Source organism: Pinus tabuliformis, chromosome Q (genome assembly GCF_031772625.1).
Source record: "Pinus tabuliformis cultivar Carrire ecotype Pingquan chromosome Q, CPIR1, whole genome shotgun sequence".
Lineage (NCBI taxonomy): Eukaryota > Viridiplantae > Streptophyta > Pinopsida > Pinales > Pinaceae > Pinus > Pinus tabuliformis.
Genome location: NC_142296.1, coordinates 378456229 through 378528317, shown reverse-complemented (window position 1 = coordinate 378528317; position 72089 = coordinate 378456229).

Here is a 72089-nt window from a genome sequence, read left to right as displayed (position 1 = left end):
ATATTATCGTTGTTGTGGATTATTTCAACAAATGGGCCAAAGCAATGCCTACATATTCTGCAGATGGTAAAACGGTAGTTCAATTTCTTTTCAATCACATTATTTCTAGGTTCAGCGTACTTCAAGCCATTGTCATAGACCATGGCTCCCATTTCTGAGATTACATGATGGCTGAGCTGACCTCTACATTGGGTTTGCGCCACGATGGCTCAACCTCATATTACCCTCAGGCCAATGGTCAAGTTGAAGTTTTGAACAAAGTTTTGGTCACAATGCTTCAGCATACTATTGGGATGCACAAGTCCAATTGGCATCTCATGCTCTTTTCAGCTCTATGGTCTTACCAAACCTTGACCAAGGACGCAACTAGTTTCACACCATTCTAGCTTGTCTACAGTCTGGAAGCAATGTTACCGATTGAATGCGAAATTCCTTCACTCAAGCTAGCTATCGAACTTCTCCTCGAAACATCACCTCAAGAAGAGCACCTCTTATATTTAGAACGGTTGGATGAGACTCGTTGTCTCACTGCTTTGGTCATCGAAGCACAAAATAAGCGAGTCAAGTCCCATTTCGACCAGTTAGTGTCCCCCTGCACGTTCTCCAAGGGTGATTTGGTTTTACTATACAATCAAGCTAATGATAAGCTGGGGGCAGACAAGTTTTAACCCATGTGGCATGGGCCCTACATTATTAAACGAGTGTTGAAAAAACGGGCCTATGAGCTAATTTATTATGAAGGCAATGCTTTGGACAAGCCCCGAAATGGGATTTATCTCAAAAAGTACTATGCTTAGGTCATCTTGCATGGTTACTTATGTACATTAATGTGTCATTCATTTTTGTGCAGTGTGGTTTGGTGTGTTAGTTTTCAAACAAGTTTCCTATTTAGTATGTTTTTCCCTACTTTTCAGATGTTTGTGACTCCTCACATCGGTTTTCTTGATGGTGCTTTCCATAGTACCTAGAATCTATCCTCCGTGGCAAGGGCCATTTATGACCCCCATGGTGAGTTGATTGATCTTCAAGGTATTTATTTAGGTCGCACAACTAATAAAATTTCTAAATACAGCGTAGTCATCGAATTGTTGTAAGAATTCATTGCTCTTGACATTCAGGAATTGGTTGTTAACCTAGATTCACAACTTGTTGTCCTTCAACTCAACAGGAAATATTCTGTTAGAAACCCTTGGATATTGAGAATGTATATATGTATTCATGTACTAGAAAGAAATTTTGATTACATTAAATATCATTATATTCCTAGACGCATGAATACATTGACAGATGCATTAGCTAATTATGTGTTGGATAGACATTTACGAAACATATGAAAAGGAAAAACAAATCATTTGTACAATAATAAGAAAGAAAATATAGCCTATATATATATATATATATATATATATATATATATATATATATAGATATATATATATATATATATATATATATATATATATATATATATATATATATATATATATATATATATATAGATATATATCTATATCTATATATATATATATGGTGATAATGTTTGATACATAAAAACCCGGAAAATAATATTTGCGTTCAAATAACATTGGTGGCTAGCAGGCCTCATATATCCATGGCACGCAAGCCTCAAAAATGTAAAATGCTAGACCTAGGAACTAATCAGCATGGTGATCATGATAGCATGAAACTACTCCTACAACATGAGTCAACAGTTGGTAGATCCGGCCCGATACTCCCACCATATGCCTCTGGTACTGGCGCGGAATGTCTCCCACCGGGGCATACTCTGGGATACCACAAGTCAACTCCTCAAGGTTCCTCACGATCGCCTCCTCGTTGTCACTCCCCCCTGATAAGGAGCGACATCAAAATGGTGAGTGACAGGCTTGGCTATCTGGGACATCCTGGCAAGATGGTCTGGGCCAACATCTGCATTGATAAAACAAAATGTTATAAACACATATATCATAAACAATTAAAAAATCACAAAATTAAAAATTTCTTTTTCTACCTTCGTTGTCGAAATCCTCCCCATCTGGCAGTAGCATGTCCGGATCTCTGCAAAAGTCTCTACCACTATATGGCCAGTCCTCCACTACGATCAGCTATCATTGTAGCCATGAAATGAAGGTGGGCCTATAGGACATATGCTATCCCCCAGTGATCCTAGGCATCAAACGACTCCAGCGGGCCATCCGTGGGTCTCGTGGCATCAGCAGATCTACCTCAGTGAGTTGGTACTAGAATAGCAACACCCATTACAAGAAAAAGGTCACTAGTACAGATCCAAAGAAAAATTGCTTCAGATTCCCCATCTTAGCTTTTGTTAGTTAACGTTTTATATTGATCTTCATGGCTTCCACCCAATTGAAGATCGTCGGTGTTGTACAGTTGATAGCATATAAAAATTTCAACTTGTTAGTCTTCTGCACTACTTGGGACCCCGCCACTCTGTTGATAGTCAACAGTAGCACTCTCAGTTTCAGATCTCGCACAGTGGCAATATCAATCTTGCCGCTATTGGACTTGAGGGCTTCAGGAAAATGTTCGGCAAGTAGCATGGATATGCTTGCCCCAATCAGTCATGACCCATATAGGTTGACTGGCTCCCCTCTCTGGGATAGTTCTGTGATGAAATATATGTCTGAAGTTTCTAACTCTAGCTCCTGGTCACCAATGATGAATATTTCCCAATTTATGTCCCAGAGACTAATCAGGTATTGAAGCAGCTCTGGTTGAGCCCACATCCTTGGTGTGAGAAAGAACTTGAGAAGCCCATAGTTCCTTAAGGAATTTAGGCAATTTGGATCATTCATTGCGTGCGTGTCCACATCTTTGTGCTCACGTTCTTTCCAGTCTACCATTTTCGACGATTATTTCCTGCAAAAACCATGTATTCAAGTCAATAATCATTTTTGACAAGTAAAATTTGGATTCAAATGGTGGATTTGAGAGGAAAGTGGTTTTTTCCTTGTTCAAGGCGTTGGCGTGCCTATTTTAAAAAAATTGTGCCAACAACGCGGTTGGGTGTTTTAACCACCCCCAGCCGGTGTGATTCCGTGCCCGGAAATCGCGCCGATAGAGGGTGAATTTTTTTTGCCAAAACTTCCCTCAAAAATCCAAAAAATGGATGAAAATGGGAATAAATAGTATGGAAATGGAGCTTAGGGACTTTTCTCTTACCTGCAACTGGCGGCTTGGCGAATGACCTCCTGAATCTCCCATAATCTGCTCCAGAAAAATTAGGGAAAAAGTGCTTGAAATTTTTTTCACAGCAAGGTAAAATGGTAAATGTTAAAAAATATTTACTTTTCCCTCCTTTTTTTTCAGTTTTTCATGAAATATTAGGGTTTTTAAAGTATTTTGACCTATTTTTCCTCAAGAATTGGATAATACACTTTACCCTTTCTCCACAGCAATAGGTGATGGATGTTCGACGATGATGTTGAGTCACATTTCAGCTCTTTTCTCAACTCATAAAACTGAGATGAAAAGATTGCTGAGTTTTTTCCCTTTTGACTCGTAAAAGAGAATAAAATTGGGGGTCCTATTTCAAGCTCTTTTTCGACCCTTTAAACACAAAAAGATAGCAGAGCCCTTGTCATTTCAAACTTGTTAATGGATTCGAAACGTCATGCGCCTAGTATACGTTTACCCCTTTTTTGGGTTGGGATGCACTATTTACGAAAAAGGTACTCCTTGACTGAAATGGTCAAGCGGTTCTCTCAATTACAATTTTCTACCTTTTTAGGCTTGAGAGACACAAATGTACGAAAAGGGACCATGTGGAGTTTTCTTTGTTTTTGTCTTTTTCAAACTCTCTAAACATGAAAAAGATACCGAGTCACACCTTTGTCAGACTCATTAAAATATTAAACGACATTGGATTCATCACCATGACAACATGAGCTTCTCCTTCCTAAGGCTCATTAAACTTACTAAGTCAGATTCATCTGAAGGATGAACTTACAGTGCAAGCATATGCTATGCCGTTCAAGCTTGCGATTAAAAAAAAAAAATTGGGGTACAAATGGTGGGGGGAAATTTGGAAATCTAATAAGTTGTGTCAATAGCTCACTCTTGAACATGACACTTTTAGCTTCATGTTGGGATGGGATATCCTTCTTTATTTTGTTGACCTTCCTGGGTTGGGCCGTTCAGTTTTGCCTTCTATTTGATCTCTGCCACGCCATCATGACCACCAATGCTATGGATCCAAAAGTTGCCAAACTTCTAGTCGTCTTGCCGATATGTTCAAGAGTTGTCCTTTTGTAGTTACACTTACCCTTGACTCTCTATATCATCCAAAATAATTTTGCATCCCTTTGTCTCGTGTCGGTGATGTGGGATACATTATGGCCCTCCTTTGACATAGTTGCTTCCTGTTGACTTTAGCTCATTATCCAGGAAGTTGACCAAGAGACTCCCTTCCAGTACCTTAGATCTTGCATGCCCTAAAGTCAAGTTCTTCGCACTCGACAACAAGTGCACATAATTGGCTTTCTATCGCGTGATTTCACACTTCAGTTCCTCTTTTCACATTTCGTGAATTATGTTGATAGTACCTTGAGGACCATTGTCATTATTGGTGGTTTCTCTCGCGCTTGTTAACAGTTCACATCATCGACTGGTAATCAAGCGATTTTATAGCATGTTCGACATCAACACATCTATTCACATGTTAGAATTTGTACCTTGATTGGGTCATGTTGGAGCACAAGACCCTGGGCTCAGATTACAAATTCCAGGTTGCAAGGCAGTGTGACATGATTATGTTGATATGCATGTCTCTCTCAGAAGGATGGCTACGACCATACCATGAGTTATCATATGTGATCCTTCTCATTATTGGATGGTTGTGACCATACCTTGGTTTCATTATGATCCTCTTTATTGGATGGTTTCACCCATGTTTGGATCCATTTACATGATCATTCTCTAAATGCATGTGTACATACCATGATTCATGTATCATTTGACAGAATTTTAAGTTATTTATATGTATATGTACTTGCTTTCAGGTTCTCTGACAATAGACTCTGGTTCCCCGCACTTATTCATAAATAATTTCATCCCTCACTCTAGTTTAGTCTTCACGCTTTAGGGGGCATATGTTACACAACATTTTGTCATTGTCCCTGTACTCCCCATTCCATGATCCTGGAGGACCTCTACAGTGAACCGCACATGCTTCCCCTTCATGAAGAAACTCCCATTGTGTCCCTCTTCATGAGCAGAACAATTCCATTTTGCATCATTTCCCAAAAATTGTTTGTTTTTCCCAGTTTACAAGATCGGTGCTAATGACCCTTCTTCTCCTTGCACCAAGCTACAAGGATTAGAACTATCCCTAGCACCGACTAGACTGACTGAGCCTTGTTCTAGTTGTGTCGATCCTCTTTTGGAAAGTCTTTTAAATAAGGAGCTGAAACTTCCATCTCTAGAAGCTTTGTAACGGATGTTTGGTAAATGGTTGGGCCAGATGGAGTCGAGGATGTTAGTTTGGGCTCCTTTCCCCTATAATTTTGGAACTACCTCAAGAGATAAGACCTTCTCCCATGAGAAGAGGAACCATCTCCCATCCATTCATGCTATATAAATCTCCCTTTTTCCCAAGCATAAGCTAGTGTTAATGTGGGTGTGCTAGTGCTAATTAACTTTGGAGTAAACAACAAGTTATTCATAGTTGTAGTTCTCTAGTTGTGTGTGAGGGAGAAGTTTTGAATTTGGTTTAGTGAGAAGATTAAAGGGAAAAGCCTTAAAACTGACATTGTTGAGGCAATCAGGCCCAACCATTTACCAGACCTCCTTTATGAGGCCTCTAGAGCTGGAAGCTTTGGCTCCTTATTTAAAAAACATTCCAAAAGAGGATCGGTGGGACTAGAAAAAGGTTTAGTCGCTTCAGTTGGCACTAGGGACAGTTCTAATCCCTGCAGATCAACACGAGGAGAAAAAGGGTCATTAGCATTAGTCTTGTAAACTATGAAAAACAGAAGATTTTTGGGAAATGATGCAAAAGGGAATTGTTCTGCTCATGAAGAGGGACACAATGGGAGTTTATTCATGAAGGGGAAGCATGTAGGGTTCATTGTAGAGGTCCTCCAGGATCATGGAATGGGGAGTACAGGGACACTGACAAAATGTTGTGTAACAGTGTGAATAAATGTTTTGATGTCGAACACCATACAAAGTCTTTCAGTTGAAGGCTTGTGATTTCAACCTGTCGCCGGAAGCGAGAAACTTGCCATTGATGTATGCAAGCCTCAAGGTATTGGAAGGGTGTTTATAAGTCAACTTACTGGATAATGTGCTGATGTCAACAAGAAGTGACTCATCGCAGGAGGGCCTTGATGTTTCCCCCATCAATGACATGAAACGAGTGTAACGATTTTGAAGACAGAATATGACTGCTGACACAATGTTCAGGAATGGCGATCATGAAAATGAAGGTTTATGAGTATTGTAAAGGATGAAGTTTACTGAGTGAATTCTCTTGAACATGTCAGCGACACTGAATGAATTGGCAGCATTGACCCAAAACCCAAGTGATGGATGGTGTGATAAACCATAAGTATGATAACCATCAAGTAGATAACCCAACCCAAATAGTCACGGAGATGAAGTGAAAGTGTAATGTTCAAGAGCAACTTGCTACCATAAAGTGATTTATCCCTTTTCCCATTTTCCCTAGTGATTGTTGGCCAGTACCTCTTTATTTTGTAACAAGCTTGGGGAGGATAACATATGCTTGTAGTATAATTCCACCCTTCGGGTGAATCCATTGCTATGTGATGTTTTAACAAGCCTAGCGAAGGTGAAACTCAGTCTTGTCATGATGGACAAGTTTGTCACTATTTGATGTTTTAACGAGTTTAACGATAATGAGAAATCGGTCCTTTTCATGTTTAGAGAGTTTGAAAAGGGACAAAAAGAAAACTCCACAAGTTCTTTTTCGTAAATTTGTATCTCAAGTCCAAAATAGCGTAAAATAATACAAGAGAGAATCTATTGACCATGTTCGATCAACGTATTCCTTTTTTGTAAGTAATCTATCTCAGTCTAGAAAAGGGTTAAACTTATACTCAGTAGATGTCATTTCCAATCCATTTACGAGCTGAAAAGGACAAGCGCTTGACAATCTTTTCATATTTCGAGAGTCTGAAAATAGCTTAAAGAGGACTCCAAGCGGGTTCCTTTTTCGATGTTTAATAGAGAGCTCGAAAAAGAGATAAAAGTATGTTGTGTGGTTAAAAGTACAATTTACGATCATGCATGTCAAATTCACTATGTCAGCTGTAAACCTGCTCAAAGAACCACCAAGAAGATTAAACATACATGTTTCACTGGTAAAAATAGGTAAAAACTATAGTTTATTCATTTAATGAACATGAAATAACCATAAAACAAGTATTTACCAAGTCATTTTTACCATTTGACATTTACCATTAAGTTTTTGTGCTCTTAACCATTTTTTACCTCGAACTTTAGCAGCTGATTGTGGGAGACTCTGTGGATCATTCTTCATGCCATCAGGAATAGGTAGGAGATCTACCTCTTCCCTTTCATTTAAGGTCATTCCTTTTCATTTTCAGGAAAAAAAAATTAGGGTTTTGGGGTCCCTAGGGAAAATATACCACGCCCTAGGATTAGCGCAGCTCAATGCATCAAAACCTACATTGCAATGCCCTCAAGCAGAAGGGTACATGCTTTGCAGTGCACTGTCTCAAGACCAAGGTTGCATTGGGTGTAGTTTATATTTTGTTTCATCAGTTTTATCCAAAATCTCTTCAGATTTTTGCAGGAAATGGATCCTAACTAAGCCTATGGTGTGATTTTAGACTTTGATTGGATCAAAATGGCTATTACTTAGCATGAAAGAGAACATGAATAATAGGATATGGTTGCCCTAAATAATCCTGGTACTGTTGAGGCTCTCAGAGATTGTGGGTTACTCAAATATTTTAGATTATCAGGGATGAGGCAAAAGTTAGAACTATTGCAGTTCTTGGTTCATTGATGGGATCCAACGGAACAAGCTTTTCACATAGGGGACAAAGTGCTCCCTATATTGATCGATGATATTTACTTTCTCACAGGATTGTCGAGATGTGGTGCCCCCATTTCTCTCTTGTGTTCTGCCCGTGGGGGTGAATCAATGAGGGACTACATTCGACAATTTTGTCAACTAGGTACATAGCCTAACAAAGATGGGAAGATAAACATCAGGGATGTTTGTGATTTTCCCTTGCGAACAATCCTCTTTGCTATCGCAAAGTTGGCGGGTAGTGTGACACTTCATCTGGAAAATAGATCATACATGTAGTATGCGCTCGAGTGCCTTGAGCCAACTATATTCAACTAGTGTGAGGCAATACTTTATTTGATGAAAGATAAGCTAACTAAATTAAAGAGCGGAAAGACGAAATGTTTTGGCTATGGTTCAATCTTGATTGCTTTTACTTTGGAGAGAATTCCATTGATGCAACGTCAGAATGTGTCACTGAGTTTAACTGGTCCCAAAGATCCACAGATGCAGAGATGGGTCGAGTTGATGGCTAGACATGTTGGTCAGTCATCAATCTCATTTTCTACTACATTCTTTAGTTGGCTCCATTGACAACATATTGTCATCGAGGAGCATCCATATGCAGGGATGGATTTTCATGGAGATCCATATTTGAGATTACCAGTGGGTGCTCAATGGGGTGCTATAGGTAAACTATTTTGACCATGTGGTTTTTTTTTTGAGTTTTTACATGTTTTTGCGTTTTTTGATGTTTCCAAAACTAAACTAAAAATGTTCTCATGCATAGAGATGTTGGCATTGTTTGACCAATGGGTCATCAACAGGAGGTGGGTGAATCAGTGAGGAGAAATTTTGGAAGCGTAGTTCTCGAGGAATTGGATCTGACCAAGACACTAGAGGAGTTGTAGGATCATATAGAGGGGTTGACTCTCGGTATACCAAATGTTCGGATCGAGGAGTTACCGATGAGATTACAGTGCCATACTATTGGTGCAACTAGCCATTGGATGAGGCTATTGTGCATGATAGCTCAGGCAATCACCAGTTATCATGAGTATCATTAGATCTACTTAGGATGATTTACTGTATGCATTTTAGGTTTTGAGGTCAGATGACCAACATGTCTTGGACACAAATTTTTGTCAAAAATTTAAACATCTATCTATTTTACTTTCTTTGTTTTTATATGTTATGTGTAATCCTATTCAACTGTTGATGTGAATTGAGAATTTAATATTTACATATGTCGTAAATGTATGTTTAACACATAGTTTGCTAAAGAATCAATCAATGTGTTAAAGTTTCTAGAAATGTGTTGATATTGAATGTAATCAAAATTTATTTCTTGTTAGAAAATCATATATTTCAAAGCAATGGAACACATAAAATATTGCAGAAATATAAACACAGAAAACGCATAAAACAAGAGAGACACTGATCTACATAGACACAATATATATAGTGAGGGGTTGCCTTCTAGGGCCAAAAAACCCTAAATTAAACATAACTTCTTCCGTTAGATCTTCGCCTAATGAACGGCCCAGATTGAATATGAAATTACAACATTTTACTAGGCAATTTTACATCTATTTTTAGCTTCGGGGGCACTGTGCCCCGCACCCCCCCCCCAACCAGGGGGGGCTCCCAAAGGTTGCATCCACCCCCCCTGGACCCCCCTGTAACATATATTTTATGGGCGGCATTGCCATCACACTACGAACTGAGGTCCAATGTGGTGATACCTCTAAATAAAGAAGATAATCAAGCTCCACACCCAACAATCTCCCACTTGGAGATTGATTATAGCAACTCCACCGCTACTTCATTTGATGTACAATGGCTCCACTTTGTACCTAGTTGTTTCTCATCTTCTTCATCATACTTGAAGACCAATTGAAACTTAGCAGATTCTCAATTTCTCCCTGGTTACAACTTTTGTTAACATATCTGTAGGATTTTGGTTAGTGTGTATCTTTTCCAGCTTCAACTGTCCATCTTCCAACACTGACTGTATGAAATGGTACTTGAGATGTATATGTTTAGTCTTGGAATGAAATGCAGAGTTATTTGCAAGATGTATGGCACTCTGGCTGTCACTATATAACCTGCCCAACTCCTACTTCTTACCCAATTCATCCAGAAACCTTTGTAACCAAATCATTTTACTAGCCTCTGTAGCAGCAACATACTCTGCTTCCATTGTTGAAAGTGCAACAACACTTTGCAGTTTTGAGACCCAAATGATAGTTGTTCCACCTAAAGTAAACACATACCCTATTGTGCTCCTCCTATTATCTCTATCACCCGCCATATCTGCATGAACATATCCCTGTAGAGCAATGTTTGAACCACCAAAGAATAATGCTTGATTTGTGGTACCTCTCAAATACTTGAAATCCACTTCACCACCATCCAATGTTCTTTTCCTATATTGCTCATGTACCTTCTTACAACTCCCACTACATGTGCAATATCAGGCCTTGTGCAGACCATTGCATACATTAAGCTTCCAACTGCTGATGCATATGGAACTTTAGACATATGAGGTATTTCTTCCTGAGTCTTGGGAAACTCCTCCTTACTTAATTTTAAATGGCTAGCCAAAGGTATACTAATTGGTTTTGCATTCTACATATTAAACCTTTTCAACAACTTTCTATGTAATCACTTTGAGATAATGTTAATTTGTGATTCTTCCTGTCTCTAGTTATTCTCATACCAAGGATTTGTTTTGCAGCACCCAAATCCTTCATTGCAAATGAGTTCGCCAACTTTGTTTTGAGCACATTTATTTCCTACATGTTAGAATTTGCAACAAGCATGTCATCAACATACAATAACAATATAATATAGCTGCCATCATTTTGCTTTTTGAGATAAACACAATGATCAATGTGACATCTAGTATAACCTTGTTCAGACATAAACCTGCCAAATTTTAGATACCACTGCCTTAGAGCCTGTTTTAAGCCATACAAGCTCTTCTTCAATCTGCACACTAGTTTCTCCTTACCTTTTACCTCATATCCTTGTGGTTGCTACATATATATCTCTTCCTCCAAATCCCCATTGAGAAAGGTTGTCTTTACATCTAACTATTCAAGATGTAAATCTTCAGCTGCTACTAGACTTAAAATAGTTCTGATTGAAGTCATTTTAACTACAGGAGAAAACATCTCATCAAAGTCTATACCCTTTTTCTGTGCATACCTTTTCACCACAAGTCTAGCTTTATACCTTTTTCTACCTCCATCTTCTTCCTTCAACTTGTAAACCCATTTATTCTGCAATGTTGTTTTACCTACAGGAAACTTGACTAAGTCCCAAGTCTGGTTATGTGCTAAGGAGTCCATCTCTTCTTTCATGGCTTACTCCCACTTCTTCCTGGTTTCTACCTGCACTGCTTCTTCATAACATTCTGGTTCACCATAATCAATCAACAGTGCATAATATAATGAAGTAGAGTATCGTTTAGGGGGTCTACTTATCCGAGTAGATCTTCTAACACCAATTTCAGGTGTTTGAGGTGATTCTTTTGTTGTGGTTGTTGTTCTGGCCGTTGATCATTATGATTTTTAGGCACCATCACTTTTTCTGTGATCTCATGAAAAACTACGTATTCTCTGTTTTATTTTTCTTGTTTATTTCCCTGCAGCTGATCCTTATACAAAACCTTTTCATTGATTATGACATCTCTACTCATAATGATTTTGTGTTTTTCATAATCATAAAAGCAATAACCAAAATCATTAACACCATATCCAATAAAAGTACATTTCTTTGATTTTGCCTCAGGATTTGTTATATTTTCTTTATTAATGTGGACAAAGGCTTCACAGCCAATTTTTTTTTAAATGAGTAGTTTACCTTTTTACCTGTCCATGCCTCCTTTAGAATACCACCATCCAAGGAACTTGAAGGCCCTCTATTTATTAGATAAACAGTAGTATCTACATCATCGACCCAAAATTGTAAAGGAAATCTTGCATGCAATCTCATGCACCTTGCACACTCCATGGTTGTCCTGTTCATCCTTTCTGACACACCATTTTCTTGTGGTGTTCCTGGAACTATCTTCTCTCTACAAATTCCATTCTCTGAATAGTACCTATCAAACTCTTTGCTGCAATATTCACCTCCATTGTCTGATCTGAGACACTTCAACCTTTTTCCTGTCTCATTTTCAACCAAAGCTTTCCATTTCTTGAAAGTATCAAATACATTAGATTTATTCCGCATACAATAAATCCAGGTTTTTCTGGTTGCATCATCAATAAAAGTAACATAATAATGAGATCTGCCAAGAGATGATACCTGAGCATGTCCCCATACATCTGTATGCACAAACTCTAATTTTTCGCTCTTCTTTTTTTCCCAACTCTGAGGAATCCAACTCTCTTATGTTTTCCATAAACATGATTCTCACAAAATATTAAATCAACATGCTTCAAGCCTAGCAACAAATTTCTTGAGTGAAGAATATACATCATATTCTCACTCATATGCCTGAGCTTATGATGCCACAATGTTGTATCTTCTCCTGTAGAGGTTAAAGCATTAACAGAATTAGAAATACCATTACATAAATACAATGTACCAACCTTTTCTCCTTTTGCTATTACCAGGGATCCTTTACTGACCTTCCAGGTTTTATCTCTAAAAGTAGTCACATAACCTTCACCTCCAAACTGCCCTATTGAAATAATATTTTTCTTCAAATCTGTAACATGCCTTACCTCCTTTAATAGCCATTGATTTCCATTCAGCTGTTTTATGAAAACTGTACCCATTCCAATGATTTTATAGGGTTTATCATCACCCAATCGAACTTGTCCAAAATCTCGTTGAACATAATCACGAAAATATTTTCTATCATGTGTGGCATGGAATGAGGCCCCTAAATCTACCACCCAGGAATCAATAATATTTTCTAAATAAAGAATCAAAGCATCTTGCAACACATCACCTATCACATTCGCTTCATGATTTTTTTCTTGTTGCACATCTCCTTTTCCCTTCCGAGACTTGCAGTCTTTCCTCAGGTTTCCTTTCTTCCTGTATTTCCGGCACACTATCCATGATCTGGACTTGGATCTGCCTTTCCTTGACTTACTGTGATATCTCGAGCTCTTTCTTCTTTCAATCTTTCTTCCCCTAGTCTCTATAGTCAAAGCATTACCTGATGTCTCATTGGAGCTTTTCCATCACATTTCCTCACTAAGGATTGCACCGACAACATCATTAAACTTTAAAATACTAGATCTAGAGACAGAGTTACTAATGGCCATAAATAAACCATTCCAACTTTCTGGCAATGAGCATAGAAATAACAGAGCCCTAACTTCATCATCAAAAGTTACCCCTACAGAACTTAACTGACTGGTAACTATATTAAATTCATTTAAATGATCAGCAACAAATCCACCTTTTGACATCTTCATATTAAATGAATGCTTCATAAGAAATACCTTATTTGAGGCTGAGGGTTTTTCATATAGTTTGGCCAATGCTGATATTAAACCCTCTGTTGTTGTTTCCTTTGAAATATTAAACAATACCGACGTAGCTAGGCACAACAGTATTGTTCCAAGTACCTTTCTGTGAAGAATATCCCATTTTGTATCTATCATACTCGTCGATTTCTTTGCCTTTCTGCTCAATGGTTGGTATAGATCTCTCTGATACAGATAATATTCCATCTGCATCTTCCATAGCTGGTAGTTTTGGCTGTTAAATTTTTTGACTCTAAACCTACCATATTTCGCCATTGCTCCCACTCGAACTGGGAACCCTTCTCTCGTGCGAGTTTATCATCCAAATAGACCTTTGGCTCTGATACCAGTTGTTAGAAAATTATATATTACAGAGCAATGGAACACATAAAATATTGCAGAAATATAAACACATAAAACACATAAAAAAAGAGAGACACAGATATACGTGGTTCACCCAATTTGGGCTATGTCCACGAAGAAACAACCAATCCTTCCTTTTATATTATCCAGAAAACTGAAGAGAAACAACCTACAGCATATCTGTTGTAATTCCCTCTTCTCTCTCACTCAATCTCCTCTCTCTTCTCACTTAGAATACAAATCTATATAGACGCAATACAATTCCCTCATATAACAAGGGATTGTCTTCTAGGGCAAAAAACCCTAAATTAAACATAACTTCTACCGTCAGATCTCTGCCTAATGAATGGCCCAGATTGACTACGAAATTACAACATTTTACAAGGCAATTTTACATCTAGTTCAGCTTCGGGGGCACTGCCCCCCGCTCCCCCTGCCGGGGGAGCTCTCAAAGGTCACAGTCACCCCCCTGGACCCCCCTGCAGCATATATTTTATGGGTGGCATTTCCGACACATTACGAAATGGGGTCCAATGTGGCGATACCTCTAAATAAATAATATAATCAGGCTCCACACCCAGCATTTCGAAGAAACGAACTCTAAGGAACATGCGATAAATAGTAGGATTTCAGATGGTATAAACATTTATAAGTTGTAGTCTGACAAGTTGTGAGTCTAGGCTAACAATGATTCAGAAACTGCCAAGTGAAATGGCATCAGAGAGGAGTTCGATCAATGTGCTATACTCAACGATATTGTTCATAGAATGACCAATACAAATCTCTTGAAAACTCACTAAATCTCCACTTGGAGTGAATATGGCCCATGCTGCAAAAGATAGGTTTTGCATACTACGACTAGCACCATCGGCATAACCAGCAAATGGTCCCAAAGATTCTGATATCTGCAACAAATGCAAAGCAGATTACTTTACCACATAAAAAACTCTACAAGTCACATTGTTACACATGTGCAATCAAAGCATATATATAGTTTTTTTTACTACGCACAATCAAGCATAGTAACATTTAATATACAACCCATTTCGGGGCTGCGACAATGGAATCCCATCATAATCAACCAACTCGCAAGCGCCTTTTGCCAAAATAGGCTTGACAATGTAGGTACCCATCCATAGTGGTTGAAATTTTCCTGCTCCTAATTTATCGGATTCCTGATCATAAAGAGAAACCAAGTATCCTTTTGAGAATATGCGAGGCTTGACATTGTGGTCATATTATGCCTTAATTCATTTCTTATGTGCTTCATTGGCCAATGCGGCTTCACGACATGTTTCATCTAAATGGATGAGCTATAAGAAACGTGCTTCCTCCTCAGAAGTGTCAGGTAACAAGCCAATTGTGAGTTTTAGTGATGAAATTTCACATTGTATTAGCAATATTTCTTCCAGACCATACACCAATTCAAAAGGTGTGAATCTAGATGTGTTTCTTACCGAGGTTTGGTAAGCCCACAAAGCTGAGTATAGGACCAAATGCCAGTTTTGTTTGTGAACTCCTATCATTCATTGAAGTATTCGTTTAAGGATTTTGTTGATGGCTTCAACTTGTCCATTAGCCTATGGATAATAAGGAGAAGAAATATCATTTGAATTTCCTAACTTGGCAGCTAATTCAGTCATCATGTGATTGCAAAAATGCGAACCATGATCTGTAACTATGGCTTGTGGTACACCAAACCATGCAACCACATGGTTGAAGAAAAAAAGTGCAGTTGTCTCACCATTGTTGTTTAATGTAGGCATCACCTCGGCCCATTTTGTAAAATAGTTAATGACGACAATAATATACCCATGCCCCTCGGCCGAGGGAGGGTTACATGTCATGAAATCAATGCCCCATTTTGCAAATGGTCCGACAGCAATGACAGGATGTAGCGGTGCATGTGGTAATCGAGTTTTACAATAAAAAATATGGCATGCATGACAACTTCTGACAGCAATAATACAGTCATTAAATATGGTATCCTAGAAGTAACCAGCACGGAGAATCTTTTGTACAGTAGCATACGCAGATAAATGTCCACCACAAGCACTAGAATGGCAATCATTCAGAACTTTTTCGACTTCCTCATGTGTGAGGCAGCTCCGTAAAATCATATTGATACTGCGACGATAAAGGGTGTTACCAATGATCACATAAGCTTTGGCTTGATATCTAATATGTCGCTATTGCGAGCAAGAGTATCAGGGCAGAAATTTTGGGTTTGGAGATAAATCAGTATATCTCCATACCACGGGTTAGATGACGAGATCAGAAACAGAGAGTCATCCAGAATTGATGGTTCCATTGTTGAGTCAATGGCGGTAGAGGGAAGGTCGCAAAGAAGCTCGGCAAAAACTAGAGATTTCTTTGACTTGGATTTGATGAATTTCATATCAAATTCGTGCAAAATGATGATCCATTTTGAATATTTTCCCCCCAGCAATTGACATGACAAGATGTATGTCATAGGATTGTAATCTGAAATGACAGTGGTCTTTCGGAGTAGGATATAGTGGCGAAATCTCCATATAGCTTGAATGGTAGCTAGAGCTATCTTCTTAACATAAGAATACTTAACTTCCATATCATTGAGATTACGACTCAAATAATAGATCAGATGTTCAATCCCATATTTTTCTTGGACTAAAACCATAACAATGGTTATATCTGTAGTGGCGAGATAGAGGAAATAGTCATTTTGATATTTAGGGGCATACATTAATGATGCTCAAATTAGGGTATCTTTAAGAGCATCAAAGGAAGCTTCTGCAACCTGGTCCCAATGGAAGGGGATTCCCTTTTTCAAAAGACGAGTAAATACTTTAGCCATTTGGGCATAGTTGGGAATGAATCTCCTTAGAAAGTTAGCCTTCCCTTTGAGTTTCTGTAACTGAAGTAAATTGGAAGGTGGAGGTAGATCAAGAATTGCCTTAACCTTCAAGGGGTCGAGTCGAATTCCTTATTTGGACAATACGAAACCAAGAAAACAACCAGAACCAACACAAAACACACATTTATGTGGATTGAGTCGAATTTTGTAGTGTCACACCGTAAAAAGATGGCTCTCAAATGTTGCGTGTGGTCAACCCATTTCCATGAATGAGCAGGTAAATCATCTAGATAGGGTTGAAAAATGTGTTTGATGTCATCGAAGGCATAATTCATTTCCCTCTAAAAAGTTGTCCCAGCATTCTTCAAACCAAAAGGGAGTTTCCTATATGCAAATGTTCCCCAGGGACGAATAAAGGCAGTTTTGTATTGGCCTTATGGGTGGATATTGATCTGATTATATCTAGAAAAGCCATCCATAAATGAAAATATTTCACATCCAACACAGTCATCAATTATCTGGTCGATAAAGGGAGTGGGATTGTTGTCTTTTGGACAAGCATGATTAACATCCCTATAATCAACACACACTCATATTGTTCCTTGTTTCTTCATGATAGGAACAATATTGGAAACCCAATCGGTAAGAGGAATGAGGTATACGAAACCAACATGCAAAAGCTTTTCAATTTCTGCTTTTATGGGAGCAGCCTTCTTCGGATGAATAGGATGGAGGCACTATCGTACCGATTTGACACTAGGATACATTTTAATCTCATGTTCAACTATAATAGAATCAATACCTAGAATTTCCTCATATGATCAAGCAAACATATCGCGTAATTCATGGAAAAGAGCACAGTAAGTTTCAAGTTTCAATGGAGAACAAGATTTGCCAACATGGATGTTTTATACAATTCCAAGTTTGGTCAAAATATTGATAGAAATGGTTTCTTCGAGATTTTATAAGTTTTGTTCAAAATCAACTGTGTCTATAAATATAGAATTCGAAAGGAAATCAATGATTGAGGGGTGATTTAGTTCATTTGGAATATCTTCTATGTGATCTGGAAGATGGCATCAATGATGATAATCTTCCCATGGTTCTTCTTCTGTCATCATTGATTGGATGATTCCTTCATCAGTAGAAAATGTATGTGAAAAAGGATTAGAGGAAGTACTATATTCTAATGACCAATCAACCCATACAATTGGTGATGGTGGATTTGGATTTTCCACGCAAGCCAAAAAGATTGATTGTTATGAAAGCTCAATAGGGCTTAGCTGCATGGTTTCATTATGCATATCAACTTCAGAATTATTGGAAATCTTCCATGAGTCAGATGAAGTGGAAGATATCATGTTACAGGTCTCAACTTTTACAACTTCCGCCATTTGTGATGGTGATGGTCACAAAAACATGCCCATTAGGGAAGAATATTTGAAGAGACCTACTCCAATGTTCTAAAGAGATAGTGGGGGTCCATGAACTAACGGAACGCTTCCAGTTGCCTGTGAATTAGAGATGAAGAAGGCGAGTTGATTAGTTACTATGATTTCACCTTTATGAGGGAATGCGACCATATGAAAGTATGTCGAAACCACAACAACCATACCATAAACCAACGGTATCCCTAGTAAAATATTGTAGTTAAGGGGTCCATCAACAACCTCAACTTCAACAGTTACAGATTTTCCCCCTAGTTCTATCTACAAGTTACTTAAAATTCCACAAGGTGTATAAGTGCAACCGTTAAAATCTTTTAATGTTCTAGGTGATCATGACAAAGGTGCTGAGCCAACTGTTTTCCAGCAATTCATTGAAATGATACAAGTGTATGCACCCTCGTCAACAATGGTTTGGTGAATAAGTTTATTCAAAGCATTTACTTGGATCAAGAATGCTAACTGTGCCGGTAATTGTGGTGTATAACTCGCATGGTTAAAAACCACGAGATTGGAATCTGTTGGATCAATTCCACCGATTGATGACAATAAAGCCTGCTTTTGGGAGGGACAATTTTGAAGCACCTCAAGCGTCAACATAGCAGAAGGTGACTGTGCCAAATCTTCTACTATGTTATAATTGTGTGTTGCTCGAGCTCGAGGATTGAATGTAGATTTATGAACAACTCTCTTAGGTAGTTTTAATGTTAACTGTGGTGCAATGGGTGGTGGAATGGAGTCAGACGAAGTCGAAGTATTGGGTTGATCTGTAGCCCAGTTATTCGACAGCGACAGTGGATTACCATAATCATTACTTCGTGTAGTCACCAAAATATCAGTATTAGGGTTATTGGCGCATAGAATAAGCACTTGTGAAGTGGAAGCATGATCTGTAGAAACCAAATGAGTCTTTGGGTTTGGAAAAGGGTCTGTCAACACAATAGATGTACTGGAAGCCTTAAGAAGTATTGAGACTTCAGAGTAGTGAGGATAGTCTCGCGTAAAGTACTCATCATTACAGATTAAACATGGGTAACAAGGTTTCCTAACCAGAGAAGCGGAATCAGATGATTTCTCTTGAGGGGAAGAATTTTGTTTCCTTTTGGTTTTCCCCTTTTTCTTGCTTCCAGGTTGCTTTTCATTTTTACCTTTGGCAGATGACATGGAATTTATTTCAGAAGCAAGTGTATTATCAGGAATATTAGAATTTTTATTTAAAATAGCAAGTGTTTGACTAGATGGTCTACTTGTTGTTTGAGTGCTTGAAGAACCTATCACACCATCAATGGCATGAGACTCTAGATGGAGGTGGTGGAACAGTGAAAGCTAGTCTAGGTGCATTCAAAATCTTATCATAGAGCATGCCAGACTGGGTGTAAATCAAGTCTAAGTATTGGGCATGAGCAATTACTTGTTCTTCAGTAACAACCTTTAGCCACATCCTCGGTGATAGATGGCAATGAGGATTTGATAAACCACACAGCTAAAATCTAATCAGGAACAAAAGTTTTGACCATTCGATGACGATGGTGCCACTCATGAATATGATCAGAAATGTGAGTAGCAGTGGTCTATTTAAAGTTGGTCAACAGTTCCATTCCAGTTTCATAGCTGATGGGTAACTGGAAGTGGGTTAAAAATATAGTGGCTAAGGACGTGAAGTTGTAAAATGAAGCTCGTGGTAATTCAATATACCACTTGGAAGCCAGACCAGTGAGTGTTCGGTGGAAAATACGTAGTCTTACGAAATCATCATTTAGGGAGTTGGTTGAACACCATAAATCAAAATTCATAACATGATTGGACGAATCTTCTCCAGGGTTTCCATTGAAATGAGGAATATCAAAAGGAAATTTATGTGGAATCACTGGCCACCAAGGTGCATAAATAATGGGATCATTGGTAAGCCGATTTAAATCTTATAATTCAAGTGTTGCAACAAAAGGCAATTGTCGGTTTAGGTCGGGTTGAGCATAACCATGATAATATGGAATTTCATTGGCAATAGGCCTTTGCATACCAGCATAAGGAATCTGTTGCTGGTAATCTTGATAAGGGTAGGTTTGTTGAGCATATCCAGTATAATGTGGTTGTTGGGTACCAGGATAAATTTGATGTTGTCCAAACCCAGCATATGCTTGTTGACCAAGACCTCGGTAAGCTTGTTGTTGACCAAACCTAGCATAGGCTTTTTGACAAAGTCTAGGATGAGGAGGTTGTTGGATTCCAAACATAAACGGTTGTTGTAAAATGGCCTGAGAAGACTGAGCCTCTGGACCTGAAACTTGAAGGTTAAAGGTTGGAGGACCAGCTTGCAAAGGTTGAGATTCAATCAATTGAATCTGCGACTATGGTAAAGTCGTAACGATAGCCACAGCAGGTATGGATGAAACAGATTGCATTGGTTGTGATGGATACAGAAGCCTTTGTTGAACGAGCATTGTAGGCTGCCATTGACAAACAGTCATTCCAGAATAAGTTGGACCTAAAGATAACGGTATACTACCATATGATTTCCCCCAAAAAAATGGAGGATAATTAGATTAAGCATATTTTTCTCCATATGGAGGTAATCCAGTGTAAGGTGGATACATTAGATGGTAACCAGATGGGCCAACTTGATATTGACTCGATGGATAAAATTGTTCACTATCTGTAAGTGAAGAACCAGGTAAAATTCCAGTAGATGACATGGGTGAAGACTATGGACTAGAAGAAACACCAGAGTGACTTCCAGATAATGGTTGGTAACTCGGTGGGATAGACGGACCACCATACAGATGTGACTTGGGTGTTATGGTAAACATCGAAGAAGTAGTGACAGTAGATGTTGTCGCAGCTGTAACAGATGATACAGTCTGGGATGTTGTTTCAGCCATAGTCAAATGACCCAATAAATGTCCTAATGAATCTATGGGAATTTGAAAGTAAACATGATCAAAAGGAGTAGTTAACTGAGGATAAGAAGGATAAAGATAAAGCCCTGGTCAAAAATGAGTTGGAGTTTTGGGTGAAGTTTCTTCTTCAGATCCCTCTTCAATAGCAATCAAACCAAGTGGAAGGATTTCACCATCAGGTCCGTAATAAATTTCTGGTGTTAGACTCTACAGTAAAGGGGAGGTCTCAACAGTTACAAATGTCTGAGGATAAATTGGTCAGTCGTATTTTGATATAGGAACAACTTCTGATTGTTCAACTTCGAGATCCAAGTGTTATGGTAAACGTACAATGGGTTCAGGATGAATTTCTTGAACAACTTCTGGCTTAGAAGTAACTTATGGTTGAACTATGATAGTTTCGAGATCAACTTTTAGTTGAACAAATTCAAGTTCAGAAGTAATTTCTTGTTGAACAACTTTGGGTTGAGGATCAACTTCTTGTTGGACAACTTCAATTACGTTTTCACTAAGTTCGCTTTCAGTGCCCTCAAGTAATTGTAAGGGTTCCACTTCAGTAGTAGATGAACCAGTAATTGTAGGAGTAACTGGGATCACAATACTTACTAGTATAGGTGACTCTCGTAAATCAGATGAAGAACTAGAAGTTTATGATGTACTGGACTCATTTAAATGAGACTACTTTTGTCGACTAGGTTTAGCTTCAGGCAGTAAAGGCGGTTTACTCGCTGTCCTCCGTGAACAATGGGGTAAAGGTTGATTTTCCTCCACGATTGCTGATTGATTTTATTACAAAAGGAAATAAAGAAAAAGATAGTAATCTAGGCAAAAGGATTACCAAGTAAATGTGAAGTGAAATATACTACCTCAGTAAACCAAGGACTTAACATACGTGCAGGCAATCTCCCCGAATGTTGTTTTTGGTGTATCACAATATACAAGGCGACTGACTTGGTTACCTATGGATGGATAACAACCTAATGTAGTACTCTCATATATACCCGAAAGTACATGGAGGCCCAATTCATGTTAGCATTGTCTAATGTGAAACCGCACAGTGATAGAATTTATTTATACTTATCGTACTATAGCACCGCCCTATATAGCCAAAAGTACGTGGACGAGCTACAATATACTTATGAATGTGGAATGAGGTATCACATTCAGAATGTATCACATACCATTAGTGACAGCTGCTATGTTTAACGATGCTGTAACACGTCTCTAGCCTAGACCTCTAAATGTTATGCATTAAGTTACAGTGCTCCATTAGGTTAATTGAGATCAATTTTAGTTGATCTTGTTTAAAAATTTTCCTTTCAGGTTCACCGCGTGATGTTTCTGAAACTCGTAGAATGAAACTAAGATGAGAAACATTCTTTTCATTTGATTTAAACAATGAAAAACATAACTAAAAGGGATAGAGTAATCGGAATCTTTAAACGAATAGCATAAAGCACATCTAATGCAAATTTCCCTATACTATTCCTACAAGCACACACAAACTTCTAAATGCATAATGCATGTTTTTATTTTTATTCCTTTAATGTTTAGATGAACATAAGGAAACTAAATATGTGAACAATCAATCAATGCTTTTCACAAGAAATGAAGACTTTACGACAATTCTTTTTCAGAAAAGACTAATAAATGTAAGGTAACTTTGACAATGAATTGATAATGATAAACAAATCTCTTAAGAAACACTAAACAATCAAGATCAAAGTAGGTCTAGGAGAAGAAATGCAAATTGATTTCAGAGCCATAGAAAACATTGATCTTTCAGCAAACAAGATAAGAATTTTTTTTTGGAAAAAACCAAGTAAAAGATGGATTTTTTGGCTTGACAGGGATCATTGCAACCCTGAGTGGGAGACAGTGCACCGTATATCAATGTCTCTAAGCTGAAGGTAATCTACAACACATTGTGTCAAGACCAACATTGTGCTGGTGCTAGAGAGCCTAATCAGGAAACATTAAGCACACTTTTTTACCAAAAACACTTCAAGATGACTGAAAGGAGATCAATGAAGTCAAGTAAAGTCTACTAGGATGTAATATGATAAGGTTAAACTACCAGGAATGATGGCCTCTCCCTAGTATGGCTGCCAATTTGTTATAAGGAATTTATACCTACGGATAAGTACATCTTCCCTAAGTGGGTAGTTACACTTAGAACAACAGAAGGAAAGTGGTTTAACCTTTTCCTACAATAGATAGATGAGATGAAGGAACCTACTTGTGACCTTTCGCTCCCTTTTATCTCCTTTGAATTGCTCTCCTCTCTCCCACTCGAACTGAATTCGCTCAATTGGTACCTGCCAACATAAATAGAAGACGACAATGATCAAAGAATATGATCTATCTACTATAAACAAATGGAATCGACAACATTTTAACATATATTCATCATAGATATAAACAAGAATATGGGAAAAGGAACAAACAACTTTATTGATTGATAGAAGAAGGAGTTACACCCAATGTGGTTCGATCCCGTGTCACTCATCCAACTTAGTCCAAACCCTCATCACACTAATGGCACATCAATCCAGCAACATAACATTATTTTACAATGATTTCAAGTCTCAAACCAACACTATTTATCTACAATCTCAAATTCCAGCCCTTGATCACTATGATGAGTGGTTAATTTATAGGGAAATGCAAGTGGTTTTGTCATAAATTGGGCATTGAATGGTTTTCCAAAATTGGAGTTAGTTTCCATGGAGAGAGGGAGGAGAGGATAGAGGGATGATTGATCCATAGCCTATCTAAAGTCAAGCTCATAGGATGAGATAAGAGTTGGGCATCCTTCTAGAATTTTCTAGAATCAAGGAATATTCCCATAATCATATACCAATTTCTCTCATTCTCGCCCAACGCAGGTATAAGTGGGACTAAGTGCATAGTAGTGCAGGTCTGAATGGGCTTGCCTACTCTGCAGTGTTGTTTCCCCTGACGAAGGCTACACTTGTGTCACAAGGAGGCATTTCAGCAGGGTTTCAAGCTAGGAAACTTTCATGCATGAAAGCATTCAATTTGATGACTTGTCTAGGTCATGTAGCAACTCAATTAAGGTTTAGTGAGCCCTAATTGTATTGATCTTGTCATCAGGAGTGATGTTCCCAAATAGACCTGTAACACTTCCCCTTTTGATCACCATTTTGATAAGCACATTTATGAACTAAATTTATGATGTACCTGAGTGAAAGTGGTGTGATGGTAAAAGAGACTTAAGAAAATGGATATAATACTTCCATAATTTTGACTCCAAAATCTTTCCCCACGACTACTAATTTAGAGGTTTTTATAAAGTGTAGAGATGGGAGGGATTCATTGAATTAAACTCAAAGTCAATTCTTTCCTTTAAAAGGTGAACTATATCACTTAGAAATGATGCATGTTCTTCCATGGAAAAGATTTAAAGTAAGAGGGTTTTAGTATTCCATAAAAAATATATCTTTAATGTAAATGAAACTCATTAAATGGAGAGTAAAAATTTCCCATGTCTACCAACAAATGTTGGGTGAGGAAAAGGCCTTCCAAATCAATCTTGATGATATCACCCAAATAAAACCATAACCAATAGCAAAAAGAAAAGAAAAAAAAAAAAATCCAAAGTGAAGTGAAAGAAGAAATCTGAAAACTCCAAAAATGTAAAAATGAGGAAAGGAGGAGTTGAAATAAAGGCCCAAATTTAAAAGACAAACTCCAACAAGACTAATGATAAAATGTCTCAACAAAAGAGTAAAATAAGACAAGCATGTGTGTGTTCATATTATGTTGAGATTTAACAAATTTGATCTTGTAGAGTTACAAGAAACTAGGCTTCCAAACTGTAAGGTAAATTAGACTCAGAGGTGAAATTAAGCCAAATGAGAAGTCACTTCCTGCTACAAATTTTCTTGTTTCAAGGCAAAAACTTGCATGAGAAGATCTGAACAATTTTCCAAATAAAATCAATGCTTGTGAAATGAATAGAAGATTCAGGGACTCCCCAATTTAGCTGATTTGATTAATATCATTATTTCTCTTCCAAACTTAAAAACAACCAGCAAGGAGAATGAATTTCGAATCTGAACTGGTAGGGGGTGTGAAACAATTCTTGAAGTCCTGCAAAATAGATTTTAATATCAATGAAACTAAAAATAAAGTTGAAACAAAAATATAAAGAAATGGAAAGGATGAGAGTGGGCATATGAAACTTACCATTGGAAAATTTCGTTTAATTTTACTTGAGAGATATTGATTTTCTCCGAAAAAAAGTTAACCTATTTTTACTTGGAATTTAAAAGCATGAAGAAGTTGTACGCTATGAATTTTTCATTGGCCGAAAATCATAACTTATTAAAGCTAAACTAAAGCAAGCAATAAAACTAGAAAAATTATGTCTCATGTTCAAGGAGTTGGAAGAAGAAATCAAAATCATCAGAAATGATAATAAATATATGCTTCTTTATGAATTGTAGTGGGAATTGTTCTCTTTATGTTTTCAATTTCATTTCTACTCCATGATTTTCATAAGATATTAAAATTATAGACCAAATCCTAACATATGTAGTACTTATGTGTGTATGGAGAGGTCTTGAAATTTTTCTTGCTAAATATGGAGTGACACATCAAACATTTAAAAAAAGGAGAATTCAAACATGAATTAACCATAATCCATACTTTCACATATTCCAAATTTCTCTACGAGCTATTTGCATCATCATAGTGGCTACTCAAAAGTGTTTTTGAAAAGAAAATAAAGATGCATACTAAAATATGATAAGGATGATGGGATAAGCATCTGATAGTAATGTAAACATGGAAATTTAAGCAAGCCACAGGTGATGAACTCAATAAAATTACCGAGAAGAGTAGAAAGAGACTCAACTCTACAATGAAGGCATAATGATAAGATCCATGTGCACACACCATGAAGAATGGATATTCTTAAAAGTCACTTAGTCATCTAGAGAAATTAAAGCTTGGGGTTTGATGAAATTATAATTTAAAATACATGCAAGCTCTTGAACACCATAATAACATGAAAGTCAGCACATATATACAAAGATAATCAAATAGGGCTCAATGTGAGCATAGTGACATATCATATTGTTTAACAATGAATCAATTGACTAGAGGCATACGAGGATACTTAAACCAATATTCCAAAGTTCCGAAATGAAAAGAAATGAAAAAGGAAATTCTAAGAAAACATTCAAATTGATTAATGATAACAACCTGATACCCTAAGATTCCTAGGTTTCGAGAGAATCAAATCAAAACATAAGAGCTTCGATAGACAAGACTTTTGAAATGATAACAATTCTCTGATAGACAAATTTCCGATAAATAAAGCCTTCTCTATTAAAATATTTTCGGCAAAATTCATTTTCAGATATTTAACTAATTTTCACTTCCGATATTGGAAGTCCCAATATAAATATTCCTTGTAAATATTTCAAATAATAGTTCCGATAAAGGGAAGCCCAAAATTCATATTGGATAAAAACATAATATCGGAACTCAGATACAGTAATATCTCAATATGACTTCTACGAGATTCTGAGATCGAGGAATTTGAGCAGAGAAATAAAATAGGCCTCGTGGATCTCAGAGACAAATCTCATAATGTGTTTTCAAATGCTTCTAATGTAACATAAACCCAAGAGTCTGTTAAGCCAAAGGGTCTGAGATCTCGAGGAAAGATATCGGAAAGTAAAAAACAGAGGATCAAGATTCCAATAATTACCAAATAGGGGCCTTGAATCAATTCAAAAGAAGAAATATGACTAAAGCAAATGTAAAATGAATGAATGCAATGGAAAGGTTTTAACTCAACCAACAAATGTAATATTCAGAATGGGCACAGATAAAACCATAGATAAAATCATTTTATAACTTGTCATAGTATTTTTATGCAATTTTTCTTTTCTTGTGACAAATCCAAATAAGAAAGAGTCAAGAAATAAATTTCAGCTACATCAACAAGAGGCATAATATGATTATTGACTCATTTTTCTAAATTGCAAAGAAGGTAAATATCTAGAAGCACTGAATACAAATAAAATTCTAATGAGAATGGAAATACTTCCCTGAACATGTTAAGAATTTAGAAATGGTTAGTTTCTCTCTTTATTCCTCTACCTGTATTTTAAAAGAAAAATAAGATGAAAAACAACAAAAAAAACTAATACTACTCCTAAACTAATTAGATAAGGGAATGTATAACTAAATATAGGAATATTGCCAATGTAGCCATTCAAGCATTTTGCTTCTTGCATGTATGTACAAGTCACACATTAGTAACAAAAATACAATTACAATTAACCCAACATAAATAAATCTGAATGCAGTATGTACACGTATTGCTAACATATTTACAAAAAGAAACTTATTTACAATCGGTTTACTTACAAACATTCTCTCTTGGAAATATTCTTCCAACCAAATCTCTATGGGATCATAAAAATAAGGATGAATATTCATTGGAGAGAGGAAGAATCCAAATGGAAGAGAGGTTGAGCAACCATTAGTGTTATGTACATAAGATAAACTATTAGCAATCTTTTGTGAAAATGAATCTTCCAAATAAATTTGAAATGGATGAGTGAAGTATGGATGGAGGCTTAGTGCATATGTCAGAAGACCTTCAATTGGGTTAGATAGATGGTCATATTGAATCAATGCACTCATGATGTTGTTTCATGTTGAATATGCACTCTAGAAGAAAAAGTAAGTTGATAAGATATGACCATCAAATGGAATTGGAAGATTAACAACTCTTGATGTTCATAATATAAATTTTGTGATTCCTCTTCACATTCTAGTAATGCACATTGCAATTGTTCAACACTTAATTGTTCCATATGCCAATAAATGACATCTAAAAATTGAAAAATACAAATAGAAAACAAATATGAAATCAAACAAAATAGATGAAGGAAAAACAATGAAATCAACTCATAATTTACATTATTGTTACAATTAATGTTACAACACAATTGAGATTGATTTGAAGTAATTCCCTTCTCATAATCATTAGCCAAAATAATAAAATTAGAATGATCACCAACAACAACTTGTGGGAGAGAGAATGATTCAAGATTATGAATAGGAGTGAGAACTTGATCATCATAAGAATAAAAAATTGGGATATATGCTTTAATTTTAAAATCATGGAGATACTTCTTTGCTTGAGAATGATAATTAATTAGAACAATTTTTGAATTTGATTTTTCTTCATTTCCACATATGATTAGACTTCGATCATGAAAGTTTAATGGAGAGGAAGATAAATCATCATCCTCAATGTCAAAGTAATTATCATAAATGACTTCACGATATTCCTTAAAATTATTTTCATTCTCATATTATATATCAAAACAAGAATGAATATTATGCACATGTTCATCAATGTTGGAAGAATGGTCAATGATTGATTCTCTATCTTGATAAAAACTAATAGGCAATCTATTTAAACCAACCTCTCTATTTTTTGAACAATATTAATGAAAGGAGGAGATAAATCACTATCAGCAAAAATATCACGATAAACAAAGAAATGGGATTTTAAAGAAATTAATTTGAAAATGTCTATGTTTGTAGATTCATGTTTGTTTTCTTCATTGTAAATTTCATATTGTTGATCATTCATTTGGTTAACTATGATTTCTTGAAGAATGCTGTTTGGCTGCCCTAAATTTGGCATTTTATCATCGTGATAAAATTTAGAAATTTCTACAGAAAATTGCATATTATTATAATCCTCAATTTCTACTTGTGCTCACTGATTTAATGACTAATTTTTTGAATTAATTTTAGAGTGATTTTCAAATTTCATAGCAGGTGGTATTTCAAGATTATTATGGGTATCTTCTTGCAATTGATTAGAAGAATTTTCCAAGCTTCCGGAATGTGTTTTATTAACATGAGAGAGAGCATCATGATTGTTATTAATCTTATAAGAGGTATGTACTAAATTAAGGAATTGATCATACATGGAAGAGACAACTTCATCTTAATTGGTATGCACCTCCATATTGGAATTCTCAATTATGTTAATAAATGTTGAAGAAGATTCATCAAAGCTTGAAATTGTTTCATATGAATTAGGAATGTGTTGAAGTGAAACCTCAAAATCCTTATTTTTTACTTATTTATTTCAAATAATGGAGACATTTTCCATAATTTTTTTGCTAAATCACTTTTTAAGATTTTTCATTTAGTTAAGTGTCCTACAATTTTGCCAAATTTTTATTTTCATCGGATTTCTATTTTTATTATTTTATTGAGCTTGAATTTTCACAAGCTTTCCATTGGTCCTCATTTCATCTCATTTGGTTACATGGTTTGCAAATGGCGTTTTGCTGAAGTTTGATGATTTTTACTGCGAGGGCTAAAAAATGTACAAAGTGTATATTATTTTAATTCTTGTAAATAAATTCGTAATTAATTGTAAATATTGATTTTTTTATTATTTTTTTCTAATATTCCTATGAAATTAACACAACCAAATTGCAGATCTATTAAAATAATGTGTTTTATATCTTAGAAGTAAATATAAAATTCAATTCGTAATACTCCTGAAATCCCAAAATTATTCATTCTCTAAAGTGGCTGTAATTTTTAAGATTAGGAATTTTATTACCAAGTGGTTGTAGTTTATGGATGGAACCCACTGCATGTAGGCTCCACTTCACCTTAGACCCTCCACTCCAACATTCCTTGGCATACATCATAATATCAGAAACCATATATCAGAGTTGCACCTTTAAAAAACTACGATAAACATAAACCTGTTGGCATTATGATACATATGTTGTACTTGATGGCAACCCACTCATCTCAGATAATAAATTATAGTGTAGAGAAAAGTTCACGCACTTATATGCAGAGAAAAGTTTATTTCATGTAGAGAAAAGTTCACACACTTTTATGCCGAGAAAATTTTATTTCATGTAGAGAAAAGTTCACGCACTTTTATGCAGAGAAAAGTTTATTTCATGTAGAGAAAATGTTCACGCACTTTCATGCAAGGAAAAGCGCGTATATGTTGGAGAACTTACCTTTGGTCCATGGTAGTTAGTCCTTGGTATTTGAACCTATGAGGAAAAGCGCGTATATGTTGGAGAACTTACCTTTGGTCCATGGTAGTTAGTCCTTGGTATTTGAACCTATGGTTTTGGACCATGGTACTTCATCAAAAGTGTTGATCTCACGTACTTTCATGGTTGGTTCATAGTATTAGTCCAACAATTTTTTGATGCTATGATTTTGGCCCGTGGTATTGTGAAAGGCCTAAGCCTATATAAAGCAAAGGAGATCACTTGGCTAATTCATCCTTGCAATTGAATATCTTAAGATCTGAAATATTGGGTTATTGTTTTGAAAGTTTGATCTATGAAAGTGAAGTTGAAAGCAAATCTGTGAAGGGTGATCTCTCGAGCGCTGCAGCTGCGGAAGTGCGGAGGCACCACAGAAGGCGCAGTGCGGAGACGCCACAGAAGGCGTAGTGCAGAGGCACCACAGAAGGCGAGTGCGGAGGTGTCACAGAAGGCGCAGTGCAGAGACGCCACAGAGGCGCCACAGAAGGTGCAGTGAGGAGGCGCCACAGAAGGCGCAGGGCGGAGGTGCCACAGAAGGCGTAGTGCAGAGGCGCCATAGAAGGCGAGTGCGGAGATGCCACAGAAAGCGCAGTGCGGAGGCGCCACAGAAGGCGCAATGTGGAGACACCAGAGAGGCGCCACAGAAGGTGCAGTGCGGAGGCGCCACAGAAGGCGCAATGCAGAGGCACCACAGAAGGCGCAGTGCGGAGACGCCACAGAAGGCGCAGTGCAGAGGCGCCACAGAAGGCACAGTGCGGAGGCGCCACAGAAGGCGCAGTGCGGAGACGCCATAGAGGCGCCACAGAAGGCGCAGGTGCGGTGGTCGCGGCGCCACAGAAGGCGTAGGGTTTTGGGTGCATAACTGATGTTTGGTTACTGGTATTGAGTTCAGATAACAGCATGATTAATGACTTATCTTTATGTACTAGATCTGGTTGATAACTCTCATAATATCATTGTATATGTATGGATCTGGTGATTGGGTGATTCAGAAGGTTGTTTGATTATGAGCTTCAATGTTGTTGCTGGGTCCAGTATGAAAATTGGATGAAAAGTGGCCTTTCAGATTATGTGTTGTGCTTCAGTGTATCCAGTCTGAAAATTGATGAAACGTGGTACCTGGAGGAGGAGAAGATTGTAGGCCAGTGCCTATGTACTAGTATCTAAGCTAGTACAAAAGCTATGGGAGATCTTTGGAGCATTGTAGCATGTAGCAGCCTGCGTACTAGTAAATGGATCAGCTAGTACAAGAGCAAAGGGGGTTGTAGCTCACGTACTGGTATAAGACTGCACCAGTACAAATATTGTAAAAGAATTTCTTATTAAGGAGAAGATTGAGATGACTTGCAGCAGGTGGCTTTTCTCCCGCATTGGGTTTCCACCTTATATCATGGTGTTCATGTGTGTGCCTTATGTGTGATGATCTATTCTCTATTACGGCATCTATTATATGATAATATGGTTGATAATGTTCTAATGCACTCATTGAAGATCAATTAACTTAATCATAAGAAGTTGTGGAAGTAGCATATATGAATCTGATTATGGAAATGAAAAAGTTTTATTAATGTGATAATACTGATTCACCCCCCCCTCTCAGTATTATTTCCAACAATTGGTATCAGAGCAGGTCCTTTGATAGAAGCTTGATTGCTTGAAGGAGATCCATGGAACAATGGGAAAGAAGCTTAAGAAGAAAGCACCTAAGAAAAAGAAGTCATCTCAGAAGAACTATGACAATGGGAGAATCGATTGGGGATTAGGTATAAGAAGCTCTTCAGATTCAGAATCAGATTCAGAATCATTATTAGGTATGAATATATTATCCTTTGATGTTCCAGCTATCTTTCCTTTTGGAAGAGATGAAAGTGATAGTGAAACTACTGAATTTCCTCTTATGGGTGAACAAGAAAGATATCAAATAGAGGCAGAATTTAAAAGGCTGACAGACAAAATTAGAGATCAACAAGATCTATTGAACAAAAGGGAATGCGATTTCAAATAAGAAGCTACCAAACTAAAGGCCCAACTAGAAGAAGGAAACAAGGTAAGAAAGCTACTCAAGGACAAGGAAGACCAATGTCAAAAATTGCAGCATGAAGTGACATCATTAAGAAAATAAGTCAACGAAAGAAGCACAACCATCAAGAAACTCAAAGATAGATCCAGCTACTATGAAAATCTTGAAGCTACAATCCTCTCACTAAAAGGAGATCTTGAAGAATCAAAGAAGCAAAATACAGATCTACTCCAAGCTATTACAAAACAAGAAAACGAAGTCACCAGCTTAAAATCTCAACTAGAATGTGCCTTCCGAGTTCGTCAAATGCAGCAGGATCTGAATGAAGAACAAGAAAAGGAGATTCTCAAACTAAGGGAACAAATGGAAGAAGGAAGGAAAACTGAAGAAGATTTGAAAAAGCAATCTCTTGAAAAGGAAGAACAGCTTCAGGTTGAGGTAAATATCTTGAAAGGTAAACTAGAAGAAAAGGATAAGCTTTTACGATTTCAGGATAGTTCTAAAGTCTTGGATGATATTCTTAGTAGTCAAAGGTCTCCTGCTATAAAGACTGGTCTTGGTTTCCATGAATCTGTTGAAGGTGAATCTAGTTCACAAGGTGAGGCAAGGAACTCTAAAGAGAAATCTAAAGTGATCAACGAAGAAATGAAAGATCAATCTCATCATCAACCAAGAAAAGAGATGCCTCAAAGAAAATCCTTTACTCCTCCTATGAATAATGTTGAATGTTATGTATGTCATAATCTTGGACATGTTGCAGCTAGATGTAGAAGAAGAAGGGTTCAAGACCATTATGCAGAAAGATCATCACATTCAAGGTACTTTTATGGATATTGCTTTGCTTGCAATATGTTTGGTCACAAAGCTGCTGATTGTTACAGGAGGAATATGAAACATGTAAGATGTTATGCATGTAACAATATTGGACATATAGCTAAGGAATGCAGGAACAAAGTGTGGGCACCATATCAGAAGGAGAAAATGTCATCATCACGCTTGAAGATATGGAGGAAAAAGGAAGTACAGTCAGAAAAAGGCGGCACTGCACAACGTACAGACATACCAGAATCAGAGGGAGCTGAAAGTACAAAACTTCAGTGTCCTAAATCTCATATGCAAACTCCATAAAGGAAAGTTGCATATATACGCGAGTTAGTTACTGCACAGTCGCGTATATGATTATTTGAAGAAAGGCAGTAGGGACAAATTCAAGAGAAGGATCAGTTTTGCTCTAGTTAATAATAATGATGTGTGGATATGATGGTTAGAAGTGTTTTGGTTCTAACTTGATATTGATGATGTCTTGATACTTCTTATTGATATGCATGATCAGACAGATGGCACAGGTTTAGAGGGAGCATATGGACTTAATGCATTATTGGCATTATGGTTAATAGTCCTTGGTGATGATACTTATATGGATAAATAATTCATCTTGCTATGGTTATGAGTTGTTCACATGGTTCTTGGATCAGATTTATGGTTGATTCTCTAATGATGCTTGCATGGGAAGCACTTAGCTTGAAATCACATCTTCTTGATGTTGCATCACTCATATGCTACTGTCGTCATATGCATAAAGATCATATATTACAGTTATGATTCCTTTCATTCTTGGCACAAATGGATGAGGATTGTTGGCTGGATACAGGGATGATTATTCAAAGTTGCATTGTTGGAGACATGATGATAATGAGCTCTTATCTATATGATGATAGGATTGTTTCATACATATGTTGATTAATGCAGATATTCCCAATTGATGATACTTGATTCATGTAGATCTGGATGGCTATGATGTTTCTCACATAGAATGTGAAATTCTGTTGATGCGGACATACCTTGATGATTCATGCACTAATACAAGTTGCTGGTCTAGTTGCTGTTGACAAATACTATGGAGCAGATCATAAAGTGTTGTTGCTGATGTTCATCTTATTTAGGTGATGTCATATCAAGACTCATGATGTAATAGTGTCATCTCTTCAGGTCATGTAACGACCTATGTTGGTTTCCCCACTATGCCTGGGATGAAGATGTAATGTATTTGGTTTTCATTTTTCTGATATATCCCCACTTGGTTGGGTGATGGATGTATGTATTGAATCTTTTAGGAAGGTCATTTGTGATGTAGAACATCCTTTTGCAGACCTTGCTTACAGTCAGGGGGAGCCTGAGCATGAACAACACTATATAGCAGAGCAGACATTTCAGCTTGTTCTCAGAAAGAGCATGATCAGATTGGTGCACCATGACATATACAAAGGGGGAGCTCATTCAGAGATTTCAACAGGTACTCAGGGGGAGCTTATCATGCATTGTTGGCATTATGGAGGAAGTACAGAAGGATATCATGGATGCTGGTCTGAATATTGCTGCAATACGTCTCTATCTCTTTCATGGTCATGGATTATGGTTCTTCTTTGCAGATCTGGTTTATAGTTAGGGGGAGCATGTTCTTAGGGGGAGCATAACCCTTTGCCCTTGATGTCAAAGGGGGAGAGTGATTGGTTGTTGTTGCCATCAAGTCCAAAGGGGGAGATTGTTGGCATTATGATACATATGTTGTACTTGATGGCAACCCACTCATCTCAGATAATAAATTATAGTGTAGAGAAAAGTTCACGCACTTATATGCAGAGAAAAGTTTATTTCATGTAGAGAAAAGTTCACGCACTTTTATGCCAAGAAAAGTTTATTTCATGTAGAGAAAAGTTCACGCACTTTTATGCAGAGAAAAGTTTATTTCATGTAGAGAAAAAGTTCACGCACTTTCATGCAAGGAAAAGCGTGTATATGTTGGAGAACTTACCTTTGGTCCATGGTAGTTAGTCCTTGGTATTTAAACCTATGAGGAAAAGCGCGTATATGTTGGAGAACTTACCTTTGGTCCATGGTAGTTAGTCCTTGGTATTTGAACCTATGAGGAAAAGCGTGTATATGTTGGAGAACTTACCTTTGGTCCATGGTAGTTAGTCGTTGGTATTTGAACCTATGAGGAAAAGCGCGTATATATTGCAGAACTTACCTTTGGTCCATGGTAGTTAGTACTTGGTATTTGAACCTATGGTTTTGGACCATGGTACTTCGTCAAAAGTGTTGATCTCACGTACTTTCATGGTTGGTTCATGGTATTAATCCAACAGTTTTTTGATCCTATGGTTTTGGCCCGTGGTATTGTGAAAGGCCTAAGCCTATATAAAGCAAAGGAGATCACTTGGCTAATTCATCCTTGCAATTGAATATCTTAAGATCTGAAATATTGGGTTATTGTTTTGAAAGTTTGATCTATGAAAGTGAAGTTGAAAGCAAATCTGTGAAGGGTGATCTCTCGAGCGCTGCAGCTGCGGAAGTGCGGAGGCGCCACAGAAGGCGCAGTGCGGAGACGCCACAGAGGTGCCACAGAAGGTGCAGTGCAGAGGCGCCACAGAAGGCGAGTGTGGAGGCGTCACAGAAGGCGCAGTGCGGAGATGCCACAGAGGCGCCACAGAAGGCGCAGTGCGGAGGCGCCATAGAAGGCGCAGTGCAGAGGCGCCACAGAAGGCGCAGTGCAGAGGCGCCACAGAAGGCGAGTGCGGAGACACCACAGAGGCGCCATAGAAGGCGCAGTGCGGAGGCGCCACAGAAGGCGCAGTGCGGAGGCGCCACAGAAGGCGCAGTGCGGAGGCTCCATAGAAGGCGCAGTGCAGAGGTGCCATAGAAGGCGCAGTGTGGAGATGCCACAGAGGTGCCACAGAAGGCGCAGTGTGGAGGCGCCACAGAAGGCACAGTGCGGAGATGCCACAGAGGCGCCAAAGAAGGCACAGTGCGGAGGAGCCACAGAAGGCACAGGTGCGGTGGTCGCGGCGCCATAGAAGGCGCAGGGTTTTGGGTGCATAACTGATGTTTGGTTACTAGTATTGAGTTCAGATAACAGCATGATTAATGACTTATCTTTATGTACTAGATCTGGTTGATAACTCTCATAATATCATTGTATATGTATGTATCTGGTGATTGGGTGATTCAGAAGGTTGTTTGATTATGAGCTTTAATGTTGTTGTTGGGTCCAGTATGAAAATTGGATGAAAAGTGGCCTTTCAGATTATGTGTTGTGCTTCAGTGTATCCAGTCTGAAAATTGATGAAATGTGGTACCTGGAGGAGGCGAAGATTGTAGGCCAGCGCCTATGTACTAGTATCTAAGCTAGTACAAAAGCTAAGGGAGATCTTTGGAGCATTGTAGCAGGTAGCAGCCTGCGTACTAGTAAATGGATCGGCTAGTACAAGAGCAAAGGGGGTTGTAGCTCCCGTACTGGTATAAGACTGCACTAGTACAAATATTGTAAAAGGATTTTCTTATTAAGAAGAAGATTGAGATGACTTGCAGCAGGTGGTTTTTCTCCCGCATTGGGTTTCCACCTTATATCATGGTGTTCATGTGTGTGCCTTATGTGTGATGATCTATTCTCTATTACGGCATCTGTTATCTGATAATATGGTTGATAATGTTCTAATGCACTCATTGAAGATCAATTAACTTAATCATAAGAAGTTGTGGAAGTAGCATATATGAATCTGATTATGGAAATGAAAAAGTTTTATTAATGTGATAATACTGATTCACCCCCCCCTCTCAGTATTATTTCCAACAAAACCCCAATAAAGCCCTCACTCATAAAGTCAAAGCTCAATCGGAAGGCCTCCATCGAAACTTTATTATATCATAACTTCTCTTTTGAGAAAGTTATGATAAAACTCATCTCCAATATAACTTCCCCAATGACCTCTTTATTAATAGAATCACATTAAAGGGGCTTTTACCAACGTTTATTACAAGTTTTGTGTGCCTCTATATAAATGAATATAATAATACATTGGACCCACAACCATCATTTATTATATTAGCATTTTCATTATCATAAGTTTGATTATGTGACACCTTTGATATCCCACACCTCCAATATCCCACCCCTCCAATATTTCCATTAAAGCTCTTTATTATATTTTTTTTATTTGAAGCCTCTTTCTAAAACGCCCGATATGTCACTTCCAATATGGCTCCATTCCTCCGATCTATGATGTTTCACTTCACCTCTGATGTCCCTCATAGCTTAGATGGGCTTGGTCTAACATTTGTTTAATAACGTTTGTATAAAGTTTGTTCATTAACATTTGTGATTTATTTTAATGTTTTGTATATAATATTTGATATTATTTTAATAATATTTAATTTATTGTTTATTAAATTAATTTTAATTAAATTAATTAATTAAATTTTTAATTAATATTTAAATTTGTTAATTTGTAATTGATTTAATTAATTCAAATTTTATATTAATAATTTGAGAATTATATTGGATTTTGTAATTAATTCAACTTTTTTTAGTTTGTAATTTAATTTAATGTTTTTAAATAGAATGTATATAATTAATTTAACAAATTGTAATTAATTAGCTATTAATTAATTTTAATTGTATATTTAATTAGAATTAGATTTTTTTATTATAATTTTTGAATTTTAGCCTAGGCATGACATTTTCCAAATTTCCTATTATTTTGGTACCTGATCTTTGGAGAGGCATATATGGAGATTTATTCACCCAAATTGAGCCCATAATAGCTCGTTGGAAATTTAACAAAAATGAGCATAATATGGAATGTTTACTTTTATAAAATATCATCATTTATTGATACAAAAATCTAGTTGAGAGAAAAGTGACGAATTTCAATCAAAAATTAAATTTTTATGTTGATTTGGGCAAATGTCATTAGCTTTGTAAAATGGTTGTTATTGATTCCTCCTCCAGCATTTCTCAAAAACAAATAAAAATCAATAGAAGCAATCGCATCTTGAAATTTATTGGATTTTAATTTATTGTTTTATCTAACAATTTGTTGAGCATTGACTTTTATTTTCCTATTTTGTTCATGAAATCTGTTTTAATTTAGTTTTGATTGGTTGTGGCGGGAAAGTAGTTGAGGAGATAAGGAAAAAATGTTTTGATCAATGGAATTTCTCTAGCAAAAGAGGAAAAATAATTTTCTCCAATCAAATTTGTGGGAGAAAAATTATTCTCCAAACAATTCTCCTATTTTGATTTTCACTTGTAATTATAAATATGACTTTTACATGATGCTTTAGGGGGTTATTTTCTCTGCAATTCTAGAATTCTTAAAGCACTATTGTAATATGGGTTTCATTGTTGTAGGTAGAGAGGATCAATATTAGATCTGGGGAGTATTGGGATTTGTCTCTTTTCATTCTAAACTATGTATGAGAAGCAGATTTTGCACTATTGCAGCTTTTACTTTTAGCAACAGAGTTTATGCTTTGGAGGAAATTGTAGGAGATCGGATTTAAAGAAACAGAGAAAGGGACTAGGTTGCATTAGTTTGTAATTTGAATACTTTTATTTAATTACAAATTTCATCTATGTAATGGTGGATCTGTGTAAAATTTGTTCATGTTATGCATTCATGTTTGATATGAGAAAAATGTCTTTTGGATTAGTTATCTAATTCATAGTCACATAGATTTGTTATTAATTTCTCTTTGCTCAAATATTTAAATCAGATTTCTAAGTAACTATTTACTTAGAAATCTGTCATCAAAAGACAATTTAATTACTATTGGAATTATGAGAACTATTTCTTGGTTTTGATAGTCAATTATTCATTGTTAAATGATCTGCAAACATAACATGTTTTGGTAATTATAATATCAGCTAGTAGAACTATTTCATTAGCCAAATATTCATCATAAACTAGACATGTTGAAATTTCAATCATTTAATTACTTTGCTCTCGATTGGGTTAGATCTACATCTTCCTAATCGAGATAGGATTGGGATTTCTTTCCTTTTTGCTTGCATTCTAGGATTAGGTTGCAATTAGATTAATAATTACATTTCTATAAGTCCTCTTATCAAGGAGGAAAAAATTTGTTGTGACTTGGTTGAGCCCTAGATCAACTTGAGGATCACTTTCTTTCCTAATTAATAAGAAGATTCGATCTAATGTCTCTTCTCTATTGTTAGGTTAAAATCACACTTTAAACTAGTAGAGATAGAGAGAAGGAAATTGGAGCTAGTTTAATCAGTTGGAACTGCCATTCCAAATAGAAAATGAATTTTTTAAGTTCCCAACCGGGTGGTTTCCCTTATAATGTTGAGGAAGATATCTCGAGCCTACAAAAAAATGCAAGGAAGAGAGAAAACATATTCAAACCAATCCAACAATTCAATCTTCGAAGGTTTATTTTCAACTTTGAATCTTAATCAGAAGATATTGACACCATCTTTTGGTTTTTCTCGAGAATGTAAGAGTAAAAACTCTGCATAAAATACCTTCATTAATATCATGAAAAGTGGAATTTTCAAAATTTTGAATAAATTGCAAGGCATGATAAAATTCAGAAGAATTATTCTTACTGTTAAATTTTACTTTTGACAAGTGTCCTACGATTTCTGGTGGAGTATTGGCAGATGCACGTCGAGAGATACAACTCCAAATTGGAAGTTTGGCAGGAGCTATTGTGATTAAATAAAAAATTTAAAATACAAAAATCTAATGGACAACAAGTTGTCATCCCCACCTTCTTGCACCAAAAATGTTGATGGCCCAGAATTACCATGTCAACATTATAAGGGATACCAGCTGGAGAGAAACTTAAAGTAGCTCATTTTTCATTTGGAAGGGTGGTTCCGACTGGTTCAATTGGGTTCAGTTACCCTCTCTCTTTCTTTGTTGGCTTATAGTATGTCTATTACTTGCCAAAAGAGAAGAGAAATATGATCTACCCTCTTGTAGAGCTCATGCAAGAAACTGATCCTTAAGTTGAAATAATGGCTTAGCCAGGCCACTCTAAAGTTTGTCTCTGTGTAAGAGGACTTACAAAATGTAATTATTAATTTAACTAAATGAAAATCTACTCTAAGTAAAAGAAAGTAAATCATAAATCAATCTCAATTGAAAGAAGATTTAGCCCCCCTCTCAACCAAGAGTAAAGTAAAAGGGAATTTAGACCAACTTTAAATTTGGAATAAAAATGAAGTCAATAAGACAAGGAATTAGTTCCAAGACTTATTACTAGTTTAAGCAGGTATATGTATTCAGTTATTTGATGAATAGTCATTATATCTCTGGTACACGTACATCCAAATTCAAATAAAATGAATTCAAACTAAAAATATATGATTGCATTAAGGAAATGGTTCTCATAAAACAATTATTATTAAAAAAAGATAAAATTGACTTGAATTTGCTAAATAGTTAAGTATGTTTTGTTTAGTTCTTTGAATTCATAATTTAACATGATAAAAATTATATCCATCATTAAAATATAGCTTTCAAATGATTAAAACAAGCATGTATTAAATGAATTCACAATAGTGCAAAATTTCACTACTTATATGGATAAAAAATTACCTCAAATTTTATTAATTGTAGGCCACTAATGAGTCTCTATCTTTGAAAATAGTGTTCAATAATTAAAGGTCTGATTACAGCCTTTGAGTGCATGAAATTCTCCGAAAATTTCATGATAACATGAAATTTTCAGAGCTGAAATAGATCTCTTTTAATCTCCACAAGTCTGGTCCAACCTAGCTAATTCTCTACAAAAATCTTTCTCCCTATAGTACTACAAAAATCTCTCTCTTTGCAGAGAATTTCCTCCCCGAGTTTTAGATCTAGAACCCCACCTCCCCCTCTCACCCCTCAATTCTAGAAAAGCCATATTTATAATTACAAAAGAAAATAAGAATGAGAGAGTTGTTGGAGAATAAATTTGATCTAGCAAAATTTAATTGGGAAATTTTTTTCTCTCTCTTGTTGGTGCAATTAGATTCTTCCAAGTCTTCTCTTCCTCATCTCCCCCACTTTTTCTCCTGCCAAAACGAATCAATATTCAGAAATTAAAACAAATTAGATGCACAAAACAGAAATCAAACTACTCTTTAAAAAATTGGTAAATTAAAATCCAATGTAATTCTCATGTTAAGATTGCTTCAAATGGATCAGATCAATCCTTGAATTTTTGTGGGAATGAATTCATGATAGTAGTTTTCCAAAGCCAATAAAATTTTCCCAAATCAAAACAGAAAAACTAATTTTTGGTTACAAATTCGTTACTTTGTCTTCCACTGGATCTTTGGGTCATTAAATGATTGAATATACTAAAAATAGTTTTTCCCGATTATTCTCCCCTGTCTTAGCTTTCCAACAAGCTATTGCAAGCCTTAATGGTTAAGTAAATCTCCGGATATGCCTCTCCAAGGATGAAGTGTCAAAAATATCATAATTCTGGAAAAATCTTTGCCTCGGATAAAATTCAGAAAATTTAATTAAAAATATAATTCTAATTAAATTAATAATTTGTCAATTAATTAGATAATTAGTTTAATTAAAATGATTATATTAGTAAAAATTAATTACAATTATTGAATTAATTATATACAAATTGATTAAATTTTAATTATAAGCAATTTAGTTTTAAAATTAATTACAATACCAATTAAATTAATAAAACTAAATCAATTTGTATATAATTAATTAAATAAAATATTGTTAAAAAACAATTTTTTTAAATATAATATTAAAATTATGTTAAAGTGTCTTTGAAATGTAACATGAGGAGGGATAAGGAGGTATTTCAAATAAATGAAGTGGAGGCATAAGGTGGAGGATGGGAGGCATAAGGTGCTTTGGAAGATGAATTTCAGAGGAGGTTTATCACAGACATTTAGAAAATGAATTACGATGTAGAAGAGTTCTGATGACCCGATGTATGATGTTCTGAGGTACGATGGATGAGGAGGGGTAACATGACATCGGAGCATCAAAGGTTGCATGACATCAGAGCATCGAAGGTTTTGTTTTTTAAAAAGTTACGATATTGAAAAGCTCTGAGGTTCGGATTGAGTTGAGAAGTATAGTGTGAAGGAGGAGAGGAGGACCACATGGAGTGGGTCCCTGCCTCCTATATATAAAATACAACCACTTTTAATGTTATAATATTAAAAAGAACTACAACCACTTTGTAATAAAAGTCCCAACATTAAAAAACTACAACCACTTTGCAATTTTGAGATTTCAGATCTCGTAATTTCTTTTAAACTAAGATTTAACATAAATATCGAAAATCCAAAAACACCATAATTTTAATTGTTCTACAATTTGGCTGTGGTGATTTTGTAGTACCATTAGCGAAAATTGAATTAATTAGTAAAAATTAATTAGGAATCAATATTTACAAATAATTTTGAAAAACCAAAATAATATATATTTTATACATTTTTTAGCCCGGGCGGTAAAAATTATCAAAATTCGGAAGAGTGTCATTTGCAAACTATGCAACCAAATGAGATTAAATGAGAACTAATAGAAATATCATGAAAATTCGAACGCAATGAAGCAATCAAAAGAAGAATCCAAAGAAAATAAAAATTTGGCAAAATTGTAGGACACTTAAAGAAAAGAAAACATTAAAAGGTGATTTAGCCAAAATTTATGGAAAGGGTCCCCATTATTTAAAATAAATAAATTACAAATGGGAGTGTTGTGATTTCACCACAATAGAATCCAATGGAATTGTAAGCTTCACCAATTGTAACTTGTGTGCAACCAGATGAAAGGCATGTACCAAGTTAAAAAGGAGCGTTGAAAACAACTACATGGAGAAGCAAAAAATATTATTAGTCAATTTCAATCATTTAGCACAAGACATTGTAAAAATGTTAATAGGATGTCTAGTGATCTATTGTATGGGGCAATGCCAATTCAAGAATTTTGTAAAAGATGAATTGCTATTAAGAATCTCTCCATAAAAATTTATTGATGAACATTGTAAGATATCTTTGATATGTGTATGTTTTTTAGTCATAAATGTGTTGTTTTTAAAGATCGTGTAATTTTTTTAATTCTATACTAAGTGTGACCCCACTATGTAAGCACAAATTGGTGAACTTGACATGTTTTAGAAAAAAATGTATTTAATTTTCAAAATGTGCACTTCAACATTTGTGTTTTTAGTCTTCAGTATATTTAAATGAAGAATTTAGACCAATTTGTTTTAACAAACTCACAATTAGTTACATCAATTTTCTCAATTCTTGATCCTTTTAAATAAAATTTTTAATATTTTTAAATGCATGATGTAACTTGAAGCGTTACATCAGTTAAGTGCATGAGGTAACTTCAAGGGTTACATCAATTTTATGAATTCTTGATATTTTTAAATAGCAATTTTAAAGATTTGTAAATGCATGAGGTAACTTTCTAAAGATTATATATATATATATATATATATATATATATATATATATATATATATATATATATATATATATATATATATATATAAGCATTTTCCACTTGATTCTTCAAGGCGAGCATCAATTGAGTCTCATGCATCTACTAGAGGGGGAGGTCATGGATCAAGGAGATTATCAAATGAATCAGTGGATTCCATCATTCGTTACATCATGACCATGGTATATATATGTTTATGTGCAATTTAATGATATTTGAATATAATCATATGTACATACATTTGAAATTGATTTTTTTTCAATTTACTATATTAATTTATAATGAATTTCATTTTTTTAGAAGCATCTCAAACTAGGTCGAAGAGAGTATCTTCTCAATCAATGGAGGGCCATTTTTCACCTCATCGTGGTATGGTATATATATGTTTATGTGAATTTACTTAAATGGGAAATAGGTAAAGTCATATGTACATACATATATATTGAATTGATTTTCTATTTTTTTAGAAGCTTCTCCCACTATGTCGTCGTGTGACGGTGGTCAACAAGCTCAATCAACTCATGTACTTGGGTGCAATGGTGCTCAACCATCTCTAGGTGGTCATGATGGCTCTCAACCATCTCTAGGTGGTCATCAATCTTAATCAAAACATCATGATCCTCATCATTTTCATAAATTATATTTAAAAAAATATATATGTTAAAAGAAATTTGTACATGTAAATGAATTGTATGTACATATTCATGTACATGTATATATTGCATGTGTATGAATACATTTGTTCACATGTTTTTATATTTATGTAATTATATTGATGGAGGGGGTGAAAATTTTGCTCAAAGTAAATGTAAGGTTAACAGGGAAATTCAAGAAGAAGACCATACACCAACTACCACCTATCCATATAATACTCTTGATGATATTCCTTGGGAAATAAACCTCCAACAATGTACGTTACAGAGGTGCATAGGTCATTATTTAAAATTGATGAAAGATATTGGGAGTTTGGAGCTCCCTGCAGAGAGCTGACAAAGCTTAGAAATAGTTGTGCACTCTCTAAGCTCATTTCTTGATATTTAAAAGAAGCTTGGTCTAACCACTGATTGCATTATAGATATGATGAGACACAAAAAGGAAGTAGTAATGGGTCCCGATAAATGTTCTGAGGTAAACAAAAGGGTTACAAAATCACATGCAAAATATATGTTTAATTTCAAAGAAGGGCCGAAAAGAAAGATGCTCAAAGTGAAATATTTCAAGCACCCTGAAATAGCCAACCATTTGTATGATAGGTTCCTTGCAGTGTATGGAAATATGCTATGGAATGTTGAAGTTTCAATTTATTTTTCAAAATTATTTTTGGATATGAGACCTGATTCTAATGTCCTTCCATCTAAATTTTATGGTACTAGGAGAGGTTGGATATATGAACGTAAGGGTGAATTACAGAATACTGAATTGCCTCGCCCTTCACCACCTTTAGTACTTCAACCTCCTCAGCTGGTGACTTTGTGGTCAAATATGGATGTCACTTCTCAAATTGGTCAAGAAGGAAGGGATGTCATTAAAGAAAACATACAGACTGCATTGACTAGAATTGATGTTGGTCTATCGACAAAGAGCACGAGATGATGCACATGCTAATTTTGTATATAAAACAGCTGAGGAGATGGATAACATGAATATTGAGGAGCTTAAAGAATATGAAAAAGGTTGTCTTGATGGTTGGGAAAACCTAATTGGTCATGAGAAAGGGGGTGTGGGATCAGTATGTATTAATGGTTAGGGTGGATATTTTAATGTATTGTAATGTACGTGTTAATGTCAATTCACATACATTTTGAAAAAACTTTTCAGATATAATCTAACACAAATGTATCATATGTTCACCATTTGAAGTTAACTCATTTGTTGAATGAAAATTTTGATAATATCACGGTCCTAGGTTTAGGTTCCAATCAAGATATGTTAGTTTTATTTTAAGAGTTCATGTTGATACTATTATTCTACTTTTATCGTGAGGAAATATTTAAAAAAAGAAGTAATTATGTATATATAATTAAATGTTAACAAATTCTTACTCCTTCTGATGTTTTCGACATAGCACCACCATCTTCCTCCATATTAGGAGATGTCTCAAATATTCACTTGGTGCAAGTATTGAATATTTCACTTTTGTTTTGTTATAAATTGAAGCAAGTTTCATAAATAAATAAAAATGACATCTCTATCTTACAGTTTTAGAAATTTTCGAATTTTAGGTTTGTGGAGACGATTTCCATTCTCTAGGGACTTTAGCGATGGAGTGAGAAATTGGGATACGATCATCTAAACAATTTTCAAAAGTTCTTTAACAATTTTTTTAATATTGTGAGTTTATGCATTTTCATGTGCAATTTTAAATTATTAATATATACATGTACATGTAATGTACAGTTTATCCATGGGGGCACAATGCATGGATGACACCATGAGGGTGAAATGGAGGGGGAACACCATGAGGTGTTGCATGGAATTTGAAGCTTTTTATAATTTTTTTTTGATGATTACATTCTCATTTAATTTTAAAACCTTAAAATTTAATTTTAACGTACAAAATCTTATGTATATATGCAATTACACATGTTGTGCAGAGCACCCATGATTCAGATGAGAGCACGAGGATATTGACAGATCATATATTTCAGCGTGATTCTCTTTGATGCAACTTTTTATTTGACAATTTTTTTTATTAAATTTACTTTTATCATGATATAAATTTGGACATATTTAAAGTAAGACTCTTTATTATGAATTGATCTCTTTGATGCATATTTTCTTTGACAACTTTTTATTATATATTCACTTTTATAATGATATAAATTTTGGACATATTTTAAATAGAACTCTTTATTATGATTTAATACATGCTAATTTTGGAGTTTATGTACATTTTGCATGATGATTCTTATAATTGTGCATTATAAAACATGGTACAATTTGCATGATGCATGGTTTGATCCTTAAAGATTTTACATATTTAAGTTCATGAATATGTGGCAATGAAGGTAAATTTGCATTTAGTTGGTACATTTTTCATGATCATTCTTATAATGTTAGTAGATGATTCTTAGGTTTTGTTTAAAGTGGTTTTGTCAAGTTATTGAAAATGAATCTAGTAAAATTGCAAATTACAAAACATGGTACATTTTGCATTTGAATGAATCTTATAATTTGGTGTATATGTCAAAAATAATCATAACCTGAAATTGCATTATAAAATATGGTATACATTTTTCATTCATGTATAGAAAGGTTACTATGGATGTCAGTTGATAGTTAACTTTGAATATAAAGTTATTAATGCAAACATATTATAAAATTGCATTATAAAACATGGTACAATTTGCATGATGCATGGTTTGATTCTTAAAGGTTTTAGATATTTATGTTCATGAATATGTAGCAATGAAAGTAAATTTGCATTTAGTTGGTACATTTTGCATGATCATTCTTAAAAAATAATTGATGATTCTTAGGCTTTGTTTAAATTTGTTTTGTCAAGTTATTTAAAGTGAATCTAGTAAAATTGCAAATTACAAAACATGGTAAATTTTGCGTTTGAATGAATCTTATAATTTGGTGTAGATGTCTAAAACAATCATAACCTAAATTTGCATTATAAAATATGGTATACATTTTTCATTCATGTATAGAAAGGTTACTATGGATTTCAGCTGATAGTTAGCTTTTAATATAAAGTTGTTCATGCAAACATATTATAAAATTTCATTATAAAACATGGTACAATTTGCATGATGCATGGTTTGATGCTTAAAAAGGCTTTACATGTATTTAAGTTCATGAATATGTAGCAATGAAATTGAATTTGCATTTAGTTGGTAAAATTTGCATGATCATTCTTATAATGTTAATAGATGATTCTTAGGTTTTTTTTAAATATGTTTGTCAAGTTATTTAATAAATAGTAAAATTGCAAATTATAAAACATGGTACAATTTGCATTTGAATGAATCTTATAATGTTGTAGATGTCTAAAACAATCATAACTTAAAAATTCATTATAAAATATGGTACACATTTTGCATTCATGTATATAAAGTCTACTATGGATGTCGGTTGATAGTTAACTTTTAATATAAAGTTGTTCATGCAAACATACTATAAAATTGTTTTATAAAACATGGTACTAATATAGCAATAAAAATATTTGAAAAGATAAAATGATGGTCCATAATAAAAAAAAAACGCAATGCAAACATGATATTTTTACAATCAACAACAAACAACAAAATTATGATAAGCTACATCCTTATATTATAGTAGCATTTGGGAAATCTTTGAATTTCTTTTTAACTTAACAATAAAGCTGTTCCATATTAATGAAAACAATTTTGTAATACTTAGTATTAGATAGAATGGACAACTTAAGAGTGCACAAAAAGAAAGGCTAACAATGTACTTGAACTCTAAGTTCTCAAAGATAAATACAACGAGAAGAAATTGTTGGGCAGTTCAAATAAAAAATTTCTAATGTAATGCCATCCTCAATGATTCGTTCATTTTAAGCTTTTCACATTCTCCATTTTTTAACTTTCAATTTTTTTTTTTTTTTATTGAACTTCTATCAACTTTATGCACGTTGCACACACCAAGTGACTATATTGGCAAATTATGGGATCGGGTTGATAGTCTTGAAAGTAAACATTACTCTCAATTTGATGAGTTTCTTGGAAAAAATAACTTTTCAATATAATAGACCCTCTTTCATATATAAAATTGTTATCATCATAGTCTTCCAATAATCTCATTTTTCGTTCAATGCGCCGCATCAAATAGTACTTGACCTTTTATATGTTGTTAATGAGTAGAATTACAACAAAAACATCTCCTAAAAAATAAAACAAGTGTTAATTCATATCATAATTAACAAGAAATTAGTTATCAACATGGACTTGATTTTATTATCTATTTAGATCTATATTTTAACTATTATCTATATACCTATACAAATGATTTTAAAAACATAAAACATATATATATATATATATATATATATATATATATATATATATATATCCTTTGAAATCAATTGAAATTTTACCTTCTCTAACAAGATTGGAAACTCGATCACCTTCAGATGACACTATAGTTTGCTCTGATTCCATATTTTTGAAGCTTGAAACCAACATTTTCCCCTTGATATTTAGTTTTGTATGTTGCCAAGATTTTACATAGATATTATTTTCACAGACATAATTGAATTGTGTGTCCTCTATGCAAACGAGACAAAATCATGATTCTTTTCTTTTATCAAATGAAAATGCATTTTGGTACTCCTTTGTTTTAATTGAATGCAATTTTCGAGTCCCTTTTATTGTTTCAACTTCAGATGTAATCGATATATCTACATATTGGACTCCAATATGCCAAAAAAACATATAGTAAATTAAAACAAGAATTTAAATATGCTATTTAAAATAAAATTTATATATCAAATATAATCGTCGTGATATTATTTAAACTATATAATTCTTAAATTCTTAAAATTAGAAAATTAATAAAAAATTCATATATTAAAAATATATACAATTTAATGTATCAGTGTACATACCTGCGTACCTCCCTTGATCGATTAGTCTCATGGCTTTGTGCAGTGATGCACCATTAAGTAACTTGTTCAGCTGAGACAAGTTGTTTTTCAGAGTGGTCCATTTGATATCATTGAAGTGCTCATTTTATACATGCCCTTGCATGATCATGTTATCCTTTTCCATGACCAGTCTCAAAGAAATTCCAACAATATTTAATGTTGGTTTACATACGAAGACGACACAACCAAAACAATGATCGTGAAGATTTAAATTGACTTGTGAATCCATCTAACCATATCCAATTTTCATTGAATTTTATTCCATGATGTTTCAATGAGTCATAAATCTTATCAAAGCAATGTTGTACAAAATGTGTATCGTGTGTACGATCATCGTTGATATAAAAGTGATATTCTTTAATAACATGTTGATTTTCACTTGTGCTTTCTATATGATCAACATTTTGTTCAACATGTCTATGTAGAACATGAACAAGCATAGAGACTTGGTCAGAATGATAAATTCACTTTGTATTTCATTTTGTGCAACAAATGTGTAATTTTTTGCAAAATCAATTATTGACAGAATGGTCCCTGGTGGAAAAATTCCACGGGACTTTTGAATTGCAATTCCTGCCATCGAGCTTTATGAGAATGCTTGGTGTATTTATAAATTTTTGTCTCAAACTTCTTCAAAAACTCTATCACATAAATTTTTTCTTCTTCTAAAAGCACTTGTACTACTACTTAAACCAATTGATGTATATTCATATCTCTTCCATTTCACTTTTATCTTGGACAATAATTGATCATTTATATGAATAGGATATTTGTTGTGAAATAAATTCAAATTTCCATAATGATCACATTTTTTACCACCAACATATTTATTTTGGTAAAATAATTCATGATTTTCTCTTTCACATAGAGATTCATATATGAAATCATGGATAGAGGAAGGAGGGGATGAATTTTTTCAAAATGTTTTACCAGAAATAAGGAAGGTGCCATAATATAATTGAAATTTCACATGATAATGACAACAACAAGTGTCACGTACAGTTATAGGTTTAACATACCATGGTTTTTATTGCACAAAATTATTGATTGAGACATTAATTCCATGATTCTCTTCTATGAACTTATTGAACAACTCTATCTGAGTGGTGTCCAAGATATTTTTTGCATGTCCATCATACTGATTTTTTGTTATTCTTCACCACATCACATTCCCTACTTTTAGTGAAACACGTGAAATTTTCATCCAATATTCATATATTATTTTTTTATCATCTTCTCAAAGCTTATATTTGTATGGTTTCCTACAAATAATTGTCCAACAAATGAGCCCATGATTTACATCTATTTGCAATCAAAATTTCCTTTGTTTGTTCAATGTTTTTTGTGAGCCCTAATGCCTTTTCCATAGATTCTACTAAACAATTTTCTTTAGTACTTGATGAAACTACTGCCATTTGTATTTCTCTACATGCATCTATATCACTTTTCTTTCTAGATCTTCCAATTGATTTTAGAGCACTATTTATATTTTGAATCACATTTTCCTTCACCTTTTTATCTTTCATTGATTTTTGAATACCCAATAGTGTTGTAGCTTCTTTTAATTTCTTTGATGTTAAGAGACATCTCAAAATTTGAGCTTGAACTGTCACATTTTCATCTTTGAAGAACTTATCAATAATGAGCTTAACACGATATCGTATAACATGGTCAACTTTTTTATCTCTATATGTGCCAGTGTCAACATTTTCTAACATTGCATCATCTATATTGATTTCATCTATACATATGAGAATTTAATGTACATGGGTAGAAATATACATAAAGTAATTAAATTAAAAAATAGAGTTTGAAAGAAATTGAAACTAATAAATATGTATAATTTCAATCATACACATGACGTATATGTACACATATGTAAAGGTGATTCAACTTATTCACTTGAATCTATTTCAACATCTTCAACAACATCATCAATCATTGGTTCATTATCTTTTTCACTTTGTCTTTCAACATTTTCAATCTTGTCATCAATTTTATGAGGAAAATTCTCTCTATTTACATTGCAAAATATTTTCCAATTAGTTCATCAAATAAAAGTTAAATTTCACAATACATTATTAAATTTTAAATATCATCTATAATATTTACATTTACATACCTGCTTCAACTTATTGTTGAGATTGATTTTTCCTTTCGATATTTAAGTGTTCTTCATTCTTTCTTTTGTAATAGTTTCTTGAGTATCCTCTACGAACCTTAATGTCTCTTTTAAGTCATATTTTCTCTTACAATTTATTTGATTTCCCATTATGATTCAATCTATGTAGATTTTTAAAATAAAACCCAAAAATGTCAATTTCAAAATCCAGCAAAAAAAACTCATTTTCAAAATCTATTAAAAAAAATAATCTTTCTAAATGCAGCTCAAAAAACTCACTTTCAAAATTTAGCCCAAAAAACTTACTTTCAAAATTCAGCCCAAAAAACTCATTTTTAAAATTCAGCCCAAAAAATCACTTTTAAAATTCATTCCAAAAGACTTCCTTTCAAAATTCAGCCCAAAAAACTCACTTTAAAAATTAGGCCCAAACGACTCACTTTAAAAATTCAACCCAAAAGACCTACTTTAAAAATTCAGCCCAAGTGGGGAATGTGAGTGTGAAAGTAATGTTTTCGCTGAGTTTATTTATAGCATTTTCCTGAAACAATTTTTTGGAGCGCACCATTTCAATTTTGTGGCCGACGAAAAATATGCATAGGTTTTCAACCGAACTTTTTTAAAAGTTCAGAAAACAAAAATTTGGGCAAGTATTCTTGTATTCAGCCAAACCACTTTGTTCAACCAAAAACCTGCAACTCTATAACAAATTGGCTCTAATCACCTTTCTCCAACTTCAGAATAGTTAAACTCCATCAAATATGGTGAATTTTCTTTTGGAAACAATACCAGCATTTTCAGAATTGAATATACTTTCAGTAGGTATAAAATTTATGGAATTTCATAGATATATGTTAATATTAATTAATTTTCTAATAAAATGTGTGCAAAAATATTCTTAAGTTCATTATGATTCAGTGAAATCAAAATTATGTATCTTCCAAAATACACTGTAAAATATATGAAAATTTATAGTGCATTACATTGGTTTGTCTTCTTTAATGGGTAGTTTTTAGATTTTTAGTTTCTTCAAAATGTATAGTGTTTTTATATTGGTTCAATTCAAAAAATTCTAGTAATTATGATGTGCATCAGTTGGTTTCGTAATATAACTATATCGAACTAGTGTCTGTTTAAATTGTTGCAACACATTTTTTGTTTCAAAAACGTCAGGCTAACAAAGAATACACTAGTGCCAAAAAACATGACTTTTTATGAATCCCTTGATTTTTAAAGAACACGCAGTCAAATAATGGCTAAGTTGACATATCAAATGTGAATAAAAAAATTCTAAAAAATAAGCAAGAAAATGCTAATAAAATTTCTAATAAGTTTTCTTTTTATTGTAAAATGAAATTCTAAACATAAAAATTTATTTGGCTTGCCGAAAGCTGAAGACATTATAAAAATGATATTTTTTCTCAAAAATGGGAAAAAAGTGTAACCCAACTTCACATTTTCACCAACTCAGTCACATTAAACAACTATAGGGTATGGAGTACCCATTGCATGCATTTTCCATACCACGTTTCTGGTAAGAATGTTTCTCTAAAATAATTTCACCCATAGATTACAATTTTACTCACCATAAATGCAAAATTGGACTTTTAAGTCAATGTGTATGACAAAATTATATACAATTTCAGCGATGTTGTAATTATCATATTCTATGTTAACCCAAAAAAAACCAATTATCAAATACGTGCGAAAACAAATATAAAAAAAGCATACATAGTACCTCCTACAAATTTTGTAGATATGAGACAACACTTTCACTGATTCTACTCAAAGCAGGGACAAGAATGTGTGTGGGGTTTCTGTGGTGAGTATATGATGTATTTGGAATTTGCATCTCTTCTCCATTCATTCCATTTCACATCTCCTGACCTCATGAGTGTCTAGCAAGTGAACATGATAGACAAATTTGGAAAGACACTGCAAAAAACAAAGCTCCAAGAGGCAATTCTCATGCCACCCTTGCAACCTGATACCTAGTAGAATTTCATAATTTTGGAATCTCTATTTAATAAATAATTTCCAAAACATAGTTGAAAGACCATTGTTGGATTGAGATTAGATTGCATACGTGTAAATGAAAGAAAATGTGAAACGCCCACCTACAATAATTTTCGAGGTACAAACCTCAGTAATGAAATTCACATGACTTGTCTTTCTATCTAGCCATGCATTATAGAGCATAATTATGTTTTTGTTCCTCAGAGATTTCAACAGACGAACTTCTGCATAGATCCTCTGTATGGAAGCATCATCTAGGTTTTGCAGAGGCACCTTGTTCCAAGAAACCTTAATATGCTCTTCTTCATCAAAATATTGGTATACCGTCTTCATACCTACGACATCCCACCTAAGGTTCTCGTATGAGCCACTTTGTAAATATGTTATAAAAATTATGTATTCTTGGAAATCAAAGAAAAGGGGACTAAGTCAAAGGGATATGGATTCCAGAGTTGGGGGAGGAGGGTTTTTTCTTGAGATGTTATTGTTTCTTGTGCAAAGAAGAAACTTGAATTCGTAGGACAACCATTGAAGGTTGGATGGTGCATGAAGTTAATGAAATGGTTCTTGAAATTAAATTGTCTAAGGAAGAGTAATTAGGCCCATGCTCGCTTGAAAGAAAACAAAAAGAAAAGAGGAAATTTTTTATGAAGGGTTGCAAACAACAAGCACGCAATAGTAAATAATGCTCACATAAATGCAGGCCAAGACTAAGAAAGAAAAAAGAGGATGAGCCATTCGAAGGGGAGAATTCAAAGAGGAGCATTGGAGGGAATCATTCAAGCAACAGAGAACATTCAAACAAAAGAGAGCACTTGAACAACAGAGATCACTCGAATAATATAATTTTGGACAAGGAGGAGGCACAGAACATTCGAATAGGATAGACTCATTCTAACATAGGAGACTTTTTCTTTGGGAGAGACCCATTCGAACTCCTCACAGTAAGGGAACATAGCCCTTTGGGTTGGAGGCAAACCAAGAATGGGACTCGAATCGAGCTTCCCACAGAAGCTTTCAGTAGGAAGTTCTAAAGAGAAGAGAAGAGAAGGAGATTAGTTCTTTGTCCCTAGAGGAAATGGGTTGATTTGCTAGTCTTTAGATCCCTGTAATAGCTTGGGGTCCCTATAGGCTATGGGTTGAGATAGGATCCCTATATCCCTATAACAACTTGGGTCCCTAGGGTTGTGGGTTGAGACATAGGTCTCTCGAGACCTGTAATATCTTGGGTCCCTGGAGTCTGTGGGTTTTGGTGGAACCTCTAGAGCCCTTTAACAGTTTCAGTCCCTTAGAGGTTATGGGTTGAGATAATATAATTTGGAGCCTTGTAATAGCTTGGAAAGAGGCTATCCTCAAGTAGAAGTATAGAGAGACTTGATCAAACACTTTTGGATATTTCCCTATTGGTACAATGGATTACGGACTCCATAGAAGGGGATGAATCACCATGTGTGCACCTAGGGGTGAGGCGAGGCACCTATGGACTCCCTGTGTTGACAAAGAAAGAAGAAATTAGTTGGTGGGATTGAGGTAGGAGGTCCTCTAGAGTTCCTGTTTCAGTTGTCAGTTGGTGTGTAGTCCCAGAAGCAAGCATTCCATCCTTAGACTCTAGAATATGGCTCAAGGGTGAAAGATGCAAGTAAATGTTGTTGTAGTTGTCTAAGGTTGGGTAGAGAGTCTTTGTCCTAGACTCAATTTACCTACAAACTTAAAGATAAGTATATGTGTATGTTTTCTTACATTTAACAAATCATGTTGCATTGTTGTTAATAATAATTTTGGTTTCAAGGACTGCATTCGTGTTATTAATGCTTTCATATGTGGTGCATCTCATGGGGATATTCCATTGATATAGGTGCTTATTATATATGTGTGGTTGTGCTCAGATCTAGAAGTAAATGTGTGTGATAACTTCTTCATGGAAAACATTGTGTATCTGATGCATAAGAGGTGCAATAAACTACATAATAATAATGTATATGCTATATAGCTGCATTGAACCTGAATCTGAATGAAATTCTTAACTGTGTTAAGAGTAATACGTTAATAAAAGTAAAAGAACCCCTTGATATGATACAGGCCATAGCCAAAGTCATGAGAGCTTGAAATGAACCTTGAAATGCAGCGGGTTCTGATAGCCTTTTATTAATATACAGTTTACATGGAAGACCCTTTGCTACGCGGAGTTGGTATTTGTTTGTAGGTTATGTATTTGTTTACAAGTTGTTGTGATGTTAGGAAAGCAATGTATGAGTGTCAAGGGGAGTTTCTCTGGGGTCAGTCGTGCCCATCTGCCTTACCTAAATGTATTCCATCCTTGAAGTTTAGGTAGCCCGAATATCTGTAAGTGTCATACTCACGATTTCATTGAGGTACCAAAATTTTTGGTATACTACCAAGGAGTTGCTCATAGAGAGTGTGGATTCTGTAACTATTGGCATGTGGTAGATGAGGTGGGAACCCCTCGAAATTTGGCGCAAAGACATGGTATGTAATATACATAGGAACATCTATGTCGCCATGAAATTAATTCCCTACCTGAAGGCAAGGAAGGCCCATTGGCTAGGAATCCATTAATGAAGTTATCACCCAAGCTCAAGATAGATAACGTCGAGGAACAACTTAGATTGACATTGGGAGAGTGGAAAAATTTTGATGTGGATATGGGGGACTACCAGACCTCTAAGACAGATCCATGGTCGAGAAGACTAGCTTGAGGAAGCCTATGCAGCGGTAGAGCTTGTCTTCAGGGACACTACAGATATCCTTATCTAAAACATTTCATGATGCAGAGTTGAAGCCCCATGAAAGAGTAATAGCAGAAATGAAACGAAAATATTTGTTGTGGAGCCTCGATTTTCTATAAATGATCGGAATAACCTTATCCTTTTCAGATCGGAACCTAAGGCAGGAAGGATTCCTATTGGAGGATCCATATTTTCCCTTCATGCGATTATACGGAAGAATGATGATGTGGCTGGGAAAGTCCCAGAAGGGTTGGATCCCATAAGTTGGTTTAATTAATTGTCAGGAAGTTTGTCACTTGAGGGACTAGGGATCGTAATTAGATGGATCCTGTAACAAAAATTTGATGTCAGAAATCCCAGGAGTTTTGAATTGTAGAATCCCGTAAATAATTGTGAATTGGGGCTTAATTGGAGAGTTAGGATCCTGAATTGGGGACTTCCAAGTGGACAGGTGGAAGTGCATTATTGTTCAGAAATGATGTCAACTTAACGTGTCGATGGACCTATTGTAAGAATTTTGGTGGGCCTTACTTTTCTCACCTTTTTTTACACCTTATCATGTTACCTTTCATAATATCTTACTCCATTTTGTCCCTTTCTGAGATATGAAAAACCATCCTATCCTTCTCAAACTATTCCAATTCATGAATGGAGGTAAGAGTCACAATTAGGTTTGTTTTCACATATATTTGGTTAGTTCAAGTAAATGTTAAGCAAATTCATATTCTTTTGACTAAATTTGACTGATATATTGCTAGGATTATTAAATATTAGGATGGAGACTCGATGGCATTAACAGGTCACTGGTGGTTCAACATGTAGTTCGTGATGCACTAGGAAGATATTCAGTACATAATTTTAGACTTCATTTGGTACCATGTTTCAGAACTTGGCATCAGTCAAATTGATGGTAATTCCAAGGCATCTTCACATGTTCATTTACAGTAGTGCTAATGCCTCTAGCCTAAAGATAGTACCACGATCATATTTCTGTGGATATGATAGAATACATACACGATATTCAAGGATCTGGCTTACCTTAATTAAGCACAAATCATACTTGTATTATTTTTCTTATTAGTCAGTTAAAATTTATCTTTTGGCCAAGATCTCTTTAAGAAGATCAACCAACATGTTAGAGGCTAGTGAGAAAAAGAAAGGAAGAATTGTGATTGTGGACATTGTATAACTTTATTTCAATTAAGTTTGGAAGCATGATACTTATGCATTATTGAATATTATTAATATAGAAATATCGGCCTTTATACATATAAATTTATTTGTTTTTAATCTATAAGCGTGTTGTAGCAATCTAACTTGTGTAAGGTCGTGTCAAGGGCCCACCATCAACCTCAGCCAAGTTCTGTGTTAATTGTATTTAGGATATGTGTGTGGATTAGGATAGAGTAATTTCACTTTGAATATTCATTTTGTTGATTGTTATTAGACAAGTACTCTACATTTAGAAGTGTGATTGCACAACATTTAAATATTTTATAGATCTATATGTTTTGTCTTTTAAACTTTTGGTTAATGATTGATTGTTTAAGCAATATAATTTTTATTTGAGACTGCTTGAGTCTATAAAATTGTTTTTCATAGAAGATTGCTTGAGTTTGCAAGCTTTCCCTTTATCAAATATTGTTGAGTTGGAAAGAGATATGTTTTAGTCAAAAATGGATTTCTGAAGGTCAAGCTTTTAGATAGCCTTGATTTAAAGCAAAATATCTTATTTTTCCCAATAGAGGACTCTGCAACACAAGTTTGATGTCTAGAGGTTTTCATAGGATTTTGTTTGGATAATAGATTATTTGTTTTGTTTCTAGATTAGTTTTGTTGAAAATAGCAACAAGAAATGCTAAATATAGAAGTGCTAAATTTAGCACTGCTATAAATAGCATTTTGGGATACCTTCCTATTTTAGTTAGTCCCTGAACTAAAATAGAGAAGTAAAAATTCGAATTTGATCTTAGCAGTTGTTTGTAAAATAATTAATTAATTAATCTTGAGTTAATTAGTTGTAGAAAATCAAACATGAAGTCTATGTGGGGACATGCAACAGTTTCTCCATTGATTGAGGAATTTATCCATTAGTTAAAGAGATAAGGATGAGTTGTAATATTGAGTTGTAATTAGTTGGCTCAGTTAACTGAGTCAAGTCCAGTTAGATTAATTCAAACAGTTTGTTGAATTAATTGTGAGTTCAGTTAGTTAATGCATGCATGCATGTAACTGTTGCACTTCAGATAACTGAATATTCTCTCATAAATAGCTCATGCATGTCAGTTCACACAGAGACCTAGTTGAGATTAGATGGAGGGACAGTGTACTATCAGTTGTAGGAATATTACATTGTGAATATCTCTTGCATGCAGAAGGAATTCATTCCTTGGAGATTGCGTAGTTAGTTCTTCAGTTTAGTGAGTGTGATGAGGTTAATTCACACAGGTGGCATCATTGGACCCTAAGAAAAAATGTGCAAGGAAATAGGACACTTGGAGGGATGAGGGAAGGCATTTCTTGTGTTTATTCAGTCTGTGAGTTGTATTGTTTGATTGCAGAGAGAGCAGGATAGCTTGAGAGCTTATTCTTTTTGTAACTTGAACATATTTCCACTTGTATGATAATACAGAGATTGGGGTTTTAGGCTGAGGATTTCCCTGGGTTATTCTTCTGTGTTCATGTGTGATTGATTTCTCATTTTCAGTTATATGTGTTCTAATTGATCTTGCTCATATTTGATTAAGCTTCCGCAAAGTTTGTTGTAGAAGTAGATCTTGTATTTTGCTTTAGTATATTGCATAATCTCTTGATCTACAGTGGGAATTGCTACAAGTTTCAAATTGATTTGTGAGATCATAGATTTGTGTGAACAAATCTTTTGAGCTTCAGTCAGATAGTGTCTTCTTAGCACTATTAGAATTAATTTTCTATTTATAGTCATAGGATACATAAGGATTTTGTTTGACCCTCGGGTTAGTCTCTCTTGTGTGAATATATTGAGTAGAACAGATTAATTGAAATCAAATTTTGAAGTTATGATGTTATTAGGTTTGTTTCCAGCAAGGCATTCAAGCACAAATTAGTTTGTGTGGTTGTTTTAGGATAAATTGGTGATTCAAATTGTGTTATTAGGAAAAACATAATAGGCTTCTTTACTTCAGTAGATTTTAGCAAAGTAATGGAGTAATTTTGAATTAGGAACAAATATTGGAGTGAACATTTGGTACTTAATTCAGTACTAGCTTGAGCATAGGACAACAAACGTGGATCTGAACCATGATATTTTGAAACGCTAAGATCACAAATTCCAGATTGACATTTTTAAAAGTATAGGGAACTAAATGAGAATATAAAAACCCTAACACAGTTTCTGGGTTTTCAAGTACCTAAAGACCCATATGTGGGTGACACGTGGACCTCTCATGGGTTGACATGTGGCATAGATGATTTCATCATTGCTGGAAATAATATTGAGAGAGGGGGTGAATCAATATTATTAGATCAATAATTTTTCATTTCCCAAATAGATTTATATACGCTACTTCTATGAAGTGAAATACCGTGTACATGCTACTGTGATTAGTGAAACCAGCGGATACCTAGAGAACTTACGATTTAGTTAATTTATCATGTGTCGATCTTTAACCAGTGCATCAATAACTTATTAAACAGTGCAGTGAAAATAGAATAAACCATCACACATAAGCAACAAACATGAACACCAAGATTTAAGGTGGAAACCCAAGGTGGGTGAAAATCACCTGCTGCTATCATCTCTATTTTCTTTTTATAATAAGAAAATTTGTTTACAATCTTGTACTAGTGCAGACACATACTAGTACGCAGGCCCCCACCCTGCAGAAAGCTACAACCTTCTCTCGTTTTCCAACTTCTACTGGAAGGGAGTTATAACACCTTAGCTCTTGTACTAGCCAATGTGTTTACTAGTACGTAGGCACCATCCTACAGAAGGCTATCACCTTCCATCTTCCTCGAGGGACCACATTTCATAAATTTTCAGACTAGATGCTCTTGGTACACAAAAATACACATGAAAGCCTCGTTTCATCAAATTTTTATATTGGACCCATTAGAACTTTCAAACTGCATCAACCAATAATCATTTAATCTGAACATTTAGATTGTTATCACCAGAACACTGTGTTGAACCCAGAAACCTACATTATCATTCAGAACCAGCTGCAACATCAAAAATCATGCATCAAAATGTATATGCTACTTTACTGAACCTAATCTGCGTGTATTTTCTACTTCCTTTAATCAAACCTGCGTATACCTTCAAAATTACTGAAACATAAAACTTCTTAATCAAGTTTGTACCAACCAGCAATATATTGAACATCTATTGTCAATTTACAAAGCTTTACACAGGTAGTAGCAGAGATCACCCTTCTCACTTATACAATCAATCAATCAGATATCAAACTCCTTATGCATTCAGTTTTACATTCAGATCTAAGAAGAATTCATTGATAGATAGTAGTAAAACAACAAAACGAATAAGATAGATCAGTCAGATCTTAAAGAATAGGCCTTTCTTTTGTATACGCTACTTGGAAGAGTAGAACCTACGTGTACACACACTTTTAATGAGACGAACGAGTGTATAGATCTACAAATATTAACTCATAACTTCGTTGTTATTTTGGACTTCAGAAAAACTCAGATCATGACATTTAAAGAATAAAATAGGTGTACACAATCAGATCTGGCCCAACCAATATCAGATCATTCAATGATAAGTCATTTTAGGTCTCATGATCCTAATCCAAGATTGAATTCAAGGTGCACAAAATATTTCAAATCAAGTCACAAACATAGCCCCTGCAACATAAAATATACTTCAGATAGTAGTATTCCTTAGAAACCCTATTCACTTGCACCACCTGGCCTTATGATATTCTCCTCCTTATATATTTTTAGGCCCTTCTCAATACCTCAGACCAAAAACACTTAGGACCTGTGGTATTCTTGGACGGGATCAAATAGTCATTGCTCCACTCAATATTATGCGCTAATACCATGGTATTTACCCCTGGTATTGTCTCCTCTTAAATTTCCTTGATTTTCCAACATATACGTGCTTTTATTCTTGTGAAAGTGTGTGTATACATATACGCTCTTTTTGTTCTGTGAACCAGCGTGTATACATTATTTTGACTAAGTTGACCTACGTATACATATTAAACTTCCTTTCACCATCCTTTACCTTCAACTTCTTCATTTTGATTAGTATACTTTAGTTCCATCTTCTTGTTCTTCTGTACCAATACCCTGTTACATCTGAATGGACCTGTTACACTGTGGGTTTCCTTTCATCAAAATTGAACAGATCTGTGAGTGAGTTTCCATCAAGGACAACACTTGTATCATAATTCCAACAATCTCCCCCTTTAGACTTGATGGCAACCATGCTGGTGTTGATTACTGCAAGCTGAAGAAACTGTTAGAGATATTAAGCAACACCACAATACTCTCCCCCTTTGACATCAAGGGTAAAGGGTAGACCAAGCTATTCTCCCCATTTGATATACATTATGTTGTCCATGCTCCCCCTAAGTACATGTCGAGTCTATAGAGATATGTTTCAAAAGAATAACATGACTCTATAACTCAACTAAGTGAGTATGACCTCCCTATGGCTAACGACTCATACATACATCAATCATCCATCAAAGTGGGGATACAACATATTTGACTCATCCACCCAACCAAGTGGGGATACACCAATTGTTTATACATGACAGAAATACATAAATTATTACATCATCCATCCCATGCAAAGTGGGGATACAAATTACATCAAATGTCCAATAGGACTCATTAAAATATAGAACATGACAGAAGAAGTCATATCACACCCTAGATCTTTACATGAATTATGCAACAAATGATATAAGTATCTGAAGCCATAGTTGAACTTGGCAACCATGATGCCAAAAATGCTAAAAATGTGTGAAGGCTAATGCTCCCCCTGAACCTGTTCTACCTGGGCATTGTCAACAAGTCATTCATCAAGGCATCTTTGTCAATCAGATAAAAATAAATGAACAAATCATATCGTTAGACTGTAATCATCAATATCAGACAGAGCACCCATATCAGAGTTTGACCCACTGTTTTTCTATTAGAAAAATGTATACGGTCCTTTAGCCATAGAAACTCACGTGCATACGTGACTATACTTCATGAAACCCGTGTATAATAACCTTCCTCTGAAAACTGGATTTAACAGCAGGATGATGCAACAACTACTCCCAGCTTTTGTCTGAGATATTCAAATGTTTCTCTGGGAAGCGGTTTAGTGAATATATCAACAACCTATTCTTTGGAGGGAACATACTCCAATTTAAATTTTTGTTCAAGAACTTGTTCTCGTAGAAAATGGTACTTAATGGGTATGTGCTTGGTCTTGGAGTGTATGATAGGATTTTTCGAAATACTAATGGCACTTGTATTATCACATAGAATGGATATGGGAGGAGTACATGTCATTTTAATGTCTTGAAATTTTTGCATCATCCAAAGTAGTTGTGTGCAGCAAGATACAATAGCCACATATTCTGCTTCAGCTGTATATAAGGAAATCGAACTTTGTTTCTTGTTGAACCATGACACTAACCGAGAACCCATATAGAATGCACCTCCACTAGTGCTCTTTCGATCATCAACATTTCCTGCCCAATCTACATTTGTATATGCATGAAGAGTAAGGTCTGTATCTTTAGGATAGCATAGTCCAAATTCCTAAGCTTCTTGAAGATATTTGAAAATTCTTTTGACTGCCTGGAGATGTGATTCCTTTGGATTTTCTTGGAACCTTCCAACAATTCCTATTGCATGCATGATATCAAGTCTAGTACCTATTAGATAAATAAAACTCCCAATCATAGATCTGTAAGTTGGTTGGTTTACTGTTGGTGATTCATCGTTAGAATTGAGACTGAATCTTGTTACCATTGGAGTACATACTGGTTTAGAATCTTCCATTCTGTACTTCTTCAAGATCTTCTTCAGATATTTGGTTTGTGAAAGAAAGATACCATCTTTTGTTTGTTGTACTTATAGACCAAGAAAATAAGTAAGTTCACCAAGTAAGGACATTTCAAATTGTTGTTGCATTACTGAAGCAAAATTCTGACTCATGGATTCTTCATTGCTACCAAAGATGATATCATCAACATAAACAACAATAATTATCCATTTATCATTTCCAATCTTTGTGTATAAATTGTTGTCTGCAGAACCTTTTGTGAAACCTTATTGTTGTAGATATTTGTCAAGGAGGTAATACCAAGCCCTTGGAGCCTGTTTTAGACCATAGAGAGATTTTTTGAGCTTGCATACGAGTTGTGCATCATTTCCAAGAATGAATCCTTTTGGTTGTTCAATATAAACTTCTTCTTCTAAATCTCCATTAAGAGAGGTTGATTTTACATCCATTTGATATACTTTGAATTTTTTAAAATTAGAGAGTGAAAGAAACATCCTTGTGGCTTCAAGTCTGGCAACAAGTGAAAAATTTTCTTCAAAATATATACCTTCTTGTTGAGCATACCCTTTACAAACAAGTCTTGCCTTATGTCTAATAACTTCTCCATTTTCATTCAGCATATTCTTAAAAATCCATTTTGTTCCTATAACATTTTTATCATGAGGTCTAGGAACTAATTCCCAAGTATCATTCTTTTCAATTTGTTCAAGTTCTTCATCCATGGCCTTGACCCAGCATTCATCTTTGCAAGCTTCATTTACATTCTGAGGTTTTGTGGAGGATAGTAATGCTAGATAACTTGAGGTCCCTATAAGAGTTCTTCTTGTTTGTACTCCAAACCCTTTTTCTCCTAAAATTTGAGATTTTGGATGATTCTTCTTAACATACTTTGATAGAGTTTATTCCCTATATGTTGTATCTTATTCTGTTGATTCATTGGTTTCTTCTTCTATATCATTTTGATTTGATGTGGGAAAGAATTCCCCATCTTCCTCATTGTTATATTCCTCTGTTGATTTAATATGTTCCAGATTTCTGTAAGCTTCATCAATTACAACATCAATGCTTTCAACAATTTTCCGAAGTCTTTTATTATAACATTTGTATCCTTTACTTCTAGATGAATAACCAAGAAGAATCCCTTCATCTTCTCTGGGTTCAAACTTACCAAGTTTTTCATCAGTCGTTATGATGAAACATTTTCTTCCAAAAACTCTAAAATGTTTTATAGTAGGAGGCTTACCATACCGAATTTCATATCAAGTTTGATTGCTATTTACCTGAACATTCGCTTTGTTAAGAATAGTCACGGCAACAAATGCAGCTTCACACCAGAAGGTTGCAGGAGTTCCAAATTCATCAAGCGTAACTTGAGCCATTTGTTGAACATTTATGTTCATTCTTTCCACCACACCATTTTGATGAGGATTTCTTGTGATGGAGAATATCCTTTTTATTCCATGTTGTTCATAAAAGTCAAAGAATTCATCTAATATGAATTCCCCCCTCGATCAGATCTGAGACATTTGATTTTTCAATCTGATTCATTTTCAACTAAATCTTTGAAGGCTTTAAACTTTTCAAATGCTTCATCTTTATGCTTTAGCAGACCTATCCAACACATCCTGGAAAATCATAAATAAATAAAATAAATTATTCTTCTCCACGAGGTGACATTTTCCTTGTTGGACCACATAAATTAGTATGGATGAGTTCAAGAGGCTTACTTGCTAATCCTTCTTTTTCACTGAAGTGAACTCTGGTTTGCTTACCGACTTGACATGGTTTGCATATGGTGTTTTCTAGGATGCTGATATCTGAAAGATCACGAACTTCCTTGAGCTCGCATACTTTTCTTATCTAAGAAAAGCTTAGATGTCCTAATCCTTTATGCCATAACCATTTTTCATTTGTTTTACTTAGATAGCATTTCTTTTTCCTCCTTTGAGTATGTATAAATTATTTGGAGTTTTTGTTCCTTTGATCATGATCTTTCCTATATCAAGCTCACAAACCACACATCCATTTGATCGAAACATAACTTCATTTCCTTGATCACACATTTGACTGACACTCAACAGGTTATGCTTTAAACCATCTACATACATGACATTTCCAGCTTTAACCTTTTCTTTCAAGAAAACGGAACCTTTACCTTTAATGACAATTGGAGTTTCATTTCCAAATGAGTCATTCTCTTCATTTTCTAAAGCATTATACGAATAAAGTTTCTCTTTATCACCTATCATGTGTTTGGAGCATCCGTTGTCGATGTACCACTGATTTTCTTGTCCTTCTTCATACATAGCTATGCCACATCTTTCTAATTGATATTCCTTCTTTCTCCATATCTTGGGATTTAATGATGTTTGCTCCTTTTGAAGTGTTGGTCGAAATTTTCTCCTGCATTCAGATTCTTCATGATCAAAGTTGTTACAAATCAAACATTCTATTTCATTTTCAAGAGGAGAAAAGTTATTATAGGAAATTTTCTTGATTCGTATTACACTCCTTTGTTTTCATGCTTCTCTAGTCATAATGGTTTTGTAAGCAACATAATGGGTAGCCTGATGCCTAAAGTTATGACATGAAAAACATTGCCCATTGAAGAAATTTCTGCGATCATAGAATCTTTTCGCATTGTTTGCCTATTGGTTGAAGCTTCTACTGATATTCATACTTGGAGTAAATTTAGTATGATGTACCTAATGGGTAATTTTAGGCCTTTGCTGACAATTAAGATATTGTTCACTGGTCTTTGCTGCATCAAGATAACTTCTGGTGGAGGTTGACGACTTTTGTGATTGCGACGATTCTTACGTATATCCAAGACCTGTCTTTATCAGAGGAGAATGTTGAACTTTTATGATTTCATTTAAAGTTTCAGATCTTTTAGAAAATCTATGATTAAGAGATTTTGTCTTCTCAAGTTCTTTTCTTAGACCCATGATTTCACATTCTAGATTTTCATTGTGTTTTTCTCTTTCAGTGAGTTGGTGTGTCAACGTATCTATGATCATATTCTTTTCTTCTAAGAACATTTTGAGTTTTGGGATTTCTTTAGGAAAGTCTTCCTCTTCTAAGGCATCCAAAAAATCATCATTGTCATAAGCCATGAGTAGTCTATAATCTTGTTCAGTCTCATCTTCATCACTATTGGATAAACCATCACTATCTTCATGCATATAGTAACTCCTTTTATTGACAACTTGTTTTCTATTGTGTTTTCCATATTCGTTTCCCTCTTCATATTCATCTTTATGAGGACATTTGGTAGCATAATGGCCAACTTTACTGCAAGCAAACAATTTGAATGGTAACTTACCTCTGAATCTTCTGGAACCCCGTTGAAGATTTTTGACAAAATGTACCCCATCTTCTTCTTCTGAAATGTATCCTGGTTCATTGTGCTCTTCATTTTCTTTTCCCTTTGCTGAAGCTTTAAAGGAGGCTTCTCTCATATTTGATGGACGTCCTCTCCTCTTTTTTTCCACTGGAAAAATCAGTAATTTTCATTAAGATTATAAAATTACATATAGTAGATGCCGTTGGCATTGCTGTGATGTTCATAGTAACAAAACTTGTCCTGCTAATCAAGAGCTAATAATCAATCAACTAGACAATCTAGACTTTCCTACCCTTCTTTTTTTCCACTTTCTGCCAACCTTCATTGTTAGGCGGATCTGTTACAATAATCATTTGTGTTTCATTTGTGGCAGCCATGATATCCTTTTCAGAATCTGTGCTTGTTGGCGAGTATGCTCGTTTGCTGCCTCCAATTTCCTGCCTGGTGTTCTCATATTGCTGCTGTGGGTTACCTGCATTTGTGTCCATTTCTCCTTCGATCAGATATTCATTGTTCTGTAGGTGGTGTGGATAGCTTGCTTTGCTGATTTCTGTGTTTATCTTTCCATCTTCATCTTCTTGTATATTGTTGTTGGTTCCCTCATTCCTTTCCTCTTCTTTATCCTCTTCTGCATCCTCTGTCCATGTGGCTGAAAATTGCCATCCTTTCGGTTTTGGTGGTTGTCTCTTTTTCCTATCTTTTTTGTTTTGTGGGCATGTACTCTGTAGATGACCTATTTGTCGACATATGCGGCAGCGAAAGGCGGTGTTTTCATAATCCAGTGGTTGTGCCCATTGTTTTCCATTGTGTATTAGGATAATGTGCTCTGGTAGGCCTTGACTGAGGTCTACCTCCACACATATCCTGGCAAATGTGTAGATATCCTTGGATAGGCGCTCATGATCTGCTTTTAAAAAAGATCCCAGGGTATTGCCTATTCCTTCCAGTACTTTGTAGTGCCAAAAGTGTATAGGAAGATTAAACAATTTTACCCAAACTGGCATTTTGGTGACCACCATGTTGTTTGGATCGAAATCCTGGAACCAAGATTTCACGAAAAGGCCAGCGTTACCCCAAAACCATGGCCCTTCGTTCAAAGCATAATCTTTGTCCTTTATGGTGTCAAATTTGACAATAAAGAATCCTTTTGAACAGAGATGGATATCACAGTTTTCTGTCCATATGGAGTAGATCCATTGACGAAGGGCTTCCGGTTTGGGCCAAAATCCATTGAACCTGCATATCACTGCTTTAGTTAAATAATCAGTTTGTATTTCATTTACCTCTGGTGTGGAGATTATTAATGCAGGGTTCTGTGTTGTCTGCTCAACAATGTATGCCCCTGGTGCTGTAGCTTGCTGTTCTGGTTTCTTTTGTGGTTCCATCTTCCCTTTGACTACATCTTTGAATGAAACAGGTCCTTTTGAACTTGAGCCGGGGCAGCCTCCACGCAATCTTGAGCTGAGACAGATTGTAGAGTCTTTTGCTATACCGTAATCCATTAGTTTAAACCCCTCCTGAATTACCGTCCCTGCATAGAGGAGGAGTTGTTTGCATGGTGGGATTCCTGTTGCCTCCCATATCCCTATTTCGATGCATATTGTGTGCCCTCCCATAGATCTAATCAAGAGAGAGCTTTTTTTGCCTTTAATCTTCTTTTCCACTGGGTGTGTTTCCAGATCTGATCTGCATGGGGGTAGATCTGCTCTACAGAGGTCTAGATCTGGAAGTTTATGTCCCGATCTGAGCACGAGTACTGTGGCTCGTAGGGGATCCAGAGCCAACGTCTCGTCCCATGCTTGATCTGCAATCAAATTGATTGAGGGCTGCCAGAATGTGTCAGATCGGGCTCGCTGCTTTCCGAGAGGGGGTATAGGAATAGTCTGCCGGATCGTTTTCCCAAAGACGCAGGCACTGCTTCCTATCCCAGGCATAACCCTCTCTGGAGGAAACGCAACTATCCGAAGCTGATTGGGATCCGACTGTATTGATTCAAAAAGCCAAGAGCGGTGGGAAGTGGTAACCAGATCCGTCTTGCATGAAGCATTCTGAGCCGAGAAGGGAAGGAATAATTCCATTCCCTGTTTGCTTTGTTCCGAATCTAGAGCCTGCTTTCCGATAGTGGATCCGGTCCAAAACCAATAGTAGAGGTTATACGCTGCTAATCCATCTGCCAGGCTCCCATCCGCTTCTACGCAGTGTAGATCTGTGAGTTTAGCGGCAGCGTAAACCAGATCTGAAGCCCTGATCTCTTGAAAAGACGTCATCACCATTGCCTCCATTCTATACTGGTTCGGATCTGTCTGATTTGATGTATGCAGCCACGCGCAGTGATAAATGGAACCTAGATCCATCTTGAATGAAATATCCTGAGCCGAGAAGGGAAGGATAAACTCTATTTTTTGTTTGCCCTGTTCCGAATCTTGGAGCGGCTTTTCGGGTGTAGTTCTGGGCCAAATCCAAAGGGAGAGATCTTGCCCAGCGACTGCGTCTGCCAGGCATCCCTCCGTTTCTACGCAGTGCCGATCAGTTAGGGCAGCGGCGGCATCCAGACTTTCTGAAACCCTGATCTGAAGATACGCCATCGCCTTCCCATTCCTTGGACGTCCTCTCCTCATTTCAAAAGTAGTTAGGATTCCATGGAGTTGAGTCACAGTAATAGTTTGAAGATCCTGTTTTTCTTCTATAGCAGACACTTTTGACTCAAATTTAGAAGACAAATATCTCAAACTTTTCTCAACTAAAGTAGCTTCATTTATCTCTTCACATAGATTCTTCATACAGTTAACAATCTCATCTATACATAAAATGTAACTAGCAACACTCTCATCACTATGCATCTTAAGAGTTTCATACTGAATTCTGAGAGTTTGAAGCTTAGCACATTTTACCTGAGAGTCTCCTTCGTAGCTCTGAATGATTTTGTCCCATATCTCTTTGGCTGTCTTGAGCTGCATGACTTTGACAAATTCTGATTCTGACAGACTTCCCAATAATGTATTGACAACTTTGGCATTGGTTTCGTATAACTTCTTACCTGTAGAGTCTGTAGGTATTGCTGTTGGAAATTGATATCCTCCTTCCACAATTTCCCAAACATCAACTCCAAGTGATTGAAGATAGGCTCTGGTTCTTATTTTCAAATATACCAAGTTGCTCCCATTGAAGATTGGTGGTCTGATAGATCCCATGCCTTCGTGATTATTCATCTTGAAAGATCTTCCTTAAAGTGATCAAGCTTCTTTTGAAGGACCTGCTCTGATACCAATTGTTGGAAATAATACTGGGGGGGTGAATAAATATTATCACATCAATAATTTTTCATTTCCCAAATAGATTTATATACGCTACTTCTATGAAGTGAACTAGCATGTACATGCTACTGTGATTAGTGAAACTAGTGTATACCTAGAGAACTTTTGATTTAGTTAATTTATCATGTGTTGATATTTAACTAGTGGATCAGTAACTTATTAAATAGTGTAGTAAAAACGGAATAAACCATCACACATAAGCAACACACATGAACACCAAGATTTAAGGTGGAAACCCAATGTGGGTGACAACCACCTGTTGTTGTCATCTCTATCTTCTTTCAATAATAAGAAAATCTATTTACGATCTTGTACTGGTGCAAAATCATACCAATAGGCAAGCACCCACCTGCAGAAGGCTACAACCTTCTCTCATTTTCCAGCTTCTACTGGAAGGGAGATACAACCCCCTAGCTCTTGTCCTAGCCAATGTGTTTACTAGTATGTAGGCATTATCCTACAGAAGGCTACGACCTTCTCTCTTCCTCTACGGACTACATTTCATAAATTTACAGATTGGATGCTCTTGGTACACAGCAATACACATGAAGGCCTCGTTTCATCAAATTCTCATACAGACCCATTAGAACTTTCAAACTACATCAACCAATAATTAGTTAATCTGAACAGTGAGATCGTTATCACCAGAACACTGTGCTGAAACCAGAAACCTGCATTATCATTCACAACCAGCTGCAACCTCAAAAATCATGCATCAAAATGTATGCACTACTTTATTGAACCCAACCTGTGTGTATATGCTACTTCCTTTAATCAAACCTACGTATAACTTCAAAACTACTGAAACATATAACTTATGAATCAAGTATGTACCAACCAGCAATATACTAAACATCTATTGTCAATTTACAAAGCTTTACATAGGTAGTAGCAGATATCACCCTTCTCACTTATACAATCAATCAATAAGATATCAAACTCCTTATGCATTCAGTTTTACATTCAGATCTAAGAAGACTTCATTGATAGAAAACAGTAAAAGAACAAAACTAATTAGATAAATTAGTCAGATCTTGAAGAATAGGATTTTATTTTGTATACATTACTTGGAAGAGTAGAACCTGCGTGTACACGTGCTTTTATCGAGATGAAATAGTGTATAGATTTGAAAATATTAACTCATAACTTCGTTGCTATTCCGTACTTCAGAGAAACTCAAATCATGACATTTAAAGAATAAAATAGGTGTACACAATCAGATATGGTGCAACCAATATTATATCATTCAATGATAAGTCATTTCAGGTTTCATGATCCTGATCCAACATTGAATTCAAGATGCACAAAATATTTCAGATCAAATCACAAACATAGCCCCTGCAACATAAAATATACTTCAGATAGAAGTATTCCTTAGAAACCATTTTCACTTGCGCCACCTAGCCTTATGATCTTATCCTCCTTGTATAGTTTTAGGCCTTTATCAATACCTTGGACCAAAACCACTTAGGACCCGTGGTATTCTTGGATGAGATCAAATAGTCATTACTCTGCTCAATATTGTGGGCTAATACCATGGTATTGACCCCTGGTATTGTCTCCTCTTGAATTTCCTTTATTTTCCAACATATACATGCTTTTCTTCTTGTGAAAGTGTGTGTGTACGTATACGCTCTTTTTATTCTATGAACCAGCGTGTATACGTTGTTTTGACTAAGTGGACTTGCATATACATATTAAACTGTTTTTCACCATCCTTTACCTTCAACTTCTTCATTCTGATTAGTAGACTTTAGTTCCATCTTCCTGTTCTTCTGTACCAATGCCCTGTTACATCGAAATGGACCTGTTGCACTGTGGGTTTCCTTTCATCAAAACTGAACTGACCTATGAGTGAGTTGCCATCAAGGACAACAATTGTATCATAATGCCAGCAATCATGACATCATCCTAGCAATGGGGAATCTTGGAGGTCAGAATATCATAAACCAGTATTAATTAAATTGTTTTAGAGTAGTAGGCACCAGGGATCATCAGTTGATGGTTGATCCAGGTCTGGTTTGAAGAAGGACCTTTCCAAGACCTTTTACTTTAATGATGTGTTAAAATTGCATTTTAAAAGAACATTAAGAAATACAGATACATACTATAAAGAAGAGGAACATAACAATCATCAACACATGAAAACAAAAGCCGTTGATAACGGAGTTCGTCCAGGAGGGACTGCATCTCCAGGTCCTGGTGTTAAGATAGTGTAGGCCATTGCATTAAGTGTTGTCAATAAGGTGATGTACACAGAGATGATGTCTCGATCATACAAGGAAAAATGCCCTCACGCAAGACTGGCTCTAAGAGATGTTCCACAACTAGAACTCTCAATCAAAAGACTCCTATCAATATGACACAAAAACAAGCATGGTGTGCATCCCGCCAACATGGCACAAAAGGGATGTCAAAGCAAAACACATGCATGACGACAACAA